The 72,089-nt window shown below is 40.9% G+C and overlaps 1 protein-coding gene and 1 pseudogene across 2 annotated transcripts; one reads left to right on the forward strand and one right to left on the reverse strand.

Moving 5' to 3' along the window:
- The first annotated feature begins 4,948 nt into the window (after positions 1 to 4,948).
- VLDLR (very low density lipoprotein receptor) lies at positions 4,949 to 50,800 on the forward strand. Of its 2 annotated transcripts, XM_037797878.1 has the most exons (19): positions 4,949 to 5,191; positions 16,356 to 16,475; positions 35,594 to 35,716; positions 37,096 to 37,218; positions 38,915 to 39,286; positions 39,389 to 39,511; positions 39,595 to 39,717; positions 40,158 to 40,277; positions 40,381 to 40,506; positions 41,000 to 41,171; positions 41,771 to 41,989; positions 42,895 to 43,013; positions 43,617 to 43,756; positions 44,075 to 44,216; positions 45,061 to 45,207; positions 46,068 to 46,151; positions 46,490 to 46,570; positions 47,528 to 47,697; positions 48,565 to 50,800. In XM_037797878.1, exons 1-19 carry the CDS (start codon positions 5,110 to 5,112, stop codon positions 48,598 to 48,600), a joined length of 2,622 nt encoding a protein of 873 aa, XP_037653806.1. In that variant the 5' UTR covers positions 4,949 to 5,109; the 3' UTR covers positions 48,601 to 50,800. The 2 variants fall into 2 exon arrangements, with proteins under 2 accessions (XP_037653806.1, XP_037653807.1); XM_037797879.1 differs by lacking the exon at positions 46,068 to 46,151.
- A 6,103-nt stretch (positions 50,801 to 56,903) lies between these two features.
- Positions 56,904 to 58,734, reverse strand: LOC119505228 (annotated as a pseudogene).
- Positions 58,735 to 72,089: the final 13,355 nt, after the last annotated feature.

A 72,089-nucleotide genomic window follows, 5' to 3' on the forward strand; every position in this document is an offset into this window, starting at 1 on the left:
GGTATGACCCAACTCAATCAGGATGAGTCTTAATCATGTTAGTAGAATTCTCTTTATAAGAATGAAAGTTAGAAATAGAGAGAAAGCCATGGGAAGCAAGTTGAAGGTCAATGGAACCCTGGAAGAGAAGGGAGAGGCCAGAAGACGCTGCCATATAAAATGCCATGTGACAGCGGGGCCCAGGACCAAGGATCACCAGCAGCCAACCCCAGAACACCAGTCCTTGGGAGGAAAGCATTACCCTGATGACACCTTGATTTGGTCTTTTCTTAGCCTCAAACCATGAGCTATTAAATTTCCACTGTTTAAGCCAACGTACTGCATGGTATTTAAGAAGCCAAGGGAACTAAAACACTCTTCTTTTCCATGAGACAGTTTCATTTTCAAATGATGGCTTCCTTTGTGAAGGTAAAATGGTTATAGCAGTCCTGGACTTATGTCCGTGCTCTGGGGATGGAGCCCAGAAATCTAGATTTTTTGAGCTGTCCAGGTGATTACGTGGGAAGCTAAAGTTTGTGACCCACTGGTTTAGACCAGTCAGGCCTTACCTACTAATTGTAGGAGTTGATCCCATTAGTTTCACTGGGCTGTCATACAATTAGGAAATGATGTAATGGAGACCTGAGAAGTTACCACCAAAATCCACCACTTCAGTAAGGGGACAGTTCTCTTCACTTCTTACTTCCTATGGTGAAGCTACTGGGTGGAAAACATGGTGATCAGTGCTACAAACACCCCACCTGGTTTGAAGATTACCTCTGCTGCCTGTATTTATTATTCTAAGAGGACTGAGAAAAAGGAAAGCATCAGCCTTATCCTTAGCATTTTCTACGGGCTCTAGTCCAGTTGCTCTGGAAAAAACTGGACAAATAAATTTATACATATTAGAGAAAAACAGCTAGTAGGCAATTAAAACTGCCTTGGAGTAGGGTTTAATATACAGTTTTTTAGGCTCTACTCTAGACCTACTGAATCAGGAGCTCCCAGGCCTGGGACTCTGCACCTTTAACAGACAATACCAGTAATCTGGATTATACATATTTGGAAAACACTGTTATAAGAGATATTTTCAAAGGACTGGGAGAAAAAAATCTCATGGGGGAATTCTATGAACATTTCTTACTATGCAAATAATAATTTCTTCCTCTTCTTTCTCTATGTATTCCGTCAATACTGAGGCCTCTAACAAATAATTCTTCCTCTAATCTTCTCTTACTCCACTCCCTACCCCTGCTGAACTCCTCAGAAAACAAAAAAATAAGTTACCCTTCATACCACTACCAGAGTGATCTTTCTAAAACAAACTACTGGATGCCAGTGCTCTGATCAAAACCCATCATGAGTCTTCACCATGGCCTCTGGCAAGAAATCCAAAGCTTTAGCCTGACATACAAGCTCCACCTTATCCAGTCCTTGCCTTTCTTCATTAGCCTTACTTCCCACTATTAGCCCACAGGATCCCTGCCCTTGAACCATTCTGAATCTCTTGCATTTCTCTGAATACAAGATACTCTTTTTCATTTGTTCCCTCTACTCATCAGGTCTTCCTCCCCCTTTGCTAGGTTTTATTGAGCTAAGAAAATCTCAGTAGATGAAGATGACAATGGTTTATTTCTCACTTTTTCTATGTCAGGGATCCACAAATTTTTTTCTGTAAAGGGCCAGATGTGAGCAACATATGGTCTTTGTTGCACAGTCGTCGTCGTCTTCTTTTTAAATACCCCTTTATCAAACCATCCTTATTCATAGGCCATACAACAATGGACAGCTGGCCAGACTTGGCATGCAGGTTCTAGCCTGCTGATCCCTATTCTTTATGACCACTGCCAGAGACAACTAGGCAGAATCTAATCAGAGACTCGGGCTAATGGAGCAGCTACCTTGTGCACATTTGTCATCATCATGCAGACAAACAGAGAGGGTCTCAACACCAGTAATTAAATGTTCCAGTCCAGAAGTGGCACACTCTAACTTCTGCTCACAACTAATTGGCCAAAATTGGTGTCTCAGCCCCATTCAACTACAAGAGGGCCCAGAAGTACAATCCTACCTGTGCCCAAAAGTGGGGAGAAGTGGAATTACCTGGCAAGAACAATGATTATACTCAGCTCAGAGATCAACAGCTCCGGAAAGCCTTTTCTGTTTTTCTTATCTCCCAAATGAGCTACTCCTCCGCCCCCACCCCCTGTAATCTTACAGCACCTTGAGCACATCTTGATCATAGTGCTGTAGATAGGGCACTATAATTGCTTACTTGTCTGCCTCCCCCACCAGATGGTCAGCTTCCCCATGAAAGCATTTATAAATGACCACTGCCTAGCACAGTGCCTGCTACCTGGGGATGCAACAAATGAATAAGTGCGGTAGACTGTGGGAACGAATAGCATTGTCTATACATTTACCTGAATGCTCCTGGAATCTGCCAAGCTCTACTCATGATAAATTCCTCCTTCAGGTTACTTTCTATAATAATCAAATACTTTCTTCTTTATAATAGTTCTGTTCTAATAATCAATGCTTGGCAAAAAGCTGGTCCCTGTGGCTGCAGAGCGTTTCAGTATCATGCAGGTTGTTTTTTATTTTCAGTTTACAGGTCAAAAAGCAGGCACAGAGAGGTACAGTGATTTTCCCAAGTTACACAATCAGATGTGGAACTGAAAGTTATGCTTCCTTTTGCTTCAGCCAAAAAGCTACAGGACTGACCATAGAGCTGCAGCTAATTTCACCAACACCCTTGGAGAGACAGAAAGAGTAACACAAGTTTGTCAAAGATAAGTCTCCCTGTAGCTTATCAATGTTTAGCTTGTGATGTGCATATGTCTCTGAGTAAAATGTTAAAAACAAGCTGCATGACTGTTCATAAGGCTGTGATTTTTCTTATCGATTCCCTACTTCCCTCTATTCCCTTCCTCTTATGTAAGGTGGCAAGGCTCACTATCAGGTGGCCTCTCAGAACCTCAAGAACACCGAAGACGCAGTGCACCGAAGGAGTTACCACCCCACCTGAATGCCTGTTAGGTGGACAACACCGGCATGCATCTTTACAACTAAATGGTATAAAGCAAACTGCAATTTAGTTTTACATGCAACAAGTGTGTGGCTGCTGTGCTATATCAAACATGTAACCACAGGATGGGTAAAATAGCATTCATAATTAGTTATAGTACAGAGCCCACCCACTGGTAGAGTTAAGCCCATCATGCTTGTCAGTCACAATCTTGTATCCTCTGGCCCCACTGAAGTTAATCCTTGCCTGGAATTTACCTCTCCATCTCCTGAGTAGAGTAAGTTGCTAATAAAATTCTCATCCAATGGCCAGCCTTGAAAAATGCCAGTGGAGAGCCAAGGCAAGGAAAATAGTTAGGCTGTGCCTACCACATCTCAGATCACCCAGAGAATAGAACCAGAATATAATCTTACTAAATTCGGCCAATTTTGAGTCATTCAAGATAAAAAACTTGTATTTTATAATATGAAAAACCTTCTTTTCAAAAAGATTAAATATCTTTTAAAAGATTTAAATTGGTGTGCCCTCCCACCCTTGTTAGATGCTTAGCAGACCACAGCAGACAATGCACTTCAACCAGGGGAAAATGTGCAAGAAGCAAAATTTTAGGTTCAGGTACTCCGGTACAAGACCAGAATCAATCCTTTATAGGAGTGTTACCTTTTTTCTTTCCTTAAGTCTTGTAATTGAACGTTACAAAGTATACCAAGAAGAATAAACCTAGGAGTTCGCCCCTCACCCCCACACTACAAGGTTAAGCTCTTAATTACATGCCCTCAAACTATCATTTGTGCAATCAGCAATTAACTATAATCGTCGATGAGAGAACGCAGAGCTGTACTAGCAATTTCCCTCCTTCTCATCCTAGACTGGGTTATTTTAGTCTTTTGCTATTACAGAGGACAAGGCACAACTGCACGCACTCTCTCTCACACACACACATACACACACACTTAAAGGCATACTGACTTTATAGCTAACGGGCATCTTAACGTGCAATCGAGACAGGCATCCCGAACCCCACATCCGAGCAGCCCAAACGTCCTGAACCACTCCTCTTCATCACTTTCAGGGCAGAGAGAGGAGACCCGCGGAAGACGTCACCTACCAGCCTCACAGTACCAGCCTCTCTTTGGGGCGCAGAAGAGGATGGTAGAGAGATGTTGCTGCCCCTGGCAGCTGCGAGTCCCCCAGGGCTGCAAGTCCCGTTAGTGGGGAGACAATAGCAATAGCAGCAATAGTTGCATCAGCGCTAACTGCTGCTGGTGCTGCATTTACGGTTGGCGGCTGCCGAGAGGGTACAGTAATGACTGTAGGGAGCGCACAGCTGCTGCGGCGGCGGCGGCAGGTTCCCTGGATCAGGAAATTAAAGCAGACACCGGGGATTGGAGGCGAGAGCGGCGCGCGAGCCAACCAGCGGCCGCCCCGGGCCCCCGTGAGCCCCGGGCGGACTCGCGGAGCAGCCGGGCCCCGGAGCAGTCCTGGCGGCGGCGGCGGCGGCCACGGCCAAGGCCATTCACGCACGTATACACCCGCACACCCCCCGCGCAAGCATCCGGCCGCCCGGCGCGTATACGAGCAGCACGTCGAGGGGGTGGAGGGCTGAAGCCGCTGCTCACACTCACTGACCACTCCCCCTCTGCCCCCTCCCGGCTCTCCGCTCCTCACCCCGCGCGCTCCAGCCGCCGCCAGTGTGGGTTCTCTGCGGCCGGCTCCTTTCTCTTCTGTCTTCTCCTCTCCTCTCGGATCCCCACCCTCTCTCCCTCCCTTTTTCTCCTGTACCCTCTGTTCCCCTCTGCTCAGCTCCCTTTCCCTCCTTTCCCCTCCTCCGCAGCGCCTGCATTATTTTCTGCCCGCAGGCTTGGCTTGCACTGTTGCTGCAGCCCGGGGAGGTGGGTGGGTGGGTGGGTGAGTGGGCGGGAAGGAAATTGTGCAAGTTGTAGGGGAGGGGGTGCCCTCTTCATCCCCGCTCCCTTTACCTCTTCTAACTCCTTCCCCTCCTCCTCCCCCTTCCCCCTCCCCGCCCCCACCTCCTTCCTCCTTTCCGAAGGACTGGTAACTTGTGCGGAGCTAGCGGCGGCGGCACCATCCAGGCGGGCACCATGGGCACGTCCGCGCGTTGGGCACTCTGCCTGTTGTTCGCGCTGTGCTGGGCGCCCCTGGAGAGCGGCGCCATGGGAGCGGGTGAGTAAGGACGCACCCCTCCGCGGGCTGCCCAGACCCTGCTGGGGCGCCAGGGGGCCCAGAGGCGCGGGTCTCCCTTTGCCCACCCCTCTCCAAGGAGGCGCCTCTCCGCTGTTCTTGTCTTCTCTCCCTCCCCACCCTGGTGGCGCCTCTGAGCTGTCAGCGCCGCGGCTACGGGAAGCCGGGCTTGGGGGACGGCGGGGTTTGGGGTGTCCTAAAGGCTCTCCTGAACTAGTCTTCATAGCCTTACTCCCCTTCCCCCAAAGCCACTGCTTTGCCTCGTTTTTCACCCGTTTGCTAGGGGCCTGGGAATGTGGGCTCCTGAGCCATTGTAACAATGGTACTGCCTCCTCTGCCAGGCGGAGTGTTAGGAAGGAGGCAGGGGGCCGGACCCGGCCGAGACGTGCGCCGCAGCCCAGGTCACGCTCCTCTGACTTCGAGGAGGATGGAAGCGGGAGGTGGGCGAGAATGGGCGCCGCTAGGGACGCGGGGCGCCCAGGGCCCGCCCGGGAAGAGAGTCCTCCGGCGGCCGTGAGCAGACGCACGTTTCGTGGGCGGCAGCTGGGAGGCTCCGAGGAGCTGCGAGAAGTGCGCAGCTTGCGCACCCGGACTGCTGCTTCTCCGGCGTCGGGCCCCCCTCTCTGGAGTGCGGGTAGAGGACTGAGGCTTTAAATAGGACTCCGCTCTGGGTGCTTCTCCCCCTCCCCTTTCCAGCCTTCGGGACGCTTTTGGAAACCTCTCTCTTCTCCCGAGTGGTTGAACGGGGTAGGAAGACTTAACCAGGTTAGTTTGCTCATCCTTCTTCGCTGTGAGGTTTCCTCGAAAGGACTGAGTTCTAATCTAGTAACTGAAATTAGCCTTTATTCTCAACAATAGATCAAAAAAGAGGCGCGAAAGCTGGGAGAGGTTTTGAGTGGCGGTGGCCTGTGTGTGTGTGTGTGTGTGTGTGTGTGTGTGTGTGTGTGTGTGTGTGTGTAGGGGGGGTGTAGGTGTGTGTATGGGGGCTCTGCCGCACTGGGCCTGAGAGATAGACTTCAGCCACTCTCAGACTCCCTTGGGGTCACAACAACTTTCCTGGGCAGGCAACAGGATTTCCTCCTCTAAGGGGGTTCGGTCAGAAGCCTGGCGGGTCCATGAAGAGATGTCTTAGGGGCCTGCTTGCCAGTTCCAGGCAGTCGGGGCAGAAACCACCCCAGTCTTAAGCACAGGTTCCACAGTCCCCAGCTCCTGCTGCCCGGTGGCTGAGGAGGCTCGTGGGCTTGCAGTCATGTGTGTCTTCTGAAGTGAGGGAGAACTTTAGAGTCTGCGGTCAAGCGATCTCTCAAGCAGTACTCGGGGGTGTTAAGTCTGCGAACTGCCCCCCTGCCCTCTGGTTCCGAGAGTCGGCAGCCTGTGAAGCTGGACCGGCTTTTCTGCGCTTTGCGATTGGCTGGCGGCCGGATCACGTTTTGGTTGGTCACGTGGCTGCGGGGACTCTTAGCTTAGCTGCCGCCGAAGTGTTCTCTTCAAGGGAAACAAGAAAGACCACCGGCTTTCCCCTGCCTAGACTCCTTGGAAAAGGCAAATGTGTAGGGAAGATGGACTAGGATGTGTAACAAACTGGAAGACTAGAAAAGCCTTGCTTCCAAGAGATTTCAGACTCAACGGTTAATCATTAACTTTGTAAGCAGTTTCTCAGAACAGTGCTATGGCTCGCATTATATCTTTCACTAACATTTCAAACCACTAAGGTGTACCAGAATTCACTGATAACTGTCCTGGGAGTTGGGAGGAAACATTCATTTTTGCTGCATGCCCCTTTGTAGTCTTTGAATTTGACATGTTATACTTTCACTTGTAGTTTTTACCCCATAGAATGCCGGCAATGCACCTAAACTGTTGCAATTAGTTGAAGCCATATGTTCACCTTGTATTAGGTAGATAAGGATCCCCTTTACACACACACACCTTTGTCACACAGGAAATACATGACAATCCCTACCCAGTGGGAAATAGAAGCCCACCCAGGACTCAAGTTCTTCAAAGGAAAGAAAGTACATCCTTTCTGAACTGGAAGGAATTTGGGGTTGGCAGAGGCAGGTATTGACCCTAAGTCAACCCAGACTGGCCCCTGTCCTAAATTCAAAGCCCCAGGGCACATAGCTGATTTTCTGGCCCTGGTCTTCTACACTTACCTATCCTCTGCCCTCTACTCCCTCCCCCCACCCACACTTGTGGTGCTGGTCTAATATACTCCAGGACAAGGCTAGGTGTGCTCTAAGACTCTTGCTCTAATAAGAGAAGTTAAAATTCAGTGGTTGTAGTATCTCTGATTGCAAAGTATTTGGGGGATCTAGAATGTTTTCCTTCAGGCCAGGGGTTCAAGTTTAGGATCTGGGGTACCATATGTTCTTTAAGCTAGAGCCCAGGAGAACCAGGGTTTTGTGGGAGCCCTTCAGATAGGCTAGTAACTAGCAAAATAGTAGACAGAGACCACTCTTATTGTGGAGAGATTGGTGAAGACTGGCAATAATAGGTGGGCAAGGAGGGCAAGGGAAAAATTAACTTGACTCATCCAGATAGCACCAAGGGAAGGTGTGACAATGATAGGAATCTGCATCTAGGGCAGAGAATGAGCATGTGAGCAGTGTCTCTACAGGAGGGTCACTAGTCAAGTCCTTATTGACAGTGACAATTTCTTGAAGTCTTGAGCAGCTTTGTTCCCCCAAATCTCCCTCTTGCCCACTTGATATGGCATTTAGCTATAGCATCTGTCCTGTATCATTCTGAGCCTCTGCTTTTATTGCTGAAGTCCCCAGATACCTATCACACATTTAAAGGCCAAGTTCAGCTGAGCTGCCAAATGTTAAGACTTCAGTACAACGAATGGATACCTAAGTGCTAAGCTTTGCTAGCAAAGGTAATTATGACAGCCTCCATGCTCAAAAGGAGTAAAGACCTGATTGATGTTTTTCTGCCTTTATAAAATTGAATAACCATAAAGTTGACTTAACCTCAGTAATTTAATTACCAATCTAGAAGAGGTGAAAAATAATTACAACCCCTTCTACTCAAGGAGGAATATCAAGAGTTAAGATCTCCTCAAGTAGAACCTGGCCATAAGATCAAGAGAACAGATAATACACAGCCATATAGTTTTGGGTTTTGATCAAAAAACCAGAAGACTTCTTAGAAATGTAGATAATTCATATTAAATATCTAGACCATTTGCTGTTCTCACAGAACATGAATAAAGTCATTCTTTTCAATAGAGGGAAGAGTGATCAAGACTAGGCAGCCACCTTGATGACTTCTAGGCAAAACTAAATTTACTGAGGATACTGACATTTTCCCAGAAAACCTCCCTCACACACTAGCCTATAGGAAATTAAATGCTTTACCATGAAAAGGTCTGTAATGATGCTTATCAGAAGTGTACCTGTCTTAGGAGAACTCATCATGGTGCACTAATACAACTGCCCTCCAGATGCTTAGTTGATAGATTAAAAATTGCTTAGTTTGTTCCCTTCTAAATCCCAAGAGAGTATACAGGCTGCAGCATGGCAGACTACTTTCAAGGCAAACTGTTCAAAAATACCTTCTGCAGAGGTAGTGAGTGGGATGTACCTGTTGAGCAGGAGTAAGTGGTCCAGGGGCAATTTTCCCCCCATGGCAAAAGAGATTTTATTTTGACTAGGAAATCTGAGGACTTGTGGCTTTTCTGAGAACTTGAAGGCAAAGTATGACTTTGCTTGGGGAAAATCTGGCTTTGTAAGTGAAAATCATCTTAATTTCACTCTGCATTTTTCAATCGGAATCAATGTCTTTCTGCTAAGCTCTTCTGTTGGCTTGCGCTAAAGACTAACACCATTCATATCACCTAGTTAGATACCCTCACCACACTGCAGGAACTAAATGAGATGACAAGTGATACCTTAAGGTTAGCACACTTTCCTCTTTGCGTGAAGTCTCCTAGGAAAGCTAGGGCTTGCTGGTTACTATGAGTTTCTCTGTTAAGTAAGAAAATGTCTGCTAGGTGCTCTGAGAATTAGTATATACAGAGATTCTGCATAAAAGTGCTTAATGTTTGCTTAGAGATCCTTTGATCCTGTGCCTCTTAATCTTAGAGATGCTACATAGGTTGTGGAGAAGGGTAAGCTTGGTCCTGTAGTTGAGATAACTCGGGAGGAAGAAACTACAGAGTGACCAATGGTACCACCAACTTGGGGAATCTAGGCTGGCCCTGCTGGCTAGTGGCCTTCTGTATCTGGAAGTGAACTGGGTTGGCAGCAGTAGTAAAGGGCTTGCAATCTGCCAAGCAAGAGAGCTAACACCTTGGTGATAGACAATATTTGCAAGTCATCTCATATATTATAACTTAATACTCTCCTCCAAATTCTATGAGTAATTGGGGTTCCTAGTTTAGGGACTGTCTCTGATCTTCAATTTTCTTAAGAAGGCTTTCCAAGACCTGAGCTATGTAGGTTTGCTGAGTAGGTTATAGAGTGACGCTAGCCTTCTTGGTACATCTGCCTGAAACCATTTGACTTATGTCTACTGAGCCACGCAATGCCAGGCATTAGGGGGTACAGTGACTAGGGAGTTGGTTCCTGCCTTCAGGGAGTTCTGTCTAGTGGAGAAGTCAAACCAGGAAATCAGTGATCCAAAGAAAACCTGGAATAGAAGCTTTGAGTATCAAGCAGATCCAGTATTTAAGACAATCACAAAAATAGCAGACAGCAGCTGAAGAAGGCTGAGTTTCCACATGCTACCTGGGTTACAGCTTATGAAGTTTCCGTAAAATCACCAAGAAATGTGACAAAGCCAGAACTATTCCATTTCTGCAGGTGATCTTACAAAAGGGACAAGATTTAGGCAACAGTGTATTGCTGCCAACATTGTTGAAAAGAGCACTCAAACATGAAAGAAGTAAAATCCAGGTCTGATATATCAAATTTCTGACCTTACCACTTAGCCTCTGCTAACTTCCCCTGTGTATCTGAACTGCTCTCCTCACATGGAAATGAAGCCAACATCCCACGCTCGCACACACTTTCTGACAGACTAGTATGTGAAGGTACACTGTTTTTAAATGATAAAATGCCCCAAAGATGAGGTGAGAGCATAAGGAACACTGCCCTTTGTAAACTCAGCATCTTTCAAGTATCCCAGCAAGTGAAACAGCTTGTCACACTTGGTTTCAAGTTCAGAAAAGCTGGGAAGAATGCTTTTTTAAAAAGCCCATAGTTAAGACCAACTTTATTGGTGAATTAATAAACCAACTGATGTGTGTCCAGGAAAACTAACTAGTGCCTAGAGAATCTTTATTTGCCAGGCACCAGGTCTGAAGTTACAGAGATAAATTCCAGGCCCTGCCTTAGGGCATCACCACTTCCAGGAGTGGAAATAGGTAGTTAAGCACATGGGTAGGTGACAGTTGTGTGAAAGGCACAGGGGACTCTGGGAACACAGCCAGGCCACACCTAGTTCTACCAAGAAAAGAATCGAAGGCTTCATTCAAGAGGTAACATCTGAGCCAACTCCTGGTGGATAAGTGAACAGCAGTAACATGGGCAAATCAAGACAAAGCAACAGCCAGGGCAGAGCGTGGAGGAAGTAAGTGGGGTTCCCTGGGGCTGTCAGCTCAGCTGGTACAGCCTGAGCATATGGTGGGGAGTAACTAATAGGGGCAAGTCTGGGAAATGGGTAGGGAATTTGGACTCAATCCCAGAGACACAGGGAAGCCAGGAAGTAACACCATCCTTGGCAGTTCTGGCCACTGTAGGTTGCTTGACTCACTATCTTGATTTGTCTAGAGAAAGCAGAAGACTGGAGGCAGAGGAACAAAGACAAATTTAAATTTAAGTGAGAGATAAGGGCTTGGACACTGCCGGGGCTTGATGGCAAATGTCAGGGAAAAAGAATCTGGGCTCATTACTGGACCACTGTCGAGTAAGTAATAGGGCCAAAGATAGGGCACCCAGAGAGGGGAGGGTAGATATTAGAAGAACCCCTTTACTGTATAGTACTAATAGGCATCTAAATAAATTTTACCTGCCTGATAGGCACAAGAGCTTTACCTCAGGTTGTCACCATCATGTCTGCTGTAAGACTGACATTAACCCCCATGTCCATCCAGTGATCAAAGGCATGAGGGCTTATGGGGGTTAGTAGTATATATTCTGACCCAGAAAATGAAATAGTTGCCTTCATTGTAGATAGAATCCTTAGCAGTGGATCTCAACATGTAATCTTGGACCAGGAGGGTCAACAGCATCTGGGAATTAGTTATTAATGCAAACTCAGGCCCCACCTTAGACCTACTGAATCAGAAACCCTGGGGGTGGGGCCCAGCATTTGATATTTCGACCCAGCCTTCCAGGTGACTCTGATGCATGCTAAAGTTGGAGAATAGCAGAATTAGTACTTTCCAACCCACAGAAGCTAGTAACTTCTAAAGTAGATCAGGTGGAGAACTGTTCCTCTGATTTACTGGAACACCAGCATGCCCCAGAAAAGAAAACCAAGAGTTGGATCCTTCCAGGGAAAGAACTGCAGAGGAAATTCTGTCAACCCTTTTTAAAAACTAGAAAAGGGAAGGGAGGACTCTATGTCAACAATAAGGCTGTATTATGGTAGTGCTGCCTTGACAACTGAAACTACCTCATTCTGTATTAATTTAAACTGGCTTTACTGCTGTATCTGGAACCAGGCCTGGGTTCAAAGACTAGCTCTTCCAGCGTGACCTTGAGCAAGTTCCTTCTCCAAAGAGTTTTCCTGATCTGTAAAAGGGTAATGATAATGCCCACCATGTAGAACTGAGAATTAAATGAGTTAAGAGACATGAAGTCTTAGAATAGTGCTTGGCCAGCAACAAACATTCAGTTCTTGATCCACAATTCTTAACATTATCTCAAAAAGATGACAGTTGGTATATAAAATTCACATATTTCACTGAATCAAGATGAACGTAAGGATTTTAGGTTTTAGTTGGCCCCAGACTGGTTCTTACAATGTCTAAGAGGCTGACTTTAAGGCCAGGACACAACCTTTGTGCTTGGCAGCTCAGGCCCTTTTCCTTAAGCCCCTCCTCTGTTGTGGTACTTTGCCTCTTACTAACTTTCTTCCCTGTAGGAAAACTTTGCTGACTCAGAAATCTGTTTGTCTCAAAATGAGTTTTAGCCTATGGTTAGAAAGACTGTCATTAAAGTGGCAAGCAGTAGAATGAACCAGACTAAAAATACATGCCCTTGGTGGCACCAGAAGTGCCCTAACAAATGGACGGAAGAAATTCCAGTGGGTAACAACACCTGTAGGCTCAAGCCTGGGGAAGGGCATGAGAGACCTGAGTGCTCGGCCCTGATAGCCCCCCAGTATGACAGTGCACACCCCCCTGTGCAGATGGAAGGGCATGTCTGAGCCCAACCTCAGGGACTTCTTAGGAACACGTTACCTATGTGCTGAGCATTCAAGCCGGAGTGCTCCTGGGAAGATGCTGTTTGGAGCACTACAGGGAACTGGGTAACCCAGTCTGAAGGCTTGGTATTTACTGTAAAGTCTGCAGTTTTTTTGTTTGCTTTTTTTTTTTTTTTTTTTTCTGATGCTTACATACTTATCTATCTTCCGTGTTAACCCAAGCAGAGACAATTAGCCAATGGCAGGCTGACTTCAATATGCATTTAAAACCCAGAGTTTCTTGGAGCCATTGAACTACCACCATGTCTGGGTAGCAACCTTAACTGTTTAGGGAAGCAAGGATCCTGGGACACAGGTGCCTTGAGTTAAAGCTATTCCCATATCCTAATATCATCTGCATACATGACAGTATAAGCCCTGTAACACGAAGACATTCATGGGCATTCATTACAAATTTAGATAGCCACATAAGTGACTAGGTACAAGTGTCTTCCAGTCCCCTAACCCAAAGGGGTAGGAGTGTTCATTCTAAGTATTAGAGCAAGAAGGAAACCTACATCTAGTCCAACAGTTTAATTTCTTAAAGCAATAAGAACCCTTTTCAAATTAGTACAGAAAACCTCAGCGTTCAAAAGAAAGCCTTCCTGGTTGAAACAGAGAGGAGAGACCCACAGCCCTGCTGTCATGGCCTTTCCCTGCACTTCTTCTACCCATTTGGACATAGGGCATTCCTGACAAGCACTGTGGCTTTGAAAAATCTGCTAAAAAAACACATTTTACTCCAACTTTTCACCTTTCTGAGCAGACAGACCTGGAGCTCTGGAGCACCTAGCACTTCCTGCTCCAAGATGATTTGTTTGAGGTATCACTGGCTTTAGCTTAGCCTATGAATTTAGAGAATCGTAGGTGTAGATGATTTCAAGCTTAACCTGTTCCCTTTATGAAAGTATAATACTGAACTTGAGACTTAACTTTCATGGATGGAAACAGACTACAGGTTCACAATCCTGTAATCCCCAAAGCTTTGGAAACCCAAAGCTGCTTAACTCATTTGGCGCTTTCACTTCTCCCACAGCATTGCCAGTTGAGCAGCAGAGGTGTAAAGGTAGAATCTTTTTGAATTTGGACAGAAATTCCACAGTGTTCTAGGCAGGCGGCTGAGGTCTTGGCATCCAGTTTAGCTTCTGAACTGCTGCCGCTCTACATGATGCAGGGAATGCAACAGAGCTACGTAGCGCTTTCTGCCAGTAGCAAGCTCTCAGAACAAAGTGCTTAGGAAATGAGAAACTAGAGACATGACGTCATAAAGCTTAAGGGTCCTTTATAAAACTAATGAGCTCCACACACACCCGTAGCAATCTCCCCTTTTAAACAAGCAGAGGCATTTCATAGCACAATGTACTCCTAACCATAACTGTTCCTCCTTCCTAATGGTATCTGCTGTGCACTATGGGAAAGCACTGCCTTATAAAAATCAGTTACTTGGGTGACACGGAAACATCTAGACTCAGCAAAGATAGAAATCAAACTCTTTTATGTCTTTTTTTTGGAATAAGCACTAAGAAAATGCTATGCCTGTTACGAGCCTGCTCCATATGGATTCTTGAGGCAGAGTTGCTGGAATTTTAATATCATTTATTACTGTTGACTGTTTATGTATTACAGTTAATTTCAGAGACTCACTTTGACCTGTTAAAGGACTAACATCATAGGATGTTGTGTACCCATATTGTTGTGTACCCAACGGAGTGTCTCTGAAACCTGCAGTTTCAAAATCCATTTTAAAGGTGATCTTCCAGGTGTTTATGAAGTCGGAAACAGTCCTTTTAAACTTTATCTTTAAAATATATTCCCCCATAATTTGAAACCTACTTTTAAGTCCCTAACCAGTCTGATTATCTGGTCACCTTTTAAACATGTAGCTATCAGTAGCAATGCTTTTTTTTTTTTTAAATCTCATTTTGATTTAACAACCTTTGGTAATTAAAAGCTTTAAAGAATTCAGAGACTATCTGCCTTCAGTGTTTCCCAACTGTAACCTTTCCAAGTATATTTATATCCATCTTCTCTGACTACAAATTGTTCTTTTTCTACTTTTTAAAATAAAATACTCAAAGTAGATACTTAACACCCCCAGAGTCCTCAAAAGATGATGTGAGGACACAGAACTGCAGCAAATCCCCCTGACACATGTAGCCAGCACTGGGTCTGTATTGAGAATACAGTGGCCCGGAGGGGAGAGGAAAACCAGGTTCCTCACACTTGGTCGAGCCAAATAAAAACTCGCAGGTGATGCTCCCTGACAACAACTTCTGCCCTCCCCGTATTTCTCCTTCTAAATCCTTAGCATCTCACATGTAGTAACACATTTGTGGAAGGAAGGAAGGAATTCTATGAAATATAGGTAAGGGAAGCCATTAAAATATAATGCTTTGTATCTGGGTCCTCACCTGGGAGCAGAGCATAGCTATAGTTTGTAAAGCAACATATTGAGTATCAAGGAGGGCAGTCACACCTTGGTGAACTCAACTTAGACAGAATTTGAATCTCCTTGGAATTAGCCACAAAGCATAGAGTGCTCACAGACAGCAGGGGTAGCTGGTACTAGGGAGGCCACTAGAGGCTTGTGTACACAACACAAGAGTTCCAGTCTGTGCCTGTCACTATAGTATCTGTCCTTATGCCAGCATGGCACAGCTGCAGATGCTGAAAGGTGGCAGGAAATCGGAAGGCTTTCTGCTTGGAAACCCTTCCTAAGTGATCTGCATGAACCATAGGGCACCACTGGTTTTCCTGAAAATTTGCTCTAAGGAACCAGATATATGCCTCCTATCTCAAGGAAATCACATCTACCAGGAGAACAGAACTGCTAATGATAGAGAAAACCTGAGGGCTAGCTGCTATGCCAGGCCAAAAAGTAAGTGCCCTACCTTAGTTAAATATCCATACATCAAACATAGGAAAACTGAGTTCGGAGAAGTAGAATCCAGGACTGTGGAACTACCTCACTTTCCTCTTCTCTCATCACTAGGTTAGAACTGATTTCCCTTTGCTTCTTAACTGTAGTTTCTTGCTGCTTTTTTATCTTATCCTGGAACTATTTTGCAAACATGGCTCTTTCCAATTAACTCTCAAGTTGTAAAACTAGGAACCATTTATTAAACCTCTATTTCTGTCTTCTCTTTGCTGCCCCTTAGAAGCCTGATTTTCTCCTTTTAATAGGAATATCATTCATGAATGAAGAGTATGGAATGTGGACAAGAAATACCATTAAAGATTAGGATTTGGCTGTGTGACTATAAGCCACACTGGTGGCTTTACTAAATTAGAGAAGCTAGTCCAGAGGCATGTGTAAGGCACTGTGTGGTATCTCTACAAACCAGATTCCTTCTATATTGTTCTGGCTTCATTGGCCCAAGACCACCATTATCAGCCATCAGGCCCAATTTTCAGGAACCAAAATGGAAGAAAGGGAAGGAGAATGGGCCCATAACCTTTAAGGAGATTTAGCCCAAGTTGTGTATACTATTTCTGCCTACATTCTATTGGCCAGAACTTAGTCCCATGGCTACACTAACTGCAGGGCAGGTTGGGAGATCTAGTCTTTAGCTGGTTGCCTTGTGACCAGTCAACTGTCAGTGACTGCCCCAAGACTCATCCATCTCTGGTGCTAGAATGGCTTGATAAGTCTGCAGCTATCCCTCTGAGAGGATCGCTGTCTATAGGTTTTGGGTAACTTTCATTGCTAACTTAGCCCCCTTCTATCTAGGGAGAAAAGACAAATGTGAACCCTCCCAGTTCCAGTGCACTAACGGCCGCTGTATTACTCTGTTGTGGAAATGTGATGGGGACGAAGACTGTGCTGATGGCAGTGATGAAAAGAACTGTGGTAAGTTAAGCATTTGACAGTCTCACTTGCCATCTCACTTGGACTTACGCATTTTATTGAAATGTGATAATGTTTTCTTACTTCCTACAAATGTATTGAGATTCTAAAAATAGAATCCATGCCTAAGAATTGCTCTGAACCAGAGTCCAAAGAACTTATACTTAATTCTAGAGGAATATAATTCAATGTCTGCTGTGGGGTTATTAACTTGTTTATGAAATGTTGGAGATAAAGTAGAGTTCCTTTCAAATGATAGGACATGGTTTATCTTGGATCAAGCAAACATACGGTATAGGAAACTGGGGGAAGCAACAGAGACCAGAACTAGAGACAGACAGAAGATTGCTTAGAAGTGTCTACTCCCACCCCCCTTTTAAAATTCTAAATGACTTTGATCCTACAAAAGAAAGAAAGTCATTGTTCTAGTTTGCTAATGCTGCTGGAATGCAAAACACCAGAGATGGATTGGCTGTTTTTTTTTTTTTTTTTACAAAACAAATCGTACATTTGATTGTTCACAGTACCATTACGTAGTTGTACATTCATTACCAAAATCAGTCCCCGACACCCTCATTACCACACACACAAAAATAACCAGAATAATAACTAAAGTGAAAAGAAGCAACTAAAGTAAAAAAGAACACTGGGCGCCCTTGTCTGTTTGCTTGTTTGTTTCCTTCCCCCACCTTGCCACTCATCTATCCACAAGCTAGACAAACGGGGGTGTGATCCCTATGCCCCCCCCCCAATCCCACTGTCCCCCCTCATAAGCCACATTTTTATACAATTGTCTTCAAGATTCATGGGTTCTGGGTTGTAGTTTGATAGTTTCAGGTATCCACCACCAGCTACCCCAATTCATTAGAACCTAAAAAGGGTTGTCTATATTGTGCGTAAGAGTGCCCACCAGAGTGACCTCTCGGCTCCTTTTGGAATCTCTCTGCCACTGAAGCTTATTTCATTTCCTTTCAAATCCCCCTTTTGGTCAAGAAGATTGGATTGGCTTTTATAAAAGGGGGTTTATTTGGTTACACAGTTACAGTCTTAAGGCCATAAAGTGTCCAAGGTAACACATCAGCAATTGGGTACCTTCACTGGAGGATGACCAATGGTGTCTGGAAAACCTCTGTTAGCTGGGAAGGCACCTGGCTGATGTCTGCTCCAAAGTTTTGGTTTCAAAATGTCTTTCTCCTAGGACATTCCTCTCTAGGCTGCAGCTCCTCAAAAATGTCACTCTTAGTTGCATTTGGGATATTTGTCCTCTCTTAGCTTCTCCGGAGCAAGAGTCTGCTTTTAACGGCTGTCTTCAAACTGTCTCTCATCTGCAGCTCCTATGCTTTCTTCAAAGTGTCCCTCTTGGCTGCAGCAAGCTGGCTCCTTCTGTCTGATCTTATATAGTGTGCCAGTAATTTAATGCAGACCCACCCAATGGGTGGGCCAACACCTCCATGGAAATTATCCAATCAGAGACATCACCCACAGTTGGGTGGAGCGCATCTCCATGGAAACACTCAAAGAATTACAATCTAATTAACACTGATAGTCTGCCCACACAAGATTATATCAAAGATAATGGCGTTTGGGGGGACATAATACATTCAAGCTGGCACAGTCATGGACACTAAGAGATCCCCCTAAAGTTTCAGGGGGCTAATTTACCTCTGGCATAGAAACTACAAGCCTGTACAGATCAAATATCAGATAAGGGTTCTTTTTTTTAAATTTATCTGCCTGCAGTAGATCCTAATTCTCAAGCATTAGGCAGAGTGGAAGACATTCTCTTCCCCAAGAGAATGGAGATATAACGTCATACCCATTGACCATAATAGATCAAAAGTTCACTGTGAGAAAGGCCTATTTAAGTAATCTATGTAACTTCACGTCAAGCCAGAACTGCTATTCACTACATGGCTAGGTGACATGTAGCTACCTTGAATACATGCCAGAGTTTGCTTTATTATTCCTTTGTTCTATGCTGTAAAACTTCTGTATCATTGTTTTGTGTGAATGCTGATCTTACCATTGTCACTTACCTTTTAAGAAGTGTTATATGAGGATATTCATTATACAAACTAAAAATACAGGAAAAAAGTAGACAATGCAGATGTTGACTACCATCTTATGCAATTACTGTTATCTTCCTGCATCATTACTTAAACTGGTATCTTACTTTCCTACAGCTGATGGGCTGGATGGCCTAAAAAATGACAAATTAATTGTCTTACTGTTCTGGAGTCTAGAAGTCTGAAATCAAGCATCAGTAGAGCCTTGCTCCACCTGTAGGGGAGAGAATGCCTAGATTTTGGTAGCTTTCTGGCAGTCCTGGGCATTCCTTGGATTGCAGAGGCATCACTGCAGTCTCTGCCTTCTCCATCTTCATAGGAGCTTCTCCCCAATGTCTGCATCTGTGTCCAAATTTCCTCTTTTTATAGGACACTAGTCATGTTGTATTAGGGCCCTCCCTAATCCAGTTTGGCATCATCATAGCTAATTACATCTTCAAAGACTCCAAATAAGGTCACATTCTTGAGACCAGGAGTTAGGACTTGAACATGTCTTTTTGAGGGATGAGTTTAACCCAAAACCAACAGTATAAACACGTGGCAGATAACATCCTATGCTTGTTCTCTCAAAGCAGTACAACATTATATTTTCATACCAATATGCACAGCAGCAGTTCTTTGTAAGCAGAAGAATTCCATTCTACAAATTCAGGAAAAAAAAAAACTCATCTCCTGTCACAGGACTAAGAATAGTTGTGGGCAAAACATTTCCATCATTTGCATTTGAACACTAACATGTTAATCTACTCTACAAGACACTGAGTTCTGTGCTATTTCTGGGTTTCCTAGGTAATATTTCTCTCACTAGATATCTCACTAGAAGTTCCTCACCCTTGACAGCTATTCTCTTGGTGTAAGTAGCAAGAAATTCTTCTTCTCTTCTAAACCAGGTATTTAGCAAAATCCATTGCTTTTTCTTATTTCTTATTATGAGTTAATTATTCTCTTCATATAGTGGAAGTCTTCTTTTACCATCTGACTAAACTTATAGAAACTAACCTAGTGCATTCAGCAAAGTGGTGGGGTACAAGATCAAAACCCAAAAATAAGTAGTGTTTCTATTCACTGGCAATGAACAAGCAGAAGAAGAAATCAAGAAAAAAAATTCCATTTACAATAGCAACTAAAATAATCAAATATCTAGAAATAAATCTAACCAAAGATGCATAGGACTTATACATAGAAAATTATGAAACATGGTTAAAAAAATCAGAGACCTAAGTAAATGGAAGGGCATTCCGTGTTCATGGATTGGAAAGCTAAATATTGTTAAAATGTCAGTTCTACCCAAAGCCAATTTACAGATTCAACACAATCCCAATCAAAATTCCAACACCCTTCTTTGCAGAAATGAAAAAGCCAATCATCAAATTTATATAGAAGGGTAAGGGGCCCCTGAATAGCCAAAGCCAACTTGAAAAAAGAATGAAGTTGGAGGACTCACACTTCCTGATCTTAAAATGTATTACAAAGCCACAGTAATCAAAACAGCATTTTACTGGCATAAGGATAGACATATAGACCAGTTGAATCAAATTGAGAGTTCAGAAATTAACCCTTTCGTTTATGGCCAACTGATTTTTGACATGGCAGCAAAGACAACTCAATTGGGAAAGAATACTCTCTTCAACAAATTGTGCTGGGAAAACTGGATCTCCATTTGCAAAAGAATGAAGGTTGAGCCCTACCTCCCACCATATACAAAAATCAGTTTAAAATGGATCAAAGAACTAAATATAAGAGCAAGAATATCCAACTCCTAGAAGAAAACATAGGGGAGCATCTTCACGGCCTTATGTTAGGCCATGGTTTCTTACACTTTGCACCCAAAGCACAGGCAATAAAAGCAAAAATAGGTAAATGGGACCTCATCAAAATTGAAAACTTCTGTGATCAAAAGACTTAATCATGAAAGTAAAATGATGAGCTACACAATGGGAGAAAATATTTGGAAACCACATATCCAGTAAGGGTTTAATATCAATATATAAAGAAATCCTTCAACTCAACAACAAAAAGGCAAACAACCCAATTTAAAAATAGGCAAAAGACTTGAATAGAGGTTTCTCCAAAGAAGATACACAAATGGCCAATAAGCATGTAAAAAGTTGCCTAACATCAATGGCCATTAGGGAAATGCAAATCAAAACTTCAATAAGGAGGCAGGGCAAGATGGTGGCATAGGGAGGTGTGGAATTTAGTTTGTTCTCTAGGGCAGCTAGTAAATAGCCAGGAACTATCTGGAACATTGGTCTGGGGGGACTTCTGTGACCAGACACACATCATACACCAGTCTGGAATGGGTGGAGGGGCAGAGATCACAGCCCAGAACTGTAAGTAAAGTCTCTCAAGTAAAGTCTCCTCACTACATGGCAGGCTGTTTAGGAGTCACTTCCCTGTGGGGAAAAGAAGCAGTTTCTACAAGGAGCAAGGGAAGGTAGCTCAACCAAGCTCCAATTGTGGATTTAATTTACAAATTTGCACTGCTGAATACAAGCTCTGAGCACAGATAAACCTGGAGAAAGCACAGAGGTCGCTCTCCAGCAGAGAGGATGCAGGGCTGACCAAAAAAAAAAAAATGCTTTTGGAGTTGGTTGAGCTCAGAATACTTGAAAAGGGCTGTGCCCAAGAAAAGGGGCACATAGTGCTGGGTACCAACTCTGGCTCTTGATTGGAGAACCCTGGGGGCTGGGGACTGGCTCTGAAGGGTGTTTTTAAATTTTTTTTTATTTTTTATACTTTTTAGCAGCCCAGTAAAGAAAGCAAGCAGCAGGCATTTTCAGTTGTCAGCACTGCCCCAGGTGAGGGCAGGGTTAAGATATGTCTGAGAGATAAAGTAACTAGTCAGGTAAAGGAGATAATTCCCTGAGGGCATATCTTCCCCAAGAAAAAGGGAACGCAGGGCCCAGCACATGTGGCAGCTCTCATTCAGAGAGTTCACACTCAGGGGCTGGAAAACAGAAACAGTTTAAACCTACCTTCTGCCTCAGCCTCTGTCTCAACCACAACCATCAGGGACAGGGTCTGCTGAGAATTAAAGGCACCATACCACTTTACGCCAGTGGAGATCTGTGGGCTAACAAGCACCACCTGCAGGGGAGGATAGGAAAAGCACAGAATCAAGAGGCTTCACAGGAAAGACTGGCACCCTGCTGGGTCTCATCCTCTGGGAAACTTGATACTGATTACACCCTCTTCTTCAGTCCTGGGCCTGTCTTATCTGGGAAAATCTGATTGGGGTCGATCCTATCTGGGGAGACCTTCCACAAAAAAACTTCCATATAGTCAGGGTAAGAACCAGAAAAACAAGAGCTTAAAAATTAGGATCTGTTAAACAGAAGCTACACTAGAGGTATAGAATAAGTTGAACTGAATGTCACAGAACAGATAGAAAACAAAGCCAACCAGTAAGAAAACTGTAGGTAGAACAGAGAAAACTACCTACAGAATAAACTACTCAAGGAAATCAGATGCTTAGACACCAGCAAAAAAATCACAAGTCATACTAAGAAGTGAGAAGATATGGCCCACAAAATAAAGAGAAGAAAAACAAAAAAGAAGAGGAAGAGATGGCCCAGTCAGAGGAAAATACTAGCACTCCAAATGAGATACAGGAGTTGAAACAACTAAAGATGTTCAAACAAATTTTCTGAATCATATCAACAAGCTGAAGGACAGTATATCTAAAGAGATGCAGGATATAAACAAGACATTGGTGACCATAAAAAAGAACTCAAAAGCTTGAAAAATCAAATGGCAGAACTTATGGGAATGAAAGGCACAGTGGAGCAATGGAGGAGACATGCAACAATGGAGACATACAACAACAGATTTGAGAAGGCAGAAGAAAGGATTAGTGAATCAGAATTCTGAAAGCAGCAAGAGAAAAGTGATCCACTACATACAAGGGAAGCTCGATAAAACTATGTGCCAGTTTCTCAGCAGAAACCATGGAGGTGAGAAGACAGTAGGTAGTATGTTATATTTAAGATACTGGAAGAGGAAAATGCCAACCAGGAATCCTATATCCAGCAAAACTATCCTTCAAAAATGAGGGAGAGTTTTAAATATTTTCACACAGATACTGAGAGTTTGTGAACAAGATACCTGCTCTCTCAGAAATACTAGAGGAAGCACTACAAGCAGATAGGAAAAGACAAGAGAGGGAGGCTTGGAGAAGTGTGTAGAAATGAAAATTATCAGTAAGGGTAAAAAGAGAGGAAAAATACAAGATATGACATATAAAATCCAGAAAAAAAAATGGTAAAAGAAATTACTGCCTTTACAGGAATAACATTAAATATTAATGGATTAAACTTCCCAATTAAAAGACACAGACTGGCAGAATGGATTAAAAAACAGGACCCATCTATATGCTGTCTACAAGAGACCCACTCAAGGACAACAATAGGTTGAAAGTGAAAGGCTGTAAAAAGGTATTTCACACAAACAACGAGAAAAGAGTGGGGGTAGCTATACTAACAACAGACAAACTGGATTTCAAATGTAAAACAAAAGAGGCAAAAAAGGACAATTAAAACCATAAATATTTATGCACTGAGCCAGAGTGCCCCAAAATACATGAGGCAAACAGTGACAACACTGAAGGAAGTAGACACGTCTACAATAATATTTGGAAACTTCAATACACCACTCTAATGAACAGACAGAATATCTAGACAGAAGATCAACAAGGAAACAGAGATTTTGAGTAATATGATATATGAAGTAGACTTAACAGACATTTACAGAACATTGCACCCCACAACTGCAGGATACACATTTTTCTCAAGTGCTCATGGATTATTCTCCAGGATAGACCACATGTTGGGTCACAAAGCAAGTTTCAATAAATTTAAAAAGACTGAAATTATATAAAACACTTTTTCGGATCATAATGGAAAGAAGTTGGAAATCAATAACAGGTGGAAGGCTGGAAAATTGACAAATATATGGAGGTTAAAAAACACACTTTTAAAAAATCAGTGGATCAAGGAAGAAATTACAAGAAAAATTAGTAAATATCACAAGGCAAATGAAAATGAGAATACAGCATACCAAAACTTATGGGATGCAGGAAAGGCAGTGTTGAGAGGGAAATTTATGCCATAAATGCCTATATTAAAAGAGAAGAAAGAGCAAAAATCAATGAATTAACTGCTCACCTGGAGAAACTAGAGAAAGAACAGGAAAAATAAATAAAATTGATGTATCCTTAGATAGGCTGACAAAAAAAAAAAAAAAGGAAAGAAAGGATGCAAATAAATAAAATCAGAAATGAGAGAGGGGACATAACTACTGACTCCACAGAAATAAAGGAGATAATGAGATGATACTATGAGCAACTATATGCTAACAAACTAGACAACATAGATACATTGGAAACTTCCTAGAAAAGCATAAACAACCAACACTGACTGGAGAGGAAATAGAAGACATCAACAAACCAATCACAAGTAAAGAGATTGAATCAGTCATCAAAAACCTCCCCAAAAAGAAAGCCGAGGACCAGATGACATAACCCTATATGTAGAATATCCCCAAAAATCTACAATTACAGCCAAGTGGCATGATACAAGATCAATGCACAAAAAACAGTAGTGTGTCTATACACTAGTAAAGAGCAATCTGGGGACAAAATCAAGAAAAAAATTCTATTTACAATAGCAAGCAAAAGAATCAAATATTTAGGAATTTAACCAAAGACATAAAATACCTATACCCAGAAAACTACAAAAAATTGCTAAAACAAATCAAAGATCTAAATCCATGTTCACAGACTGGAAGACTAAATATAGCAAAGATGTTAATTCTACCCAAATGATTTATATATTCAATGCCATACCACTTAAAATCACAACTACTAGCTTTGCAGAAATAGAAAAACCAACAATCAAATTTACTCAGAAGAGCACGGCGCCCTGAATAACCAAAATAATCCTGAGAAGGAAAAAAGAATTGGGAGATCTCACACTACCTGACTTTAAAGCATATTGCAAAGTGTGCTGGTTTGCATATATTATGTCCCCCAGAAAAAGCCATATTCTTTAATGCAGTCTTGTGAGAGCAGACATATTAGTGTTGATTAGGTTGGAACCTATTGATTGAGTGTTTCCATGGAGAAGTGACTCAATCAACTGTGGGCAAGACCTTTGATTGGATAATTTCCATGAAGGCATTACCCCACCCATTCAGGGTGGGTCTGAATTAAATCACTGGAGCCATGTAAAGAGTTCACAGACTGAAGGAGCCCAGAGCAACTGAGAGTGACATGTTTGAAGAGGAGCATTAGACAAGAGGGACACTTTGAAGAATGCACAGGAGCTGAGAAAGAAGCTGGAACACAACCTGGGATTAGCTAGATGACAGCCACGTGCCTTCCCAGCTAACAGAGGTTTTCAGGACGCCACTGGCCTTCCTTTGGTGAAGGTATACTTGTTGACACCATAGCCTGGACACTTTTATGGCCTTAAGACTGTAACTTCGTCACCAAATAACCCCCCTTTATAAAAGCCAATCCATTTCTGGTGTCTTGCAAAACAGCAGCATTAGCAAATTGGAACACAAAGCTACAGTGGTCAGAACTGTATAGTACTGGCATAAAGATAGGCTAATGACCAATGGAACTGAATTGAGTGTTCAGGAATAGACCCTCTCATCTGTGGACAATTGATATTTGATAAGGCAGTCAACTTGAGTCAACTAGGACAGAGCAGCCTCTTCAACAATGGTGCTTGGAGAACTGGATATCCATATCCAGAAGAATGAAAAAGGACCCTTATCTCACACCTTATACAACAATTAACTCAAAATGGATCAAAGAACTAAACATCAGAGCTAAGACCAAGAAACTTTTAGAAGAAAATGTAGGGAAATATTTTAAAGATTTTGTGATAGGAGGTGGTTTCTTAGACCTTACTCCCAAAGCATAGCAATGAAAGAGGAAATACAGAAATGGGATTTCCTCAAAACTGAAAACTTCTGCAAATCAAAGGACTTTGTCAGGAAAGTAAAAAGGCAGCCTACACAATGGAAGACAATATTTGGAAACCATGTATCAGATAAAGGTTTACTATCCAGAATATATAGAGATAGTACAACTCAACAACAAAAAGACAACCCAATTAAAAAATTTGGCAAAAGACATGGACAGACACTTTTCTGAAGAGGAAATACAAACAGCTCAAAAACATATGAAAAGATCTTCAAATTCTCTACCTATTAGGGAAATGGAAATGAAAACCACAATGAGATATCATCTTACACCTATGAGAATGACCATTATAAAAACAAAACAAAACAAAAAAACAGAAAACTACAAATGTTGGAAAGGATGTGGAGAAAGAGGCACACTTATTCACTGCTGATGAGTACAACCACTCATGGAAGGCAGATTGGTGGTTCTTTAGGAAGCTAAGTATAGAACTGCTGTATGATCCAGCAATCCCATTACTAGGCACATACACAGAGGAACTGAAGGCTAGGACACAAATGGACATTTGTACACCAATATTCATAGTGGCATTATTTATGATTGCAAGAGATGGAAACAGCCCAAATATCCATCACCGGCCAAGTGAATAAACTAACTGTGGTAGATACATACAATGGAATATTACACAGCTATAAGACATAATAAAATCATGATGCTTGCAATAACATGGATGAACTTTGAGGACATTACGTTGAGCAAAATTAGCCAGAAACAAAAGGACAAATGCTGTATAGTCTCACTAATATGAAGAAACTATAATGAGCAAACTCTGAGAGTTCAATTAAGAACACAGGTTTTCAGGAGGTAGAAAGAGGGTAGAGATTGGACACTTGATGTTGAAGAAGTACAGAATATTCAACAGGATTTATTGTAAAGATCCAGAAATGGATAACACAATAATATCTGATAGTACCACAATACCATAATATACTGAACAAAACTGAGTGTGAGTATGGTTGAAAGAGGAAGGCTAGGGGCATATATGACACCAGAAAGAAAGATAAAGGATAAAAACTGGGACTTTATTACTTAGTGAAACCTAGAGTAGACAATGATGGTGATTAAATATACAAATATAAGAAAGTTTTTACATGAGGGAGAACAAGTGAATGCCACCATTGCAAAGTGTTGAAAATGGGATGGTATATGGAAAAAAAAATCAATGCAAACTAGGGTCTATAGTTAACAGTAACATTGTAATATTCTTCCATTGATTCTAACACAGGCAATATACCAAAGCTAAAAGTCAATAAAGGGGGGGACGGCAGAGCTAAGATGGCAGCATAGAGAGGAGTGGAAGCTAGTTAGTCCCCCTAGAACAACTAATAAACAACAGGAACAACTAGTAAATAACCTGGAGTAACTGTGGGGAGACAAACGTGACTGTCCACTCATTGTACACCAACCTGAATTGGGAGGAATGCCCGACATCGCAGCATAAAATCTGTAAGTAAAAACTCTGGACCCGAGCCAAGAGCCCCTCCCTCACAGAAGCCTGCCGGTGCTAGAGAGCAGCACTCTCTCAACAAGTGAACATACCTCAGCCCAGCTCCAACTGGGGTTTTAATGTTAACTGCTCAATACAGACTGCAAATCCCCAACAAGCAGACAGAGGCTTTTGGTGATGACTGACCTTGGATAATCAGGGGATGTATGTGTCTCAGGACAGGGAGCCCAAAGGATCGGGTGCTATCTCCAGCTGATGGGTAAATCTGGGGGTCACAGACTGACTCTGAAAGGGGGCTTTCTGTCCCTTTCTCTCTCTCTCAACCTGGACAGCTCAGTGGAGAAAGCCTCAACCATTTTCAACTTGCAGTGCTCTACAGTATAGAAAGCCTCAGCCATTTTAAATTTGTAGCACTCTGACCCAGACAAGGGTGGCGATAGCAGAGTCAGAGAAACAAAGAATCTATTTATATGCAAATGACCTAACTCTGAGGGGGCGTATCTTCCCAAGAGGAAAGAGGTGAGGCCCAGCTCTACTACCTGCCTTCTGCTCAGGGCCAGACCCCAGAGCCTGGGGGAGGAAAGCCGCAGGCCACACCTCCTTCCACCAGTCTGGAGTGACAGGCTGACAGGCGCCACCTGCTGGGCAGAAAAGCACAGGGTGTGTCAATCCTCTAAGATACACCATCAGGGAAACAGGATACTGAATATTTTCTCCTTCTGGGACCTGAGCCTGTTCTCATCTGGGAAAACCTGATTGGGGTGGCCAAGGAGGTCAGATGCCTAAACAACAGAAAACTACAACCTACACTAAGAAAAATGAAGGTATGACCCAGTCAAAGGAACAGACTTACACTTTAACTGAGATACAGGATTTGAAACAAGTAATGCTAAATCAATTAAAAAATTTTAGAGAAGATACAGCAAAAGAGATAAAGGCTATAAAGAAAACACTGGGCATACATAAGGCAGAAATTGGAAGTTTGAAAAAAAAACTGGCAGAATCTATGGAAATGAAAGGCACAACACAAGAAAAGAAAGACACAATGGAAACATACAACAGCAGATCTCAAGAGGCAGAAGAAAATACTCAGGAACTGGAGAACAAGGTATCTGAAAGCCTACACACAAAAGAACAGATACAGAAAATAATAGAAAAATATGAGCAACATCTCCAGGAACTTAAGGACAAAACAAAATACAGGAATGTACATCTCATTGGTGTCCCAGAAGGAGAAGAGAAGGGAAAAGGGGCAGAAGCAATAATAGAGGAAATAATCAATGAGAATTGCCCATCTCTTATGAAAGACATAAAATTACAGATCCAAGAAGCGCAGCATACCCCAAACAGAATAGATCTGAATAGGCCTATGCCAAGACACTTACTAAGCAGATTATCAAAATCAAAGACAAAGAGAGAATCCTGAAAGCTGCAAGAGAAAAGTGATCCATCACATACAAAGGAAGCTTAATAAGACTATGTGCGGATTTCTCAGCAGAAACCATGGAGGCAAGAAGGAAGTGGGGTGATATGTTTAAGATACTGAAAGAGAAAAACTGCCAACCAAGAATCCTGTATCTAGCAAAACTGTCCTTCAAATATGAGGGATAATTCAAAATATTCTCTGACAAACAGACAATGAGAGAGTTTGTGAACAAGATACCTGCCCTATAGGAAATACTAAAGGGAGCACTACAGACACATAGGAAAAGACAGGAGTGAGAGGTTTGGAACACAATTTTGGGTGATGGTAGCACAGCAATGTAAGTACACTGAACAAAGATAACTATGAATATGGTTGAAAGAGGAAGGTTAGGAGCATGTGGGATACCAGAAGAAAAGAGGAAAGATAAAGACCGGGACTGTATAACTCAGTGAAACCTGGAGTGTTCAACAATTGTGATAAAATGTACAAATATGTTTTTTCACAAGGGAAAACAAATGTCAACCTTGCAAGGTATTAAAAATAGGGAGGTATTGGGGGAAAAAGTACAATCAATGTAAACTGGAGACTATAATTAACAGAATCATTGTATTATGCTTCCTTTAATGTAACAAAGGCAATATACCAAGGTAAATGCAGATAAGAGGGGGGCATGGGAAGGGGTGTGAGACTCTTGGCATTAGTGGTGTTGTCTGACTCTTTATTCTACTTTGATCTATTTATCCTTTCTTTTGCTGCTTCCTAGCTGTCATGTTGTTTTTTTTTCTCTTTTTTTCTTTTTCTTTTGCCTCTCTCCCTTCTTTGACTCTTTCTCCTACTTTGCGGAAGAAATGTAGATGTCCTTATATAGACAGTGGTGAGGGTGGTGAACACATAAATATGTGACTATACAGGAAACCATTGATTGTTTACTTAGGATGGAATGTATGGCATGTGAACAAAAGCATCTTAAAAAAAAAGTTTGATGATGAAAACTTGAGGGCAATATACTGAGTGAAATAAACCAGACACATAAGGACAAATATTGCAGGGTCTCACTGATAGGAACTAATTATAATATGTAAACTCATAGACATGAAATGTAAGTTACCAAGATATAGAACAAGGCTAAAGAATGGGGAGTGGTTGCTTAGTATAAGCAGAATGTTCAACTAGGATGAACTTAAATGTTTGGAAATGAACAGAGGTGATGGTAACACATTGTGAGAATAACTAACAGTGCTGAATGGTGTGTGAATGTGGTGGAAAGTGGAAGCTCAGAGTCACATATGTCACCAGAAGGAAAGTTGGAGGTTAAAAGATGAGAATGTATAAAACAGTAAACCTTATGGTGGGCAATGTTCGACATTAACTGTACAAATATTGGAAATCTCTTTCATGAACCAGAACAAATGTATGACACTACAACTAGAAGTTAATAGTAGAGGGGCATATAGGGAAAAAATATATACCTATTGCAAACTATATACTACAGTTAAAAGTATTTCAACGTTCTTTCATAAACAGTAACAAATGTACTATACCAGAACTACGAGTCAACAATGGAGGGGGGGTGGTTAGGGATATGGGAGGACTTGAGTTTTCCTTTCTTTTTTTTTTTCTTCTTTGTCTTTATTTCTTTTCTGGAGTAATGAAAATGTTCTAAAAATTGAACAAAAATTAATTGTGGTGATGGATGCACAGCTGTGTGATGGTACCAGGGGCAACTGATTGTACACTTTGGATCTTTGGATAATTGTATGGTATGTGAACAATCACAATAAAAAAAAATTTTTTAAAAAAGGCCACAAAGGGGAAGGCCACAAAGGGGGACATAAGGGAGGTGTATGGAATTTTTGTTGTTGTTGTTTCTGCTTTTTATTTATTTTTGATTCTTTATTTTTTTTTCCCTCTTCTTTCTTTGCAGAAGAAATGGAAGTGTTCTCATATAGATTGTGGTGGTGAATGCATAACTATGTGATTATACCAGGAGCTACTGATTGTTCACTTAGGATGGACTGTATAGCGTGTGAATAAAACTGTTTAAAAACCAAACAGAAAGTTGCAAGTGCTAGAGAAGATGTGGAGAGAGGGATATACCTTTTCACTGTTGGTAGGGAAGTAGAATGGTGTAGCCCCTCTGGAGGGCAGTGTGGTGGTTCCACAGGAGGATAAGTATAGGGTTGCCATACGATCTTGCAACCCTATTATTTGTTATATACTTGGAAGAACTGAAAGCAGGGACACGAATAGGCATTTTCACACTGGTGTTGATGGCGGCAGTATTCATGACTCACAATGGATGGAGGTGGCCTAAGGATACATCGACAGTTGAACGGAAGGGCAAACTGTGGTGTATCCATACAGCAGAATATTGAAAGCTGCAAGAAGGCATGAGGTTGTGAGGCAAGCAACTAGGTGAATGAACCTTGAGGACATTATGTTGAGTGAAATAAGCCAGAAACAAAAGAACAAATATTGTAAGGCTTCACTAATATAAACTAACTATAATGAGCAAACACTGAGAATTCAATTCGAGAGCATAGGTTATCAGGGCATAGAATGTGGGCAGAGATTGGGCAATTGATGATGCAGAAGTACAGAATGTTCAATAAGGCTTATTATAAATGTTCCTAAATTGTAAGCTCTTAGAGCAATCACATCTATTCCTGAGTATTAACTGTTATTTCAGAGATGTTTATTTGGTACAAAATGTATTATTTTCTGTAGCACACTATCTAATTTAACCTTTAGGGTCAGTTTATTTAAACAACATAGTTACATGGAACCTAGAATAGGGCATGAGATCTTGTTTTCCTATACAGGTTAATGTTATACCCTGATATATCCCATAGTATTTTGGGCAGACAATAAAAAATATATGCAAAGTCCCCTTGAGAGATGGTGGGAAAATGTGGAAATATTAAACTTCTCCACCTGGGGAATTACTGATATTCTCTCAAGCCATAGAAACTCCCAATTTAATAAGTCAAGCCCTCGATCTTGGGACTTGCACTTATGAAACTTATTTCTGCAAAGGAGAAGCTAAAGCTACTTATAATTATTTCTAAGAGTCACCCCCAGAGAACCTCTTTTGTTGCTCAGATGTGGCCTCTTTCTCTCAGCCAACTCTGCAAATCAACTCACTGCCCTCCCCCACTACATGGAAGATGACTCCCAGGGGTGTAAATCTCCCTGACAATGTGAACATGACTCCCAGGGTGAGCCTGGCCCTGACATTGTGGGATGGAGAAAGCCTTCTTGATCAAAAGAGTGAAAAGATATGAAACAAAGTTTCCATGGCCAAGAGATTTCAAATAGAGTTGAGAGGTCATTCTGGAGGTTATTCTTATGCATTATACAGATTTTCCTTTTTAGTTTCTGGTGTATTAGAATAGCTAGAAGGAAATACCTGTATCTGTTGAACTGTAATCCAGTAGACTTGATTCTCGATGATGACTGCATAACTATATAGCTTTTATCATGTGACTGTGTGATTGTAAAAACCTTGTAACTGACACTCCCTTTATCCAATGTATGGGCAGATGAGTAATAAAATAAAGACCAAAAAAAAAAAAATCTCCACAATGAGACACCATTTCACATCCACTAGAATGGCTACTATTTAAAAAAATGGAAAATTACAAGTTTTGGAGAGGATGTGGAGAAATAGGAATGCTCATTCATTGCTGGTTGGAATGTAAAATGGTGCAGCAACTGTGGAAGACATTTTGGCAGTTCCTCAGAAAGCTAAGCATAGAATTACTATATGACCTAGCAACTTCACTTCTAGTTATATACCCAAAAGAATTGTAAGCAGGGACTCGGAAAGATACTTGCACACTGGTGTTCATAGTGGCATTATTTACAATTGCCAAAAGATAAAAGCAACCCAAGTATCCATCAACCCATGCATGGATAAATAAAATTTGGTATATCCATACAATGGAATATTATTCAGCTGTAAAAGGAATGAAATCGTGATACATGAGAGAGTATGGATGAACTTTGAGGACATTATGCTGAGTGAAATAAGCAAGACACATAAGAACAACTATTATGTGGTCTTACTGATCTGAAATAAATAAGGGAACTAGAATACAGATTACCAGGGGATGGAGTGAAGGTAGGGATTTAAGGCTTAAAATATATAGTGTTTCTATTTGGAATGATGGAAAAGTTTTGGTAATGGATGATGGTGATGGGAGCACGACACTGTGAATGTAGTTAGCAGCACTGAATTATATATTTGAATGTGGTTAAAGGGGAAATGTTAGGTTGTATTTGTTACTAGAATAAAAATTTTTTGAAAAACTAACATGGGTGATCTTAGGGGTTATCACTGGCTTTTCCTAAGTACTTTGTGCATAAGTAACCTCTACCACCCACATGGCAGAGGGTTTAGAAGAGGTAAGAAGGTAGATGGATTTCTAATTTTGATCACTTTAGATGGGAAAAGTTAAATGTATTCTTGGCTAGACTTTATCTTTGCCTCCTGGGTGTGAGTGTAAAGAAAGAAAGAGAGCGTTGCTTAGGGAAGCTCTGAAAGCATGCTTTGAGATGTTTTTTTAAGTGAAAGGGAAAATCTACACAAACTTCCCAAGCTGCCTCCTAATTCTCCTGTCTAACTCCTGTCATGGAATATGGTTGCAGTTTTCAGCAGGACTGTTTCTAGCAGGTCACCTTGCCCTTTTAGTCACTTTCTGCTTAGATTCCACAAGCCATGTGCTTCTAACTGGTGCTAGTCATTCAGTCTTCCATAGGTGTTCGGCTTTGCTGATTAACCAGTAACTTAATACCCCGTGTAAAAAATGGCTAGTTTTCTTCCCTGGTGGCACCTCTAAATGTCTACCCATCTCTAAGGCTCAGTTTAAATATCCCTTCTTTACCCTCCCAGTCTATATTCTGAGTGGAAAGAGGTGAATTCTAAAGTACCTTGTCCTCATCACCTTTTGTCCAATTATACATTATACAGCCAGTCTTTCCTATCCCTGTGACATTTTCTAGTCCTTAAAATCATGGGGTCTCTTTACCACCCCTCCCCCATACCTCTTTGGCAACTTCCAAACAGAGTCACTGGTTGAATGACAGCAGCTGATTCTGTGGGCCCTCTGGCCTCTTTAGAGGATAGGACTCCTACATACTCAGAGGAACGTGGGCCTTCCTTATCGCTTAAACCACTTCAGCACTGGAGTTTGAATATCTCCATGACCTTAGAAATAGGTGTGAAGCTAAGAGCTACATGCCTTTTCTTGTTTCCTTGGCTGCACAATTCAAGGATATGAACATTCCTTTTTGGGTCATCAAAACATGTCACCTTAATCGAGTTCTAGAAATGGACTATAATCACTCTCCTCCCCTTTACAAGAGCTGAGGCTAAACCAGACAGTGGCCCCAGGGTAAGGTCTAAACTCTGAGAACTCTACCTGATTTAAAACCCCTGACTTGAAGGAGTTCTGTTCAATATTTTTTAGGAAATTGTGGGCTTCTCAATGATTTGCCACTACAAGATACTTGTTAGGGAAGACTGTTTTGAAATGGAAATTGAGGAAGAAGGTACAGGCACATGGGCAGGAAAGATTCAGTCTGAGAAGAATAAACGTGGAAGATCCTGTGTGATTCTTTCATTAGGGCTCTCATACTTTGTGATTTCCTCATGGGTAGGGTTGCCATAAGGCCTGGTTTACTTGGAATTGTCCACATTTATTCTTACCTATCAGATACAATTAACAGTGTCTCCTTTCTACTGAGACCGTCCCAATGTGGACAACAAATTGCATAACCCTAGTTATAAGGGAAATGCTTGTAAGAATAAGTAACAATCGATACCTTGCCTTAAGCTATTTTAACACTAGTAGTTCTTCATGGACATTAGCACTGATAGCTTCACTGCCTTTTAACTGGTTGATCTTAGCCTATCCCTTGACTGAAAGGGTGAAAAATCTCCTTTACTTGGGAAAACAAAGAATCAATGAGAAAAAAAGAAATTTCAAATACATGTCTAACTATACACTTCTCTATATATGTATTCTCAGATGTGTGTGTATATATATATATATTTATGTTTATATATATGAAGAGACAGACTTTTAGTAGAAAGATGTTATGATCATCAAAGTATTATTAGAGTAGCAGTATTATCTTTTACACATTCATATGCTCTGCCTCATTCTTTCATTATTCCAAACATGTACATAAGCTAAATAATCTAAAATTCCAGGGTAAATTGACTTAAGCATACAAAAAATCAAATTTGTAATTGTCACTAAAATTGGGATGCACCTTTAAGGCATTTTTTAAAAAGACTAATAACAATACATCATAACATTAACTGTGGTAATAAAGACAGATGTCATGTAAATATTTCAGGCAAAGATATTTTGACTTTTTTTGTTTGAAATAATGTTCCAGCAGAACCCAGGACCCATGAAACAAAATGCTGGTATCATACAGAGTATCTCAAAAATTTATTTTGGTACTTTGATTTGATTAAATTTCATGATTCCAGGAAGCATTTAGTTCAAAGTAAGAAAGCTAGAGAAAATAAAGCACCCTTCCATTGGTGACCATTTTCACTGACCTCAAAAAGATGTCGCTGAACTCCATTCCAGGCATGGCTTCAACACCTGTGTAAATTTGCACTCTCATTATACTTGGATTTAAGCTTTCTCCCTTTCCTACTAGGAGGTGTCCTCTGCCCCAGTGGACTAGTAGGGGTGGCAGTATTCAATACTGGGGCTTGCCCTTCTATCTCTACACTAAGTATATCAGTATTACTGTTAAGAGATGCCCCTAGAACAGGGGCATCTAGTCAAAGGATGGAATGTTTGACTGTTAAACTTTTTTCTTTGAGAAAATCCTCGAAGAGGATGAAACTGATACTTAATCTCAGCACTATAAAATAGGCAAGAAGTTAACTGTAGATATTCCTGGGTTGTGAGATAACAGGCAACCCTTGTCCTGTCTCTATTTCCATATCTTCCAAGTCTCTCAACTGAGCACCTTCTTCTTTTGAAGAAAAGATGCTTTCTCTAAAGTTCCTTGGATATTGGCAGTTGCATGCTAATTGACTCATCTTTATTTTTAGAATAAAATACACCCAAATGCATACTTTAACCCAAATTGTGAAGATAGTGCTCTTGGTAAGCGGCTTCAACTTTAACCCTGCAAATAAGTGGTCTCTTTCTGTAGTAAAGAAGACATGTGCTGAGTCTGACTTCGTGTGCAACAATGGGCAGTGTCTTCCCAGCAGATGGCAGTGTGATGGGGACCCCGACTGTGAAGATGGTTCTGATGAAAGCCCAGAACAATGCCGTGAGTGTGACTTGCTTTGGATTCCGACTTTTCCAGGCTGTGCTGTGCCTCGTGGCCCCTAAGTATTGCTTCACCTAATACTTGGTTGTAATATTCCTTTTCCTGCCTTATAGTTTTGACCAGTTGGCTTCAAGGCCAGTCAGGTAATTAACAGTTGATCAGTCTCTTTAAAGAATGTTCTCCCTAGTCTAATAAGACTGACATTCTCTTGGGTAGCTTCACAATTGAATACTTAAGACCGAAGTCAGCAGATTTGATAAGAACTCCTTGACTAGGTGCATAGGTTCCAAATGTTTGATAATAATGACTCTGAGAAGCGGTGCTTTGGTCCTGAAAGCAAAAAATGTGAAGTTTTGCCATGGACCAAGTATGAGCTTTTAGATGCAGAACTTCTCACATTATAAAAATATCTATTACTGAAGAGGTAAAGTGGCTAGTAATAGGGTGATACAGTGACTTTTAACAGACATCTAAACTAAAGTTATTGAATCAGGGATCTTATAGCTTATTCTTAAATGAGAGAAAATTCATTGGTATGCAAATGCATAGCTGTGCCCTTAGGCTTACATTTAGGAAAGAGTCCATGATTTCATAGTGGATGATGATTTGGGATCATTTAAGAGGTTTTGAATGTCATGGTGAAAAAAGCCTTGGGGTTCAGTTTTAGGCCTGTTGAAGCACTAAAAGTGGAAGAATAACATGAAACAAGTTTATGTACAGAATATGATTACAAAGTCAGGCAGAGAGGAAAATAATTGTGTTCATTTCTGTTTCCCAGGCACAAAGTGAGGAGTATAATTAGAATATTGGTCAAGGCAGGGGAGGTATCATAGGTAAAGATGTTCTACAAAGACTGAGCCCCAAGTTCTAGTGGAGGATGACCTGGTAAAGTCAAGAAGTAAAGCACATCCCTACTTTGCAATATGTAAGTCTAGAGGGGGTTGTGAGGAGCCCTGTAAAGGAATCTAGGCAAAGGAAGACTTCATAGGTGTTAACCCATCTGGCCTTTAGTGAAGTTGGGATTAGATAATATCATCTGGGTGTGACCACTTGCTATCCAAAGATAAATAATGGTCTGGGAGCTGGCCAGCCTGTAAGCCTAACTATGCCAAATAAAACAAAAACGAGAAGTGAGAACAGCCACGGAGCCTTGAAGGAGTGATTCGGTCAAGGCCCTCGGGTGTCCTGCCAAGTAGCATGGGTTGGCGTGGCTTCTAAGGAATGGAGCTGGCGGAGCTAACCAGGCTTCACATAGGAAGTCGAACTTCACTGGCATTCCAGTCCACTGAGTTACATGTCACCACTTCCAGGCAGCTAAGGAGCAGCAGCTTTGCACTGATGAGTTTTGAGGCTCTTTTGAGACTGTATATCATCAACAGATATGAGAACATGCCGCATAAATGAAATCAGCTGTGGTACCCGTTCTACTCAGTGTATCCCTGTGTCCTGGAGATGTGATGGTGAAAATGATTGTGACAGTGGAGAAGATGAAGAAAACTGTGGTAAGAAGATCAGTGTTGAGTGGCTTATCCTAAAGACCCTTTTCCTCAAAGAAGGGTGGGCCGGGGAAACGGACTTAATCATGAAGATGCAGTTATGTTCACTCGCTTTTCAGTGACTTCACGATCTGCTCAACATCAGAGTTCCAACTACTTGTCCTTAGAAACTGTATTAAAGTTCTGAAAGGAGTTCACACAGTCACTGACCATTGCTTGCTTTGGTGTTACTTTTAAGTGAATAGAAATGAGAAGGTAAGTCATTCAAAGCACTTCTGTTCAGAAGTAGCTCAGTGTAGCAGCAACTGTATGGGCTTTTGCCTCTGTTACTTGGAGCAACTTATGTGCCTTCCTCACTTTGGCACAGTAAAACTTCTAGTTTAGTTTACATGGGCATTCATAGGTATGAACTAGATTTGTTTATTGGAATAAATTACTTCATTATCACACAAACATTTCTTAGTCCCCAAAACTAGATTCTAGCGTCACCTTTCCAAAAGTTCAACTGGCACAGAAATGTGAATGAACATCTTGCTGGCAAATACCCAAAGCACACTCTACCCAACCACAGTTAACTTGGCCTCGTCACAGTTTCTATCTGTGAAAGCTAACTCTATTTCCTATTCTTTCATGTTTCTGTTCTTGGAGAACGTGTCATAAAATGCTACATGTTAAAGGTGAGGCCCTAGGAAAATCTCTAGGTTGAACAAACATTGCTTTGAATGATCTTTCAAGCTACCGCCCTTTTTATAGGGCCTCTAAAGCTGACAGTTCCTGAGGCTGACAAGTGTGGGCCTCCTGATACAGCAGTGTACAGACAAGCTCTGGGCACTTGCAATTGAAACACAAGTCATCTCCTGAGGTCAGCAACAGTGCACCTAGTCCAATGAGTTTTGGTGTTCAATCCTAGAATTGAAATTTATGAATTGGTAAGCCCTGGAGCTGCCAAGTGTTTCCTTCTTAATACTATATTTTGCTTCCCAAGAGAGTCCTGGTCTCCAGCATAACCACCACGAAATTGTGACCTTAATATGTTTGGTAGGAATTTGAGCCAAAGTACAGACTGGCTAGTACGATTAGCTTATCATTATTAGCATACTTGGCTGCTAGATTAGGATTCTAGCCCTAGGAGTGACTTTCTAAAATTTGAAAGTAAGACCTATTATTCCGGATCCTTATTTAAAGGGCCAAAAGGAAGGACTCATGTATAATAGTATAACATAATGGCTTCTTTTGGGCAACAGTGTCATACTTGTTACACTTGTTATGTATTACATTCCCTGCCAACCCCAATACATGATACTCGCAGCTGCTGCTATTCTGGCCTGACAAACAGTATGTCCAGTTAGGGATAATGCAGTCTCTGCTTTCCAAAATGAAATCCCTATTTCATTTTAAGCTAGTAATCACTGTGCCTTAAAGAATCAATTACAGTTCTCATCCGAAATTAATTTCTAGTCTTCAACTATTTTCTTGGTAGTTATTTCTATTCTTAACTCACTCATAGTGTTTTTGCATTTTTTACACAGTGAGACTGTTTCCTAGGCCTCCAGGGACGTGATCTTGATATAATTCCACTTTAGCTCTTAGTTAAGCTAGAAATCTAGGATTAATGATCAGAGATCTGCATATTAGATTCTGAAGCAAGAGTCTTCAAACCAATCCTAATACAGTTTCAATGGGGCATCCTCTTTCTCAACAGGCAACATCACGTGTAGCACTGACGAGTTCACTTGTTCCAGTAACCGCTGCATCTCCAGGAACTTTGTATGCAATGGCCAGGATGACTGCAGTGATGGCAGTGATGAGCTGGACTGTGCCCCACCAACCTGTGGTACCAATGAGTTCCAGTGCAGCACCTCCTCCTGCATCCCCATCAGCTGGGTGTGTGACGATGATGCTGACTGTTCTGACCAGTCAGATGAGTCCCTTGAGCAGTGTGGCCGCCAGCCAGTGATACACACCAAATGCCTGGCCAGTGAGATCCAGTGTGGCTCTGGCGAGTGCATCCACAAGAGGTGGCGTTGTGACGGAGATCCTGACTGCAAGGATGGCAGTGATGAAGTCAACTGTCGTAAGTAGCTTTCTTATCTTCATGGCACGTCTCATTCCCGCCCACCTACCAACTGGGGACAGTTTGGCTGGCTTCATTCCACAGCACTCCCTCCCTTTGTAGCTTCTCGAACCTGCCAACCTGACCAGTTTGAATGTGAGGATGGTAGCTGTATCCATGGCAGCAGGCAGTGTAATGGCATCCGAGACTGTGTAGATGGCTCTGACGAAGTCAACTGCAAAAATGGTAAGGGTCTCTTCCTCTTGGTTAGTCAGAGTGCTGCCCTGCTCAGACCCACTAATAGAATCTCTGTTCTGTGTTCTTTGTAGTCAATCAGTGCTTGGGTCCTGGGAAGTTCAAATGCAGAAGTGGGGAATGCATAGATATCAGTAAAGTGTGTAACCAGGAGCAGGACTGCAGGGATTGGAGTGACGAGCCCCTGAAAGAATGTCGTAAGTGCTGGGGTTGGTTCAATAGAGAGTGGGAAGCTTAATTAGGTCCAGCAGAGCTAATACTGTTTGGACTCTGAATAATGCCTGGTTCAACTACTGTTAATGAACTAAGTTCAGTTGTTAAGCTTTAAGAGTGAAATTTTATGACTTAAAAGCCCAGGCAATGACAAACTTCATAGTTCAACCTTCTTAGAGATCACTGATCAGCAATACAGAAACTTGACTAAATGCTGCTAATACAACTGGCAACTTGCCAATGAGATTAGTTATGCATCCTTCAGAAACATATCTATGAAACAAATGAGGCAGCCTTGGACAAATTATGTATTTGACCAGGCTAACTAGAAGTTCTTATAAATAACCTGGACTTTAAATGTTAATAAGACAAATCACCAATTTGGAATACATATTCAAGTGACTTAGCTGCATTTTTATTTCAGATGTAAATGAATGCTTGATTAATAATGGCGGATGCTCCCATATCTGCAAAGACCTAGTAATAGGCTACCAATGTGATTGTGCAGCTGGGTTTGAACTGATAGATAAGAAAATCTGTGGAGGTGAGTGGAAGAAGAGAACCTGGGGGTGATGGGAAAGGGCAAAAAAATACACACATCTAGTAAAGTATAGGAACAGCAAGACTAATTCTAATTTCCCTCCTAGATATTGATGAATGCCAAAACCCAGGACTCTGCAGTCAAATTTGTATCAACTTAAAAGGTGGTTACAAGTGTGAATGTAGTCGTGGCTATCAAATGGATCTTACCACTGGCGTGTGCAAGGCAGTAGGTAAATGGGACCTGGACTGGTGCTGCTCTGGTACCTTTATGAATAAGTGCTTATGAAAGGTACAGCCAGTGACTACAATATTCAAATTAAATATGAAATTAAACTAGTACTCACAAGCAGTGCTACTCAACTCATAATGCAGTTATCAGAGGTTAAATAGCAGATTGTTTCCCCAGACACCTACCTTGGTCTTTCCTTTTGCATATGATACAGTGAATACCTATCAGGTTTGCTTTCTTTCTGCTTCTGAAACTTGAGTGCAATTCACGTAAAATACTAACTTATCCATTAGCTGCCCCATTGCTGATGTGGCCCCAGGACTGCCTTCCTAGCCAGTGGGCATCACTTTCAGGGGCAGGAACTCCAGGAAGGGGTGCTGCTGAGGTGTGCAGGAAGACCTTGGCTCTAAGTGCTCCTCTTTCAGGAGGAGGTGTCTTAGAAGGCCCTTACCTTCTCATGGCCAGACTAAATAAACCTGACTCCTGTCTTGCAGGGAAAGAGCCAAGTCTCATTTTCACTAATCGAAGAGACATCCGGAAGATTGGCTTAGAGAGGAAAGAATATATCCAGCTGGTGGAACAGCTAAGAAATACTGTAGCTCTTGATGTTGACATCGCTGCTCAGAAACTATTCTGGGCTGATCTAAGCCAAAAGGCCATCTTCAGGTAACTCTCAGTTCCATTCTTGGTATCTTGGCATTGGAGGAGGCTCCCCATACAGGTTTCTCTGGTCTTTAGCTGCCATCTAGCATTTAATTATCTAGTAATTTTAAATCAAAACACTGATTCTATAACTATTAAATTACTGTCAGTTCCTAGTTAAAAACCAGTAATTGTCTATGAGGTAATAGATGGCTATAGCTATAAGACTTAAAATAAATGGCCTCTTGATTTCTCTTATTTTCTTCCTTTTACCTACAGTTAATTGAGAACTATTCCTTGTTGCTATAAATAGAAATGGCAGTCACAGTTGTTTCTACTCCTAACTATAGAAATTTCAGATGATAGCTGCTAAATCCAATGTATTCACTTAGAAGCTTGTTGCTCTTGTGTCTAGAATACATATCAGCAATGATTACCTACAATATTATTAACTAATATTAGTATCAGTAAGCAATGTGATTAAATGATTTGAAGTGATGAGCAGTGGTGTCACTATGGTTTTTTCTGAGCAAACTTGTTCACCATTTTGTAAGCAGAAAGTCCATTCTCCAAGCTGTAATAGTGTCAAACTCTTAAATTTCTTGTGACCTATTCTGTTTCAGTGCCTCAATTGATGACAAGGTTGGTAGACATGTTAAAATGATCGACAATGTCTATAATCCTGCAGCCATTGCTGTTGATTGGGTGTACAAGACCATCTACTGGACTGACGCGGCTTCTAAGACTATTTCAGTGGCTACCCTAGATGGAACCAAGAGGAAGATCCTGTTTAACTCTGACTTGCGAGAGCCTGCCTCCATAGCTGTGGACCCCTTATCTGGGTTTGTATTATGTGTTTTTCCATTATGTAGCCTTTGGTTGCTATCTGCGTAGGCTAGCAGTTTTGCTCAGGCTTGAATTAGCATTTAAATCCCAAGACTTAACAGTCCCCCACAATAAGGAATTATCTCGTCTAAGACGTCAGTAGCACCATGGTGGAGAAACCCTGGGGTGGCCTCATCTCTGTGACAGGCCCTCCTCCTGGGCAGTATGACTGACTGCATGTTGACTTGACTGAAACAACAGTCCTGATTTGATGACCACCAAAAAGCCATATCTGAACCTTTATGCCCACTGTGCTCAGCAGAAGGGGCTTTTATTTTTTGTCTGAAAGCATTGCCAGGTTATGCTCTGGATGATCGAACCTGAATACTAGCATAAATTGTGGGAACGATGGTAACTGCATTGCCTCAAGGCTTTCATATAGAAGTGGAAGTTGTTTGCAAGTCCACTTGAACTAAATATACCTTTTTAAGAAACATTTCACAGAGGGGCTCCCCTAAATGCCATTAAGTTACATATAAAGGCAGCTTAGGGAATTGATGAAGGCTGTGGTAATCCCAGTTGGCCCTGTGAACCCGCTTTATAACATAATCATCTGGATCCTACTATCAAATCTAAAGGTTATTAAGCTTTCACTCCTCTAGAAGAATTGGCCTTTTCGAAAGGAAATTCTTGGGGACAGAATTGAAGTATCAGACTTACATAGATTAACATAGTTCAGAAGGAGTTTCTATATCCTTAGCCTTAAGATTTGTTTATTGAGAACATAAGTCAGACCCTATTGTTGTTGGATCTAGGGAATTAATCTCTTGAATTTCTCATTCACTCTTTGAACTGTTGCTTCAATCTACAACTCTATTCCTTCTCAACCACTGAGGATTAATTCTAATCTCATTTTTCCCAGCTTTATCTATTGGTCAGACTGGGGTGAACCAGCTAAAATAGAGAAAGCAGGAATGAATGGATTTGATAGACGGCCACTGGTGTCAGTGGACATTCAATGGCCTAATGGAATTACACTTGGTATGTATGTTCTTCTTTCCACATCTACCAATTCAACTGTCTTCATAACATGTAAACTTATCTCCATTGTTAAGTCTGGACTACAGCTGACAACTCTCATGGTTCCTTCTAGAACAGGAGGTTTGGATGAGAGGACCTGAGCCACAGAAGAGAAATGGAGGACTTAACATATCACATCCTCCATAGCTCCTAGCTTTGTTGTCCCTTTGGACCTAATAAGTGACATGAATTTAGAGAACCTTGGGCCTTGGGGAGTATCATAATAAACACTTCTGGCACAGGTACCATGGCATTTCCTCAGTTGTAGGCTCTTCCATTTTTCTGGCTCATCAGAGGAGAAAAACTAAATGCTAGCCTCTTTTAATACTTTGTATAATGTGATTAATATTTCTTAAGTCTGTTACTTTGAGAATCTTGGGTGCCCTCTTAGCCCCCAAAATGAACATGGGTATGGACTTTGCATACTGGTTTCAGTTGTTTTTGGGGACCTCATTTAAGAACCCCAGCTTGTAGAAGGAATCATGAACCTAGAATATTAGATTCCTTAATGTAACCCAGAGCAGTCATGGTTTATCATACAATGACAGTTCTTTTCCTACCTAGACCTTATAAAAAGCCGCCTCTATTGGCTTGATTCCAAGTTGCACATGTTATCCAGTGTGGACTTGAATGGCCAAGATCGTAGGATAGTATTAAAGTCTCTGGAGTTCCTAGCTCATCCTCTCGCACTAACGATATTTGAGGTAAGACGTGTCTCACATCTAAGAATGTACCTTTGAGTTACTATAGCACTTTGGGGAGAGAAAACAGTTCAGCAGTGAAAGGGCAAAGGAGCATGACTTAAGAAACTGCTTTCACTTAAAACCTGGTACACATTAGGTAATAATTCCTCGAAGCACTTCAAGAAACCTGAACTTGCTCTCTTACGGTTTTACATCTTATGTCCCAGACCAGCATTAAATAAATTTGATCCATTAAATGTACAGTAAATAGTAACAACCTTACACATTGACTTGTGTTAATCCTAGGTATTCATGCTTATTTGGGGGGTTCTGTTTCAGGATCGCGTCTACTGGATAGATGGGGAAAATGAAGCAGTCTATGGTGCCAACAAATTCACTGGATCGGAGCTGGCCACTCTAGTTAACAATCTTAATGATGCCCAGGACATCATTGTCTATCATGAGGTTGTGCAGCCATCAGGTAACGTGGAGGAACACATCTTTAATGGCTACCTTAAAGGTAGCAGCAGGATGTCAGTAGCTCTTTTAGAAACTCAACTCTTTCTAAATGGAACTTTGCTCTCTTGTAACCTACCTCCCACCTCCAACACTTCAAAGGTGGTGTCTGGGATATTCTGTTTATGGCTTCCTAGTGAAATGGCTTCAGAACTTTAGCATTCCTCTTCTCTCCCAACCCTCAGGGCCAGATCTTTCATTTTTGTCTTCTATATCCCCTTTGCTTCATTCCCTCTTGCAAAGACTATTATAGTAGCCACCAAAGTAGCTTTTGTGCCACAAACTTTCCCTACCTTCACCATCACTATGTATCTTATGTAGGATGGTGTAGATCCTCAAACACTTCTGGTCATATCAGTCTCCTGCTCAAAACACTTGGCTGGTACTATCTAATTAGATCCCTCAAAGCTCCCTGTTCCTGGGCTCCCTTCCACTTTGTGGGAACAAGGCAAGACAAAACCAGGAGAACATGCTTGGTCTCCTTACTCTGAGCCTTCATTCTGAGCCCTGGACAAATAGTTTGTGTGAGTCCTGGTTCACCACCTCCTTTCCCCACCCCTCTGTTGATGACATAACTTAGAATCTACCTCCAGGAAGTCCATGTGGATCTGTGGTGTTCTTACAGTATGCTGCCTGTACCCTGTGCTTATTCTTCATTGGCAGTGGTTTAAACCTTAGATATTTGATGCAACAGAGAAGTTGAAGTTCCTTGAAGATAGGGACTCCAGCATCTAGAACAGGGTTTTGTGTAAACTAAGTATTAGAATACCTATTTACAGGACTTTTTTTTTTTTTTTTTGGCTGACTAGGTAAAAATTGGTGTGAAGAAGACATGGAGAACGGAGGATGTGAATACCTGTGCCTGCCAGCACCCCAGATTAATGATCATTCTCCAAAATATACCTGTTCTTGCCCTAATGGATACAACCTAGAGGAAAGTGGCCGGGAGTGCCAAAGTAAGGCTTTTTGCTTTTCAGCTGTAAGCAGAGCATACAGCAGGCAATGTAATAATGCACTAGCTATAAAGACTTAGTCTTATTTTAAAGAATTCATTTTAACTAACTGTCAGAATTAGATTTGAGAACCTATCTGTTATATTTGCATGTGAGGAATTCATGTCATTACTTAAGAACTGAGTTTTAACCCATTTCAACATTATGTAAGTTTATAGGTAACTAAAGTGTCAACCTGCTGCATACTAATTTGTACCAGTTGGTCCCATAACTGTCCTGAGCTAGCCCAGTTGCAGATAATTAAACAGTCTTAACATTTTCTTGAAAGTGGGAGGAATGAAATTATGGTTAAAGGAAGGCAATGGTTACAGGCCTTTTGTGAGTGACACTATCTTTAATTCCCAGTTAAACCAAACTTGATTTTAGTCTGTTGATCTTAGCTTTTGATTAAGTGGCAAATTAAAGTCACATTTTGTGAACACAGAACTCATCGTGGAGGTTTTTATTAGCTTAATTCTGCATCACTGCAGGGACTGGCTCAGCTTACTGAGAAAATAGTTGCAAGACAATCTGGCAGTAGTTAAGACTGGTATGCCCATTAAGCTGTTTTTCAGAGCATTTCTTGTTAACTTCCAGGAGCCTGGGACATGGTTTAGAGGGGTCATTAAGTGTGTCTGAGTATCTTGCCTTCTGTTTTTGCATGAAGACTGATGCTTCTCTCAGTTGTGACATCTTAGTTCAGCAGTGACTTGTCTATTTCAAATGGTGTTAAAATAACCTCCTGTTGCATGGCTTGTCTGGACTCAACAGCTAGCCACTCTAGAACCCTGGCATTAACCAGGTTCTTGGTTTTTATAATTCAGGTACTACAACTACTGTGACTTACAGGGAGACAAAAGACACCAACACGACTGAAATATCACCAACTAGTGGACTAGTTCCTGGAGGTATTGGGTTCAGTACTGCAAACTGTTAATCTCAACTAACAGCCACACTGTTTGTATCTATCACTTAAATTAAAGCAGCCTTAAACTACTATTTCTGGCCCTGACTGGTAACACATTTTAAACTCCAAACCTAGCCTGTCCTGACTTATTAGGGTTTCTATTAGAGAACTGTTGATGAAATGGCTGTTACAGCATGTGACTCTCAAATACTTCTAGGCCAGAGGTGTTCCTGGCATACAATTACAGTAGATACTCAACATCAACAATGGACATAAAGGGATGAGGCTCTCTCCCTGATGGGTAGCATTCTAAACCAATTCCTTTTTATTCTCCCTTAGGGATCAGTGCGACCACAGTAGTATCGGAGGTCAGTGTTCCCCCAAAAGGGACATCTGCTGCCTGGGCCATCCTTCCTCTCCGTAAGTAAGATTCCCTGCACATCTGGAACCTGTTGACATCTTAGATACCAAACAAATGTTTCTAGTTCTTCTGGGGGACACCCTTCTGAATATTCACATGGCCCCTTATACTATCACAGCACTCGTGACCCTGAATGATATTTGCCACCTCCCCAACCCCCACCCCACCGCACCACACCCCCGCATGTGGGACACTGGGTAAGAGCCCATGCCTTTCTCTTCACTGGCATCCTGGGCACAGGGACTGGCAGGTATAAATGTTCAGTTATTATGTGAAAGGTGCTTATTGCTTTCTACTTTCTAGTTTGGCATCCTGGGCACAGGGACTGGCAGGTATAAATGTTCAGTTATTATGTGAAAGGTGCTTATTGCTTTCTATTTTGGAGTTGTTAGCCTGGCTTATCCCCTTTTATAATCCCTTATGTACAGAGTACTGTTCTAGTCTCCTTTGAAATATGAATAATGCTTCATATAGAGTAGATACACAAATGCTTACATGTTTTCTTGAAGAGTTGGAGAAGGTAAATTAAAGATAGTTAAGAATTCTCAAACCCAGGGAAAAGACCCTCTTAAGTTATTCTTGGACATGTGAATTTGAGGCAATTTGCTGTAATGGCTTCTTTGTTCTAAATTACTGGCTTCTTTGTTCTAAATTACTGACTAGCTGTCACACCAGGATCACCTGAGAGCTCTCCAGAAGCTTCTGCAATTCTAAATCAGTAGGACTGTATGCTTGACTGGGTAGAAGTGGCTGGCTCAGCACCAGTCCACAGAATAACATTTAACCAATGGTCTGAATGTGTTGCCAGATGCTGGCCCATCTATAGTATAACTTCTAGTCATCTCAGCTTTATAAAACGTGAATCTTTTATTAATGGCAATTATCATGGATTCCTGAACACCACCCTTTTTGTTCTGAAACTAGACCTTGCTTAGTCAGCCTCTAACTTGTTTCAGTGCTCTTGGCAATGGCGGCAGTAGGTGGCTACTTGATGTGGCGGAACTGGCAGCACAAGAACATGAAAAGCATGAACTTTGACAACCCTGTGTACCTGAAGACCACTGAGGAGGACCTCTCAATAGACATTGGTAGACACAGTGCTTCTGTTGGACACACATACCCAGCAGTAAGTCAGCTTTGTCTCTTTTCACACGGTGGCTTGAAGTGAGACTGTTCGGAATGGAAACCGCTAACTTGAACTGTGACTGGCTGGGCTAGGAAAAGCCATTAGAGTCATTAAGCTACCAAAAACTTCATCCAGGAAATAAGTCAGTCAGTTGCTAAGCATTCGAGCAGTACAGAATGGCAAGTTAGTATAGTGATGAACTTAAGTTGACAAATTTGGGATATTTTTGTTAAAGAAACTGTATGTAAATCTTACATTAACCAAGTAGCTCCTTTTTGAACTGTTAAAAATCAGTTGCTTAACAGATACTTAAAGGTAAATTAGAATGTCATATACATGGGAATTGGCTTAAAGTCGGTATATTAGGCCAGATTCACTTAGCCTAAATTACCAAAGGTGTTATGCAGGAAAGTATCCTATCTCATCTACTACAGCTAGCTTTTCTTGCAGCAGTAGCATTAATCACTTATTCTTCCTTTGAAGTCCAAATGGAGTATCTGGCTTTCATTTTGGAAACAGGCAAAGCAGAACCAGTGCTGAACACACCCCTCTCAAGCTCTCTGGTGAAATGTAGAACTGTGGCCAATTCATGGCACACATTCATCTTTTCACAGTTTTCTTTGAGTCTTAAGATGATTAAGTAGAACAGGCAGAATCAGTCACACTGTTTCCTCGCTCTACCAAGTTGGTATAGTTGAATTCAAGTTAAATGTGTAGTGATACATCCCAATATGTTTGTATCTGACTTCTCTTCCAAGCACACTTGGTCTTTGGCTGACCAACTTAAAAGCAACATCCATTTTAGGTACTGGAGTTGTCACCAGTGAGTGATCACCAAGCTCATTCCATACTTTTTCTTTTCCACAGATATCAGTTGTAAGCACAGATGATGATCTGGCTTGACTTCTGAGACAAGTCTCGACCTTTGAGATCTAAACCAGTAATACCACACTTTGGAGGGGTAACCACGCCAGCTGCTGAAGTCTCTTTCTTCCTCCAGTCTGGAAGAACAGCAAGACATCTTTGCGCGGGTCAAGCTTGTGTACTTGACCATTTTCATATTACTTTTGTAAATATACCTGTCCACATTCTACTTCAGCTTTGGATGTGGTTACCAAGTATCTGTAATCTTTGAATTTCTCTACAGTATTGCCACCTCTGGCCAAATATGCACTTTCCCTAGAAAGCCATATTCCAGCAATGAAACTTGTGCTATAGTGTATACCACCTGTACATATAGTGTATAGGCCACCTGTAAATATCCCAGAGAACAATCACTATTCCTAAGCACTTTGAAAATATTTCTATGTAAATTATTGTAAACTTTTTCAATGGTTGGGACAATGGCAATAGGATAAAACGGGTTACACTAAGATGAAATTGCCAAAAAATTTGTAAACTAATTTTGTACTTATGAATGAAATCTTTGACCTCAATAGAGGTTTGCAAAGACTGAGTGTTCAAACTACTGTACATTTTTTTTCAAGTGCTAAAAAATTAAACCAAGCAGCTTAACTGTGGTTTGTGCCTATTCCTCTAGGATAAACTCCTGTAAACAGCCTGAGTGGCATCAAGTGTTCTAACTAAATGAGCTGTGGATCTTGACATTGTATACTAAGCTTGTAATTGGGCAATTTTCTCTTGCAACTGAGAACTAACTAAAGAACAAAGTACCATTTAACACCTGCTCCCCAAATATTTCTTATTCTGTAAAAGCAGCTAGCTTACTCTGTACCCTTTTGCTTAGAGGTGAATTTCTTTTCTCATTAACTTGTTTCATGATCCAGAAATGTGTAAGAGTTCTATCAATTCTGCTTCTGCATACTTAAATATCCTGTGTTTTCCATGTTGTATCATTATATATAGGTCAAGAACAAGTGCCTTATAAGGCATGGGAAAGGACTTTCTTCCCATAAAATTCTAGACAGACTTACCATAAATATTATCAGGGAGGGTAAAGTAGTGTCATACTTGGACAATCTAAGGCAGTGGTCCCAGGACCAGAAGCATCAGCATCAGCTGGGAATTTTTTAGAAATGAAAATTCTCAGGCCTTACCCCAGACCTCATGACTCAGAAATTCTGGGGGCACGATCCAGGAATCTGTTTTTAAAAGTCCTTCAAGTGATTTGAATGTAAACTAAAGTTCAAACCCACTGTTCAAATGTGAGTTCATGGAGAACATAGTTGTAATAGCCCTAATTCAGATGTTGTTTTTGGCCCGCCGGGCTTAGGATTCTTTCTTTGGACAATTTCTGAAGCTTTTTGCATGAAGAACAGACAAGGAACGGAGGTAGAAGAAAAGGTAGCACAAGGATTTGGTGAGTTCTTCATCAGTTTGGCCAGACCTCTCTCTAAAGTTTAGGATGCCAGGGAATATCCAAGGCTTGAAGTACTAGAAAGATGCTCTAAGTCAAAAGTGAGGTGGAGAGTTCATTGCAAAAGGTACAGCAATTCCTCTGAGTATTAAATGACCAATGCAGTGGTAAAAGGATGAAAAGACCATGTTTTGAGTAGCTAAATGGGTTGGTGGATAAGTCTTCTTTCACTTGAATATGGACTACAAGGCAGCTGACATCTCGCAAGTAGATCAGTAATGCTAAATAAAGAGGAAAGTTGCTTCTCTGTCGTGTTTAATGGATGTGCCCTTGTGATTTTTGTCAAATGGATTAAAGTGAAAGCATAGGCCAGGAAATTTTGTGTGTGGGATGGAGGTCAAGCACATAGAAGGAAAAGGCTGTAGTCATTAAGGCAGGATTATTTGCTGTCTACCTGTTCCTTATTCTACAAATAGCTGTCACACTGAACAGGATGCAGTTTGCTGACATGGGGTGACTGACATGCCTATTTGTTAAGTAGGTGAATACTAATCATGCTTACATTCTAAAGGTAATTTTGTTTGGTATTTTGACCCTGCTGTGGTACAAGACTACTGATTTTATTTTTTAATTGGAATAATACAAAATTCCCTTCTAGGAATCTTCAAGATACCATCTCTCCACCCCAACTCTGCTGCCCTATTACAGGGATAATATAGTGTTAATCAACAATAAAGCTCAAAGTCACACTTCATGACAGAATAAAGCTATATTCTGTGTCATCTCCCCATGGATGCAAGTCTTTTATGTGTTCCTTGTAGGTTTCAAGTCCCAACTTCCAACCCATATTCCAAGAACTAGAGTCTGAACCATCTAGTTCTTTTACCTTGTTCTTCACAATAAGAAGTCACATCAAAGGCACAACTTAAGAGGTTCAAGTTCACTTAAAGAAAGAAACTAGAAATTTCTATTGATATAAAAATAGTTATCTGGCTAGACTGCTGGTCAATTCAGCACATAATAATAGTTCCCCAGCGACCAGAGCTGTAGGTTTTAGGACCCAAACAAGAACTTAAGGAATCCAGTGTGAAATATATTGGCATAACTCTACTGTGTCTAGAGTTTAAGACATGAGAATTAAGAGGTAAAATACGAAGTTTTTCTAATAACACTGAAGGAGGGTGTTTGGAGTTAAATGAGCCTGTCCTATGAAGTGACTGGAAGTGAGTCCTCCAGAGAATTTAGGAATTGGCACCAAGAGTTGATTATAGATGAATGAACAGATTTGTAGCCTCAGACACAGAAATCCAACCAAGTCCCTGAGTCCAGATTTTCCTATGTGGTCTTTGTAAGCTGTCTAGTTTGGTAAGGAATCATCCCAGTTCAACTAATACCCTTAAAATAGTCTTATAGCCATTTTAAAGCTATGGGATCATTTCTAAATTTATGGTGTTCCATTCTTGATGAACACGAAGCAAATAAAAACTGAGGCTTCAACTTTGGCCCTTGCTTCTGTTCCTTATGTCTTCCGAAGTCAGATAATCCTTCTAAGAAATGAGAATGCAGGTTTTTAATGGCAAAATAACGGAGCACTTTGGTTAAGAACACTGACAACAGGAGGCCTACCTTAAGGTTACCTTCTAAGTTCCCTCACCCCCAACCAAAAGAGTAAACCCTTGGATCATTAGATCACTAGTGAAATCTTATCTAGTGAAGCAGGTTATTATTTGGAACCCAAGTGAAAGCTAAATTCCTTACTTAGTGGTAGGGAAACCTGCAGAATGCATATTTGCTGTGATAACTTAGGTCCAAGAATGAGGAATGCAACCTGCTAATCTTGATCTCTGAATTGGAGCCCTTGGGTTCAAAATTAAGCATTCAGCCTGGCTCTTTGGGAAATTTGAGAAATGTATGGCCATGTTTCACTCATATCCTGGACCTTAATTATGGAAGTTCAGAAGTATATAAAAGCAGAAAAAGTCTTTGAAGGTATCTTGTTTCCAAAAACTGGGGGGATGAATTTGAAGGTAAAACAAGGGCATTTTTTTGGACTTGGTTCTGTCAAATCAAGCATGGAGACTTTCCAGCTTAAAGTAGCTTCACATGAAGGGTGGTTGACCTTCTCTATACAGACCTCATTCATGTCTACTTTCACTCAAGAAAAGCTGACTAAGAGTTGGCAGTGAAGTTTGGGGATCTACAGATATGCTATTAAGAAACTGATTACAAGATGGCAAAGTAGGGAACTCCAGGAATCAGTTCATTCTCCAACGCAGCTAGTAAATAGCCAGGAACTGTCTGAAAGAACTGTTCAGGGGCTCCAAGAGACCAGAAGAACACAGTATACTATCCAGGGAAGAGTGGAAGGAAGAGGCTGATAAACTGTAATGAAGATATATGAGTAGAGCTCTCCATGCTGCAGAGGCTGGTGCCCATTCCCCACTCTTGCTACAGGCCACCTCAGGATCCAATCCCTGGCTGGAGATATAAGTCCTCTTCCCCAAGAAAGGAGAGATGGGAAACAGCTGAACACTGATCACGGCTTTTGTTTAGTGAACTCATAATGCTGGATCCCAGCTTTCAGGGCAGCTATAGTTTCAACCTGCCCAGGACTAAAAGCAGCCGGCAAGCCTCTTCCAACCCTGCCCCCTACAGGGATGGAAGTGGAGGTGATTTAGAGAGACAGTGCTTTCTTGGGGCTATGGGGAAGAGTTTGATGAAAGGTGGCTCATCCCCAAGAATGGGGGTGGGGAGACAAAAATAAAATGTGACATATAAAAACCACAGGATAAAATGTTTGAAGGAAGTATTGCCTTTATAGTAATATCATTGAATGTTAACAGATTAAACTCCCCAACCAAAAGACACAGATTGGCAGAATGGATAAAAAAGGATTATCCGTCTATATATCTACGTCTGTAAGAGACTCACTTTAAACCCAAAGACACAAACGAGTTGAAACGGTAAAGTTGGAAAAGATATTCCACACAAACAGTAACCAGAAAACACTTGGGGTAGCTAAACTAATATCAAACAATATAGACTTTAAATGCAAAACTGTTACAAGAGACAAAGAATGACAGCATGTATTAATAAAAGGGGTAAACCACTAAGAAGAAATAACAATCATAAATACCTATGTACCTAACCAGGGTGCCCCTCAAATACATGAGGCAAACACTGGCAACCCTGAAAGGAGAAATAATAGTTGAGGATTTCAGTACACCACTCTCATCAATAGATAGAACACCTAGAGAGAGGATCAATAAGGAAACAGAAAACTTGACTAATATGATAAATGAACTAGACCTAAAAGACATACACAGAACATTGCATCCCCAAAGAGTAGGATATAATTTCTTCTCAAGGGCTTGTGGATCATTCTCCAGGATAGATCATATGTTGTGTTACGAAACATGTCTCAATGAGTAAAAATTATGCAAGGCATCTTCCCTGACCATAATGGAATAAGGCGGAAATCAATAACAGGCAGAGAACTGGAAAATCCGCAAATATATGGAAGTTAAATAACACACTCTTAAACAATCAGTGGGTCAAAAAAGAAATTAGAAGAGGAATCAGTAAATACCTCAAGATGAATGAAAATGAGAACACAATATAACAAAACTTATGGGATACAGCAAAGGCAGTGTTGAGAGGGAAATTTATAGCCCTACAAGTCTAAATTAAAAAAGAAAGAGCTAAAATCAAAGACCTAACTGCACACCTGGAGAATTTAGAAAAAGAACAGCAAACAAATTCCAAAGGAAACAGGAGGAAAGCAATAACAAAGATCAGAGAAGAAATCATTAAAATTGAGAATAAAAAAACAAAGATATCAACAAAACCAAATTTGGGTCTTTGAGAAGATCAATAAAATTGACAAACCCTTAGCTAGACTGACAAAGAAAAAAAGAAAAGAAGGTGCAAATAAAATCAGAAATGAGGAGGGGACATTACTACTGATTCACAGAAATAAAAAGTATCAGAAAAGGATACTGTGAACAATTTTATGCCAATAAATTAGACAACTTAGAGGAAATGGACAAATTCCTGGAAACACGTGAACAACCTGCACTGACTCTAGAAGAAATAGAAGAGCTCAACAGACCAATTACTAGTAAAGAGATTGAATCAGTCACTAAAAACCTCCAAAAAAGGAAAAGCCCAGGGCTTCACAGGTGAATTTTACCAATCATTCCAAAAAAGAATTAATACCAATCCTGATCAAACTCTTCCAATCATTCCAAAAAGAATTAATACCAATCCTGATCAAACTCTTCCAAAAAACTGAAGAGGAGAAAACACTACCTAACTCATTCTATGAGGCCAACATTGCCTTGATACCAAAGCCAAATAAAGATACAACAAGAAAAGAAAATTACAGACAAATTTCTCTAATGAATATAGATGCAAAAATCCTCAACAAAATCCTTGCAAATCGAATCCAACAGCACATTAAAAGAATCATATACCATGATCAAGTGGGTTTTATCCAAGGTATGCAAGGGTGGTTCAACACAAAACCAATTAATGTAATACACCACATTAACAAATCAAAGGTGGGGGGGAACCACATGATCATCTTGATTGATGCTGAAAAGGCATTTGACAAAACCAGCACATATTCTTGATGAAAACACTTCAAAAAGATAGGAATAGAAGGAAACTTCTTCAACATGGTAAAGGGTATATATGAAAATCCCACAGCTAACATCATACTCAACAGTGGAAGACTGAAAGCATTCCCTCTAAGATCTAGAACAAGAAAAGGATGCCCACTGTCACCACTGTTATTCAACATTGTACTAGAAATTCTAACTAGAGCAATTAGGCAAGAAAAAGAAATAAAGGGCATCTAAACTAGAAAGGAAGAAGTAAAACTTTCCCAATTTGCAGATGATATGACCCTACATAAAGCCCAAAAAAATAAACAACAAAGCTACCAGAGTTAATAAAGAATTCAACAAAGTGTTGGGATACAAGATCAACATGCAAAAATCAGTAGTGTTTTCTATACACTAGTAATGACCAAGCTGAGGAGGAAATGAAGAAAAAATTCCATTTATAATAACAACTGAAAGAATCAAATATCTAGCAATAAATTTAACCAAGGATATAAAGGACTTGTACATGCAAAACTGTCAAAATATTGCTAAATGAAATCAAAGAAGACCTAAATAAATGGAAAGACATTCCAGATTCATGGATTGGAAGGCTAAATATCATTAAGATGTCAAGTCTACCCTGATTTACAACATTCAATGCAATCCCAATCAAGATTCCAACAGCCAACTTTGCAGAAATGGAAAAGCCAATCTTCAAATTTATATGGAAGTATAAGGGGCCTGGAATAGCCAAAAACATCTTGAAAAAGAAGAAGGAAGTTGGAGGACCACACTTCCTGACTTTAAAGCATATTACAAAGCTAGTCATCAAAACAGCATGGTACTGACATAAAGATAGATTGACCAATGGAATCAAATTGAGAGTTCACACCTACTAGAATGGAAACTATTAAAAAACCAAAAACTACAAGTGTTAAAGAGAATGCGGAGAAATAGGAACACTCAGTCACTGCTGGTGGCAATGTAACATGGTGCAGCCACTGTGGAAGACAGTTTGGCAGTTCCTCAGAAAGCTAAGTAGAAAACTACCATATAACCTGGCAATCCCTCTACTGGGTATATACCTAGAAGAACTGAAAACAGGGACACAAACAGCCATTTGCACACCAATACTTGTAACAGAATTATTCACAACTGCCAAAAGATGAAAGCAGCCCAAGTGTGCATCAACCGATAAATGGATAAACAAACTGTGGTATATATACATAAAATGGAATATTATTCAGCTGTAAGAAGGAATGAAGTCCTGACGCAGGAGACAACATGGATGAACCTTGAGGACATTACGTTGCATGAAATAAGCCAGACACAAAAGGACAAATATTGTATGTATGGTGTCACTGATATGAGCTAGTTACAGTAAGGAAATTCCTGAGTTAAAATCTAGAATATAGGGTACCAGGAGATAGAATGGGGGTATAAAATGTGAAGCTGATGCTTAATTTGTGCAGAATTTTTATTAGGTTGATTATAAATTTTTGGAAATGGATAGAGGTGATGGTAGCACATGATAGTGTAATTAACAGCACTGAATTACGTGTGTGATTGTGGTTGAAAGGGGAGTTGAGGGTCATGTATGTCACTAGAAAGAAATCTAGAAGGTAAAATATGGGACTGTATAACACAGCCAACCCTGTTGTGGATGTACAAATATTTTAAAAATTAAAAAAAAAAATCAGTGTAAAACTAAAGGAAAAAAGCAAAATGGAGATCGCCTGAGGTTGAGACCACTGTGACCACAGACTAATAAAGAGACTGATGGTGGTAGCTGGAGTGTTTTGATCAAATTCTCTGTGAGATCAACTGAAAAATGACCAAAGAGGGGACTGTTAAGTAAAAGAAACTAGCTGACTGCTTTGGCAGTGCTGGGTCAACCACCTTTCTGAGACGTGACAGGACCTTTTTTTTTTCAATACTTACATAATTTTATTGCTGTGTATTGCAACAAAAAAATTTAACTGATTTGTAGAATCCATCCAGTAACATATGAAATTGAAATGCATCTTTTAAGAAGGTAGATACAGTTATGGCTGAATATATCTGATGCTCAGGATACATCATGTGTAAGAAAAATCCTTGCATGTCATCTGATTCCTACTGTAGTCATCTATGTTCATCTCTCAAAAAGTGAAAGAATCCATTTGCTGTTTCAATAAATACCAAAGTAACTGCCAATAAATAAATAAATAAATAAGTTCCACAGACCAGAGATCCAAGAAAGAGCAGTTTTGATTAATGATTCCTAGAATCAAGAGTCCTCTTTAGTCCAGTGAGATGATATCAGGAATGCTTCTTCCACTGCTGGCTGTGACCCCTGTCTCACTCCTGCTGTTGGAGAACTAACATGAGTACTGCTTTCCTGGGGGCTGGTGGTGGTGACAGACGAACTGCTTGCTGTCAAGGGTGAGGTGACACCAAGGATCAACTGGAATAAGGGAAAGAAAACCTAACCCTGGCCAATCTGATGACATGCTTGACACTGGCAAGTGGTGCAAAAGTAGAGCAGTCTGTTAATGAAGGTGGAATAGCAGCAGGATCAACCAAAGTCACACTGGGCACCCTTACAGAAGATGGCTGATACACAAGAACCCCTTTGGTTGGCTGCTTTGTGTTTCTGACATAAAGATGCATTTCCTTTTGGCAGGAGGGTCGTCTTCTTCATCAGAAGAGCTTTCTATTGTTAGGTCAGTTACCTCCACTTTCTTCTTGTTTGCCTCACTGGCTATAGCCACTGAACAAGGCTTACTGAGGGCACTAGAAGTTTCTATTTTTATATACAGTTAGTTGGATACTTTCATAGCTTCTTTCTTCAGTCTCATTGGACACCAAGAACGATCTTCTTGGAATCTGATCTCATCCACATCAGAATAGTCATTGAGAATTTCCATAAAAAGCCCATCTTATATTAGATTTTCATAGGCAGCCTTTTTGTCACACACAGGACAAATCTGGGTGGGTTTCTTCTCATTCCTTCATAGATAAAGGGCAGCATCAAAACACCGCAAATGTGTACAAGTTGCTGCATGGCATGGGATTGTCAGTCTCATTTTTCCTAAAGGACATATCAAGGATACCCGAAGGCCAGTTTTAGCAATTTCACTATCAGGATCTGCAGTAAGTTTTTCTTTAATTAGTGTTCTGGAATGTTCAGTTTCTAATACCTTTCATTTTTAACTGTGTAATAACATGGCTGAAGTGAGCTGTAGTACAAAGTATACAGACATGGAGTAATTCTTTCCAATTTCTGATGCCCATGAAATGGAAATCTGATATGGCGCCGCTGTAGATAACCTGACTCAAGATGTAATATTCAAGGAGCATCTGGGGCACTTCTGTTCAATCTCATCTTTAGGAGGTGGTGCATAGCCAGGTGAAGGAAACACTTCCCGTTTGCTTTCATTCATAGACCATTGGGACAATTATCTTCTTGAGGGCAACCTGTCTCTGCCAGGCAAAGTCTCAGCTGAACTTGGACTGTATAATCTCTCCTACCAACTGTCAAAAAGTCTCTTGAAATGCCTCTCTCTCTAACTTGTTGAGGTGTCAGAGCAAAAATAAAAAAACTTCTCTTGAAATGTTGAATACTGCTTAGAACTAAATTTGTGGGCTTGATGAGAAACATCAACGATGTCATAAAAGGGTAGGATTTTAAACTGCACATCAGGATGGACAGGAGAAACTGGGGGAGATGGCTGCTGCATCTCAAACGTGGGCTGAGTATCTTGAAGCAGAACAGAACCAATAGGAGAAGACGGTGAGTGACATGTAGCTGAAGTGGAAGACAATGAATGGATTCCAGCCATGGTCAAGTCTGGTACTACAGGTGATGAGCTACCATCCAAACTGAAAACTAATGATTTTATTGTGGATGAATCAGAAAATCCTTCAAGTGTCTGTAGTTATCAGTGTCCATAAAGTTCTGATTTTAATCTGAACCACAGGGCTGCAGCCACTCTTCAATAAATGCAGAGCCCTCATCAGGACATCAAGGTTGCGTCCACTTTTATTCCGTCCAGCAAAGGCTAGTAACACTTGTAGTTCAGACACCCTAAAACTAGAAACGCTATTCCTCAACTCCTGGAAATCCCTCATTTTTGCCATTTTGTTCCACCAACAGCCCTTGCTGCTGCCAGTGACACCACCCACGCCGCCGCCTCAAGTACCATCCTGCACTGGGTGCCGCTAAAGACGCCGTGGCCGCTGCCACCCAGGGACAGGAACTTTTGTCAAAAGTTGAAAATAAAGCAGGGCTTTCAAAAAAATAGAACATTCCTTGCAAAAGTTGCAGTTTAAGCAATAATTGGAAATAAGCTGGTTTCTGTCCAGTAGAGAAAACCTACCAGAAATAGACAAGTATGCTATAATAACCAGTTAATGTTCGTTCCCCAGTTTGTAAAATCCTCCTTAACAGTATGGAACTTAAATGTCAACCAATTATTGTAACTTCCCTTTTGGAAATCTCCTAATTGCCTTTTTTTGAGACCCTTTCTTCAGTTTGAGATCTTCCCCTTTGAACAATTTCTCTTTCAATAAACTATTATATTGATTTTTAAAAAAAGAAGTAGTAGTAGTAATAGTGTTCCATCTCTCTGTGCTATCTCCTGGATTTTGTTTAGCATTTTTGAGCCCTCATCCTCTGAGAAACAGGAACAAAATGAGACCACTGACACAGTTCCCTTGTAAACTAAGGCAGGAGTAAAACAGGTTGAGGACAGGGAGTTTAGGCTCTGCAGGTTTCCCTGTGACATGCCAAAAGGGAATAGCAAGGTGGTTCTGTTTAGAAGCAGGAGGCAGTGTTGCTGACAGCACAGACTTCCATGTCAGTCTTGCACATCTACCTTGGGCACATGAGTAATCCCCTCAGTAAAATGGATGACGGGGCTACCTTGCAGGGACATGCTAAGGATTAAGATTGAATGCAGGGAGGCGGGACAAGATGGTGGTGTGGTGAGGTGTAGGTTTTAGTTACTCCTCCAGGGCACTAGGTAGAAAGCCAGGAACTGTGTGGACCGGACACCGCAGAGCAATTTGACTTTCAGCATACTTCATACAAAACTCAAGAACACGTAAAACAGCTGAGATCAGTGAATTCTGTAAGTTCTCACAACCAAGGGACCCGCACCCCTCCCTGCCAGTCTCAGTCCTGTGGGAGGAGGAGCTGTTGGTGCTGGGAACAAGGAGTGAGAACTGCGGTTGTGGCTCTGATTGAAAATTCACACTGCTGATCAAAAACTCCAAACATAGACAGACTGAGACCAGACACCAGAGAATCCGGGAGCATTGAGCCCCACGGAGAAGAGATAGGGCTAGGAAAAACTGCAGAAAAAAAAAAATAAAAAAAATAAAAACAGAGACTTTTTGAAGTTCTGGTGAACATAAAACGGAGAAGGGCAGGCCTCAAACAGAATCAGGCTCATGCAAATCCAGAGGGCGAGGTCCCTTGTCTGAAGAGCCAGTTTCTCTGCTTTCTTGATTATTCCTCAATGGCCCTAATCTCCTTGTCTCTTAGCATTTCAATAGCCCATTAGATCTGCAAGGAGGACTCTTCTTTTTTTTAATTTTTTTAATTTTTTTTTTTTAGCTTCTTCTCTTTTTCTAAAACAATTACTCTAAGAAGCCCATTACATAAAGCTTCAAAGACTTGCAAATTGGGCCCAGGCAAGAGCAGAGCTAAGATAGCTCTGAGAAACAAAGCAATAAGTCTAGTGGCTGAGAAAATTCGCTAAACACCACAATTTCCCAAGAAAAGGGGGGCGTCCCCTTACAGCCATCTCCCCAGAAGGATGGAAATGCTCCTGCCCAGGGCCAGCACCACAGCCCAGAGCTGCCCAAAACAACCCAGAGTGATGGGAAGTATTTCCAACAACACAGGCACACACCACAATATCGGACGTGGTCAATAGCCTTTCCTACACCCGCAGCAAATTGTCCACGGAGCTGGGAAGGTGGAGCTGTATGAAAAGGGGGAAATTAACACGTCCCATTCAGCCATCCTTCCAGCAAACTGGGAATGCCCCTACATGGCCCTACAGCCCATAACTTCCCTTGGGGGACAGTGCTCACCTGTGACATACCACAGCCTTCCCTCAGCAGAGGCCCTGGGAGGGTACGGCTTGGAAGAGGGACCCACTCACAAGTCCCAGAGACCACACACCAGTACCCAGGACTTGTGGGTCAGCAGCAGACACAAACTGTGGCGAGACTGAACTGAAGGATTAGACTATTGCAACAGCTTTAAATCTCCAGGAACACCTGAGAGACCTGATTATTAAAGCTGCACTCCCTCCCTAACAGCTCAGACACATGCCCCACATTCAGGGAGGGCAGCAACAACTACACACGAAAACTTGGTGCACCAACTGGACCCCACAAGACTCACACCCCCACTCACCACAAAGACAAAGTGGGGGAGAATTGGCTTGAGGGAAATAGGTAGCCCACAGACACCACCTGCTGGTTAGTTAGAGAAAGTGTACTCCACGAAGCTGTAGATCTGACGAATTAGAGATAAGTGTTTGAATCAGCCTACATATCCTAAAAGAACCCCATCAAGTTAAGCAAATGCCAAGAAGCCAAAAACAACAGAAAATCTTAAAGCATATGAAAAAAACAGGTGATATGGATAACCCAAACCCAAAAACCCAAATCAAAAGATCAGAGGAGACACAGTATTTGGAGCAATTAATCAAAGAACTAAAGACAAACAACAAGAGCATGGCACAGGATATAAAGGACATGAAGAAGACCCTAGAAGAGCATAAAGAAGAAATTGCAAGAGTAAATAAAAAAATAGACGCTCTTATGGAAATAAACTGTCGCCAGACTAAAAACATTCTGGATACTCATAGTACAAGACTAGAGGAAGCTGAACAGCCAATCAATGACCTCAAGGACAAAAGAATGGAAAATGAAAGAACAAAAGAAAGAATAGGGAAAAAAATAAAAAAATTGAAATGGACCTCAGGGATTTGATAGACAATATAAAACGTACAAATATAAGACTCATTGGTGTTCCAGAAGGGGAAGAGAAGGGTAAAAGTCTAGGAAGAGTATTCAAAGAAATTGTTGGGGAAAACTTCCCAAATCTTCTAAACACCATAAATACACAAAGCATAAATGCCCAGTGAACTCCAAATAGAACAAATCCAAATACACTCACTCTGAGAAATATTTTGATCGGATTGTCAAATATTGAAGAGAAGGAGAAAGTTCTGAAAGCAGCAAGAGAAAAACAATTCACCACTTACAAAGGAAACAGCATAAGACTAAGTAGTGACTACTCAGCAGCCACCATGGAGGCGAGAAGGCAGTGGCACGATATATTTAAAATTCTGAGAGAGAAAAATTTCCAACCAAGAATACTTTATCCAGCAAAACTCTCCTTCAAATTTGAGGGAGAGCTTAAATTTTTCACAGACAAACAAATGCTGGGAGAATTTGCTAACAACAGACCTGCCCTACTGGAGATAGTAAAGGGAGCCCTACAGACATAGAAACAAAAGGAGAGAGAGACATGGAGAAAGGTTCAGTACTAAAGAGATTGGGTATGGGTACATTAAAGGCTATTAATAGAGAGAGGGAAAAAATATATATGACAAACACGAACCAAAGGAGAAGAGGGCTGATTCATGAAATGTCTTCATGGTTATAATGTTGAATGTAAATAGATTAAACTCCTCAATTAAAAGATATAGATTGGCAGAATGGATCAAAAAAAGTGAACCATCAATATGTTGCATACAAGAGACTCATCTTAGACACAGGGACACAAAGAAATTAAAAGTGAAAGGATGGAAAAAAATATTTCATGCAAGCTACAGCCAAAAAAAGTAGGAGTAGCAATATTAATCTCAGATAAAATGGACTTTAAATGCAAGGATGTTATGAGAGACAAAGAAGGCCACTACATACTAATAAAAGGGGCAATTCAACAAGAAGAAATAACAATCATAAATGTTTATGCAATCAAGGTACCACAAAATACCTGAAAGAAACACTGGCAAAACTAAAGGAAGCAATTGATGTTTACACTATAATTGTGGGAGACTTCAACACATCACTCTCTCCTATAGATAGATCAACCAGTCAGAAGACCAATCAGGAAATTGAAAACCTAAACAATCTGATAAATGAATTGGATTTAACAGACATATATAGAACATTACATCCCAAATCAGCAGGATACACATTCTTCTCTAGTGCTCACAGAACTTTCTCCAGAATAGATCATATGCTGGGACATAAAACAAGCCTCAATAAATTTCAAAAAATTGAAATTATTCAAAGCACATTCTCTGACTACAATGAAATACAATTAGAAGTCAATAACCATCAGAGACTTAGAAAATTCACAAATACCTGGAAGTTAAACAACACGCTCCTAAAAAATCAGTGGGTTAAAGAAGAAATAGCAAGAGAAATTGCTAAATATATAAAGATGAATGAAAATGAGAACACAACATATCAAAACTTATGGGATGCAGCAAAAGTGGTATTGAGGGGGAAATTTATAGCACTAAATGCATACATTAAAAAGGAAGAAAGAGCTAAAATCAAAGAACTAATGGAGCAACTGAAGAAGCTAGAAAATGAACAGCAAACCAATCTTTAACCAAGTAGAAGAAAAGAAATAACAAAGATTAAAGCAGAAATAAATGACATAGAGAACAAAAAAACAACAGAATAAATAACACCAAAAGTTTGTTCTTTGAGAAGATCAACAAGATTGACAAGCCCCTAGCTAGACTGACAAAATCAAAGAGAGAAGACCAATATAAACAAAATAATGAATGAGAAAAGTGACATTAATGTAGATCCCGAAAAAATTAAAAAAAAATATAAGAGGATACTATCAACAACTGTGTGTCAACAAACTGGATAATGTAGAGGAAATGGACAATTTCCTGGAAACATACGAACAACCTAGACTGACCAGAGAAGAAATAGAAGACCTCAACCAACCAATCACAAGCAAAGAGATCCAATCAGTCACCAAAAAGCTTCCCAAAAATAAATGCCCAGGGCCAGATGGCTTCACAGCGGAATTCTACCAAACTTTCCAAAAAGAACTGGCACTAATCTTACTTAAACTCTTTCAAAACATCAAAGAAAATGGAATACTACCTAACTCATTTTATGAAGCTAACATCAATCTAATACCAAAACCAGGCAAACATGCTACAAAAAAGGAAAATTACAGGCCAATCTCCCTAATGAATACAGATGCAAAAATTTTCAAAAAATACTTGCAAATCGAATCCAAAGACACATTAAAAAAATCATACACCATGACCAAGGAGGGTTCATTCCAGGCATGCAAGGAGGGTTCAACATAAGAAAATCAATGTATTACAGCACATTAACAAATCAAAAGAGAAAAATCAAATGATCACCTCAATAGATGCTGAAAAAGCATTCGACAAAATCCAACATCACTTTTTGATAAAAACACTTCAAAAAGCAGGAATTGAAGGAAACTTCCTCAATATGATAAAGAGCATATATGAAAAACCCACAGCCAGCATAGTACTCAATGGTGAGAGACTGAAAGCCTTCCCTCTAAGATCAGGAACGAGACAAGGATGCCCGCTGTCACCACTGTTATTCAACATTGTGCTAGAAGTGCTAGCCAGGGCAGTCCGGTAAGACGAAGAAATAAAAGGCATCCAAATTGGAAAGGAAGACGTAAAATGTCATTATTTGCACGATATGATCTGATATCTGGAAAATCCTGAGAAACTGATGATACAGCTACTAGAGCTAATAAACAAATTTAGCAAAGTAGCGGGATACAAGATTAATGCACATAAGTCAGTAATGTTTCTATATACTAGAAATGAACAAACTGAAGAGACACTCAAGAAAAAGATACCATTTTCAATAGCAACTAAAAAAAATCAAATACCTAGGAATAAACTTAACCAAAGATGTAAAAGACCTATATAAAGAAAACTACATAACTCTACTAAAAGAAATAGAAGCGGACCTCAAAAGATGGAAAAATATTCCATGTTCATGGATAGAAAGCCTAAATGTCATTTAAGATGTCATTCTACCCAAACTCATCTACAGATTCAATGCAATCCCAATCAAAATTCCAACAACCTACTTTGCAGAATTGAAAAAGCTAGTTATCAAATTTATTTGAAAAGAAAAGATGTCTTGAATTGCTAAAAACACTCTAAAAAAGAAAAATGAAGTGGGAAGACTTACACTACCTGACATTGAAGCTTACTATAAAGCCATAGTAGTCAAAATAGCATGGTACTGGCACGAAGTTAGACATGTTGATCAATGGAATTGAACTGAGAATTCGGAGATAGACCCCCAGATCTACAGCCGACTGATCTTTGACAAGGCCCCCAAAAGCCACTGAACTGGGACATAACAGTCTTTTCAACAAATGGGGCCGGGAGAGTTGGATATCCATATTCAAAAGAATGAAAGAGGAACCCTACCTCACACCCTACACAAAAATTAACTCAAAATGGATCAAAGACCTCAATATAAAAGACAGTATCATAAAACTCCTAGAAGATAATGTAAGGAAACATCTTCAAGACCTTGAATTAGGCAGCCCCTTCCTAGACCTTACACCCAAAGCACAAGCAACAAAAGAAGAAATAGATAAATGGGAACTCCTCAAGCTTAGAAGTTTCTGTACCTCAAAGGAATTTCTCAAAAAGGTAAAGAGGCAGCCAACTCAATGGGAAAAAATTTTTGGAAACCATGTATCTGACAAAAGACTGATATCTTGCATATACAAAGAAATCCTACAACTCAATGACAATAGTACACACAGCCCAATTATAAAATTGGCAAAAGATATGAAAAGACATTTCTCTGAATAGGAAATACAAATGGCCAAGAAACACATGAAAAAATGTTCAGCTTCACTAGCTATTAGAGAGATGCAAATTAAGACCACAATGAGATACCATCTCACACCAATTAGAATGGCTGCCATTAAACAAACAGGAAACTACAAATGCTGGAGAGGATGTGGAGAAATTGGAACTCTTATTCATTGTTGGTGGGACTGTATAATGGTTCAGCCACTCTGGAAGTCAGTCTGGCAGTTCCTCAGAAAACTAGATATAGAGTTACCCTTCAATTCAGCGATTGCACTTCTCGGTATATACCTGGAAGATCTGAAAGCGGTGACATGAACAGATATCTGCACACCAATGTTCACAGCAGCATTATTCACAATTGCCAAGAGATGGAAACAACCCAAATGTCCTTCAACAGATGAGTGGATAAATAAAATGTGGTATACACACACGATGGAATACTACGCGGCAATAAGAAGGAATGATGTCGTGAGACATATGACAACATGGATGAACCTTAAAGACATAATGCTGAGCAAAATAAGCCAGGCACAAAAAGAGAAATACTATATGTTACCACTAATGTGAACATTGAAAAATGTAAAATAAATGGTTTATAATGTAGAATGTAGGGGAACTAGCAACAGAGAGCAATTAATGAAAGGGGAATGATAACCCATTAAGAACAGATAAGCTATTGTGGGTAAATTCAATGTTCTGGGAATGCCCAGGAAAGACTACAGTTTGCTACTTTCCGATGGGTATGGTAGTTCACAGAAATGTTGCAATATTAGATTATTTTCTTGGGGTAGAGTAGGAATGTGTTGGAAGTAAAGTAGTTATTTTAGGTTAGTTGTCTTTTTCTTACTCCCTTGTTATGGTTTGTATGAAATGTTTGGTTTTTTTTGTTTTTTGTTTTTTTCTATATAGTTAGTTAAACAAACAAACAAAAAAAAAAAAAAAACAAGGAAAAAAATATGCAGAGCCCCCTTGAGGAGCTGGTGGAGAATGTTGGGGTGTTGGGCTTCCCCACCTCAATGGTTGCTGATGTGCTCACAGACATAGGAGACTCATGGTTTGATGGGCTGATCCCTCGACTATGGGACTTGTCCTTGGGAAGACTGTTACTGCAAAGGAGAGGCTAGGCCTGCCTATAATTGTGCCTAAGAGCCTCCTCCCGAATGCCTCTTTGTTGCTCAGATGTGGCCCTCTCTCTCTAGCTAAGCCAACTTGGCAGGTGAAATCACTGCCCTCCCCACTACGTGGGATCTGACACCCAGGGGAGTGAATCTCCCTAGCAATGTGGAATATGACTCCCAGGGAGGAATCTAGACCCAGCATCGTGGGATGAAGAACATCTTGACCAAATGGGGGATGCGAAAGAAAATGAAATAAGCTTCAGTGGCAGAGAGATTCCAAAAGGAGCCGAGAGGTCACTCTGGTGGGCACTCTTACACACAATATAGACAACCCTTTTTAGGTTCTAATGAATTGTAATAGCTAGCAGTAAATACCTGAAACTATCAAACTACAACCCAGAACCCATGAATCTTGAAGATGATTGTATAAAAATGTAGCTTATGAGGGGTGACAATGTGATTGGGAAAGCCATATGGACCACAGTCTCCTCTGTCCAGTGTATGGATGGATGACTAGAAAAATGGGGGCAAAAAAAAAAAAAGCACCCAGTACTCTTTTTTACTTTAATTGTTCTTTTTCACTTTAATTTTTATTGTTATGATTTTTGTGTGTGTGGTAATGAAAATGTTCAGAAATTAATTTGTGGGATGAACACACAACTGTATAATGGTACTGTGAACAACTGAATGTACACTTTGTATGACTGCATGGTATGTGAATATATCTCAATAAAAATGAATGTAAAAAAAAAAAAAAGATTGAATGCACTTGAGTACCAAGAGCCATTAACTGTACACTTTGGATGGATTGTGTGGTATGTGAATAAAACTTTTTTCAAAAATGCACCCGAGAAGCACAACGGTGTCTTGTATTTAGCATGTGCAAAGCAAACATGTCTGCTAAATATCACTATCAAAGATAGCCCTCTGCTTCTATTTATTGTAACCTAGTTTAGAGCTGATAATTGACCTTACAGGAAAAGTTAGGGTACTTTACTCATTATTGAATGTGATCTGAATTAGATTCTGTCCCAAGTGTTCTATACTCTATCAGTCTAATGATATCTAAATCTGAAATTCAGGGAGCGTTATCACCTTTGTATAGTTAAAAAGGACTTAACGGATGAAGTTTAAACCATAGAAACATAGCTGGTATGTTTCTGCCTCAGTCTTTTGACTTTACTTTCTAGGATACAGAAACAAATATTTAGGGACCAGCAAGGGTTTTGCATGGCAGCTAAACACTTTAACTTTCCCTTACGTTCTTACCATGTGCTTAATATTGTGCTATATAATTGCCCTCACATATTTTATTTGATCTTCACAATAACCCTAATAGATAAGTACTATCTCCATTTTATAGATGTGGAAACTGATGCTATAAACAATGTGTGATTCCAAACTTTATGTTCTCACTGCCATCTCCTCTCAGAAGAGAGGCAGTAAGTACCATGTAAAGGTTAAGTTAGATGTCACTTAGTATATGCTTGCTGAGTCCCATTTGCTGCTGACATTCAGATGTTTCAGCAATTTCTCAGTCATCTCAGATGCCTGTTATTGCCAGATTCCAATATGGCAGTGTTCACAAAGTGTAACGCTAGCACTATTTTATCAGGTCAGCACAAAGAATAACTTTGTTATCTATGTGTCATGCCTGCAAGCTGCTAGAAGTTCCAGAATTATTTTTCCTTGGCCATTCATGTAAAGGAGACGTAGCTTACTGGACTGCAAAGCAAAAGATAAAGACTCTCTAAAGGAATGTATGGCTAGGCAACATCACTCCTCTATACGAGGTATTGGAGGAAACAAGCTATAATACAATATAACTTACATTTTAAGGCTCTCGTAGGAAGAGACAAGCCCAAGAAGATAGAAAGAACCATGACTGTGTCCACTGAGTGATGATGCTGTAACTCCAGGACTGGAGCTCAGGTGTTCTGGGATCTACCTGTGAGACCTGGGTATCTTCTCAATTTATGTACACATGCACCGAGTGCAGGAGGGGGAGAATTCTTTGAACAAGACTAAATTTAACAAAGCTCTATCGCCCTTTTATAAAGGTCACTTGAAACTAAAATGTGATTTAAGAGCTTGAAATGCCTCAGGAGTCCAGTGCATATAACCAAACTATCACATTCAGAATTTTTAGAACTCTTAAGCACACGTTAGAACACATCCACTCCTGCTGACCTGCAGATAAGCATTTTCCCTTTATTGATGGACTGTAATTTAATTTAAATAAAAGTTTATATTTGAGATAACTGTGAGCCTTTCCTTTTTCTAGATAGCTTTTATAAAAGTTTTCATTCAAATCTTTCTTTTTTCCCAGTAGAAGCACTGATGGTAGCTCAGTCACCTCTGTATGGGAAACAATGAGGCCACCCAGACCTGGATTTTTCAGGGCTGCAGAAAATATGGCAGAACGTTCCCTTCCTTGCCATGCAAAGCACAGATAGTACCTCACCAGAGGTGGTCAGTGCTTCACCATCTCAAGCTCTCCTTCCCCGCCCCTCCCATGAAAGAAACAGAAGTCTGAGCTGCTACTACCACGGAATGTTAGTCCAGAGCTTCCTCCCTGTGCGTGGCTGAGAGTGGGCGATACCTGGCTGAAGGGAGGATATCTCAGGGTAGCAGAACAAGACTGGCCTTGGTGAGCAACTCAAGTCACTTTCTTCCTTTCCCCTCATCAACACTTAAGCAGTGAGCATTGAAATTCATTTATGGGAAGGCGGGAGTTTTGTGAGCTTCTGAATTATTCCATCTGCATTTTTTCTAAGCAGTCTACCTCAATTATTTGAATTATATAAGGTGCTATATATAGCTTGAAACTGATCCAGGGGTTCTAAAAAAGAGTGGTGGGAGGAAATAAGCCAGTGGAGGGAAAGAGAAACTGTCATTCATACACACACACACACACACACACACACACAGGAAAAACCTTCAAAAGCTCAGCACGGCGGTCCTTTGTGAGTGAGAAGTTGAACAAATACCAGCTTTGCAGTGGGAAAGATGCAAGATTGGTGGTTGTCTTCTCCATCACTTAACCAGCTGTGGTCACAGGTTAAGTTGCTTACTCTATTCCAGGCTCCTGTCCTCTGAGAATCCTACCTATCTACCTTCATAGGGTTCTCGTAAGAGACAGACACAACATGTATGAAGTGATTTTCTCAAATAACAGCTGCCAAATAATCATTATTCATTTTTTTTAAAAAGGAGTAAAGTCAAAAGCCTTTACTTGTGTCCATTTTGGGATCTGATTTTGATCTGTACTCTGATATTAAAATCCCACTTGCAAGTAGTGCTCCTTGTTAGATCTCCCCCTGAAATGCTAGCATTTGGCAATCTTTTTTACACCAAAGGGAAAAAAAAAATCATGACTAGCTGTCCTGCACATATTAGCTTTGAAGAAACCCTCATACATGTGACCTGTGTTGATTACAAAGCAGAAATGACTGGTTTGTGTTCACCTTTATACAGAGAGATCAGGTGAATCCGTGGGGGTAGAACACAGGCTACAAGTGGGACTGCTCAAGAAGGTGAGGTTATACTCTCTGGATTTAGAGTGCTTAGCAAATATGCTTGGCCCCTCATCTAGGAAATGTAGGATGCTAAATGACAGGTCTGGACAGTTAACTAATACTGTAGTTTCTAATTCAGAGGCATTTCTTGACACTGGTTGATTGAGGGCAGAAAGTAAGTTCAGACCCTTAGTCTTTGTCTATGGTTTCTTACATTCACCCACATACACGTGAGATTTCCTGAGGATTAGTTCTTTAAAGTTAGAAGTAAATTTGCCTTTTGACCTAATCTCAAACAAAGAGCCTTGTGCCTTCCTGAGAAGGGCCTATTAATGCTGAAGAATGACTTTAGCTAATTAGATGGCAACTGGTATTTCTCCTTAGGCCTCGGGAGAGGAGACGTTGCAGTGGCCCGTTCTAAAAGGTTCTAGGATGGTTTCATGTTGGCACATCCCAGATGGAACAGCAAGAGACAAACACAAATAGTTCTTGGAATTTTAGTGAAATTGAAGGACCAACTACACACACACGCGCGCGCGCGCACGCTCATGTGCTTTGTGTTTACTTCATTTTTTTTTTCCAATTGTTCTCGATTCCAGGGAGCCAGTAAAGAAAAAGACCAAAGGCCCATCCTAAATGGTGCCCATCCTAGCTGGGAGTCAGGCATGAAACAGACATTTATTATGTCAGGCAGTGATGAGAGCTGTGAAGTTAAACAGAACAGGGTAAGGGCATAGATGACAGCATGTGCTACCTCAGATGAAGTGGTGCAGGTAGGCCTCCGAGGAAGTGTGAGGGCGAGCCCACGGAGGAAACACAGAGGCACAAGTCCTGTCTGGCAGAAGCCTGCTTGATTCACCTGGGGAAAAGCCAGGAGTGCATGGAGCTGCAGTACCCAAGGCAGAGTGGGAGGAGGTTTACCAAAGGTACAGGCTTGGAGGGCCATGGCTGGAACTCAGGATTTTCTTTTAAGTGATGGGATGACTTTATTTATTTATTTATTTATTTATGGTCTTTTAAATTAATTTATTTGAATTCTTAAACAGGTAATAGATTCACATAGTTCAGGTATTAAAAAAAAACTATTCAAAGGTATAGGATGAAAAGTCTTCATCACAGAAAAACATCAGACAAATCTCCCAATCCCCAAACAGAGAAATCCCCAAATCACAGGGACATTCTACAAAATCCCTGACCAGCACTCATCAAAACCGTCAAAATCATCAAAAATAAGGAAGGTCAGAGAAGGTGTCACAACCCAGAGGAGTCTAAGGAGACACGAAGCCTCAATGTAATGTACCCCCAAGAGGATTCTGGAACAGAAAAAGGACATTAGGTAAAAAAACAAAAACAATTGAACCAAGAATGGGCTTTAATAAAACCAATGCTGCTTCATTAATTATAACAAATGAACCATACTAATGTCAGGTAATAATAGGGAAAACTGGGTGCAGGGTATATGGGAATTCTCTGTACTATTTTCCCGATTTGTCTGTAAATCTAAAACTGTTCTAAGAAATAAAGTTTACTTTTTAAAACGAAAGGTCTTCACCCCATCCCTGCCCCCAACTTCACAGTTTCTACCCCTCCACATATCATTCATTGTACTATTTTTTACGTAACCTTTCAGAGATGTATACTAGCAGATAGGAATATATCCCCCCAACCCTTCGTTATACACAAATGGTGGCAAAACACACAGAGCTCTGTCCCTGCTGTCTTCTCTCCTTTCCTCTCAGAATACAGAGCGCTCCGCCTTCTTGAGTACTGCGTGGACAGGGCCTTGGATCCTGGGGCCTGTCCCGTGTTGGTGACACTCAGGCTGTTTCCAGTATTTTGCTATTCAAATGCAACATCAGTGAATAACCGTGGACGAGGGTGAGTTTATCTGTTAGATAGATTCCTAGGCATGGGATTGCTGGCCCCGCGAGTGGATCCGTTGGTAATTGTGGCAGACA

This window comes from Choloepus didactylus, chromosome 10, assembly GCF_015220235.1.
Source record: "Choloepus didactylus isolate mChoDid1 chromosome 10, mChoDid1.pri, whole genome shotgun sequence".
Taxonomy (NCBI): domain Eukaryota; kingdom Metazoa; phylum Chordata; class Mammalia; order Pilosa; family Megalonychidae; genus Choloepus; species Choloepus didactylus.

Bases quoted from the DNA above. Each gene is read 5' to 3' on its own strand.
- VLDLR (XM_037797878.1), top strand. From the start codon at position 5,110: ATGGGCACGTCCGCGCGTTGGGCACTCTGCCTGTTGTTCGCGCTGTGC. The intron at 39,287-39,388 runs GTAAGTAGCTTT...CTCCCTTTGTAG, and splicing joins CAGTGATGAAGTCAACTGTC to CTTCTCGAACCTGCCAACCT. The intron at 41,990-42,894 runs GTTTGTATTATG...CATTTTTCCCAG, and splicing joins GCTGTGGACCCCTTATCTGG to CTTTATCTATTGGTCAGACT.